At 33.5% G+C, this 60,948-nt stretch overlaps 5 protein-coding genes and 1 pseudogene across 13 annotated transcripts; 2 read left to right on the top strand and 4 right to left on the bottom strand.

The window, feature by feature from the left end:
• Positions 1 to 8,707: 8,707 nt before the first annotated feature.
• LOC140833441 (NAC domain-containing protein 1-like) lies at positions 8,708 to 10,834 on the bottom strand. Of its 2 annotated transcripts, XM_073197773.1 has the most exons (4): positions 10,638 to 10,834; positions 10,050 to 10,323; positions 9,209 to 9,480; positions 8,708 to 9,102 (listed from the first exon to the last, which is right to left on the bottom strand). In XM_073197773.1, exons 2-4 carry the CDS (start codon positions 10,252 to 10,254, stop codon positions 8,950 to 8,952), a joined length of 630 nt encoding a protein of 209 aa, XP_073053874.1. In that variant the 5' UTR covers positions 10,255 to 10,323; positions 10,638 to 10,834; the 3' UTR covers positions 8,708 to 8,949. The 2 variants fall into 2 exon arrangements, with proteins under 2 accessions (XP_073053874.1, XP_073053875.1); XM_073197774.1 differs by having other exon boundaries at positions 10,050 to 10,834.
• A 4,296-nt stretch (positions 10,835 to 15,130) lies between these two features.
• On the top strand, positions 15,131 to 18,684 carry LOC140834115 (uncharacterized). 8 transcript variants are annotated; one of them, XM_073198761.1, is made up of 6 exons: positions 15,132 to 15,334; positions 16,890 to 16,940; positions 17,021 to 17,057; positions 17,370 to 17,410; positions 17,936 to 17,995; positions 18,262 to 18,684. In XM_073198761.1, the coding sequence occupies exons 1-6, from the start codon at positions 15,269 to 15,271 to the stop codon at positions 18,310 to 18,312; spliced, it is 306 nt and encodes a 101-aa protein (XP_073054862.1). In that variant the 5' UTR covers positions 15,132 to 15,268; the 3' UTR covers positions 18,313 to 18,684. The 8 variants fall into 8 exon arrangements, with proteins under 8 accessions (XP_073054865.1, XP_073054863.1, XP_073054862.1 ...); XM_073198759.1 differs by having other exon boundaries at positions 17,021 to 17,087; XM_073198760.1 differs by having other exon boundaries at positions 17,015 to 17,057.
• A 1,162-nt stretch (positions 18,685 to 19,846) lies between these two features.
• Positions 19,847 to 23,358, bottom strand: LOC140834114 (early nodulin-like protein 18). Its single transcript, XM_073198756.1, has 2 exons — positions 23,012 to 23,358; positions 19,847 to 20,504 (listed from the first exon to the last, which is right to left on the bottom strand). Exons 1-2 carry the CDS (start codon positions 23,229 to 23,231, stop codon positions 19,999 to 20,001), a joined length of 726 nt encoding a protein of 241 aa, XP_073054857.1. The 5' UTR covers positions 23,232 to 23,358; the 3' UTR covers positions 19,847 to 19,998.
• A 6,077-nt stretch (positions 23,359 to 29,435) lies between these two features.
• LOC140834112 (pentatricopeptide repeat-containing protein At1g18485-like) lies at positions 29,436 to 32,122 on the top strand. Its single transcript, XM_073198755.1, has one exon. The coding sequence runs from the start codon at positions 29,460 to 29,462 to the stop codon at positions 31,905 to 31,907; it is 2,448 nt and encodes an 815-aa protein (XP_073054856.1). The 5' UTR covers positions 29,436 to 29,459; the 3' UTR covers positions 31,908 to 32,122.
• Positions 32,123 to 32,327: 205 nt separating this feature from the next.
• Positions 32,328 to 37,174, bottom strand: LOC140834113 (CBL-interacting serine/threonine-protein kinase 3-like; annotated as a pseudogene).
• Positions 37,175 to 41,571: 4,397 nt separating this feature from the next.
• Positions 41,572 to 44,255, bottom strand: LOC140833440 (putative calmodulin-3). The gene is given in 4 exon segments (XM_073197772.1): positions 41,572 to 41,864; positions 42,007 to 42,296; positions 42,298 to 42,457; positions 43,120 to 44,255. Coding segments are annotated over 3 exon segments (384 nt in total). The 5' UTR covers positions 43,142 to 44,255; the 3' UTR covers positions 41,572 to 41,864; positions 42,007 to 42,094.
• Between the last annotated feature and the right edge of the window lie 16,693 nt (positions 44,256 to 60,948).

Genomic DNA, 60,948 nt, shown 5'->3' with positions numbered 1-60,948 from the left:
AGATTTAGATTATGGATTGCTTATAGATTGTACTGGATATGAGTTATGGATTGTAACTGTTATCTGGTGAATTGGTATTGACGGGGATAGTAAAAATTGTACCGTTATGCCGTTGATTTTGAATTAAATCCAGATTGATCAGATTGTTATGGAATTGACTGGTATATTGATACGATATTATTGATATTGTCAGTACCAGACAGATTGTGAGTTCAGGACTTCGACTGAGCCAGGAACCGACGAAAGAAAGGTATAAGTCAATGTGGTATTGGGAGATGGACTTGAGTCGGTTTAGACTTGGGTTTCCTTAAATCACATACTTTACTTTATTTGCATTGAGGTGATTTATATACTTGTTCTCTTGATTTTAGACAGCAGGTATTAGACGGGTAGTCTTGTGACAGAAGTGCCGTTAGTGGTGGGATCACCACGGGCACATTGCACGATGTCATAAGATGGTGTATTGGCGGATGTGCCAAAGTCTGTCACTGGATGTTTGGCTATCGATGTGGATAGGATGGTGGCTTTTTCTATTACTGTTAATCAGTATGGTATCGATGTGGATAGATTAGTAGCTCTTCTATTACTGTTAATCGATGTCATATCGATGTGGATAGAATTAGAGTTGCTTCTATTACTGTTAATCGGTACTATATTGATGTGGATAGAATAATAGCTTCCTCTATTACTGGTAATCGATACCGTATCGATGTGAATAGAACTGGAGTCTTTTCTATTACTGTTGATCGATACTATATCGGCGTGGATAGAACTGGAGTCTTTTCTATTACTGCTAGTCGATATACGCATGCCAACTTCTGGAATCGGGATCCCTAGACTAGGATTGAGTCTAGTCTGAATGATGTAGCTACGAGTATTGTCGACAGTTTGTTATTGTTTATGTTTCAGACTTTGTTACATATATCTGTTACCTGATTACATGCTTATATTGTTTATATGATTGCATGTTTCGTTGATTTATACTGGGAGTATATTCTCACCGGTTTATCCGGCTGTTGTCTTGTCTGTATGTGTACTTGACAACAGGTGGGACAGGATCAGGGTCCAGGAGATGAAGAGAGAGATCGTGATTAGAGTGGTGGCACCGGACTTGGACTAGAGATAGGGTTGAACACTTGATAGTAGTTGTCAAACCCTAGTTTGAATAAATGTGTTGTAATACAGGACTTGTATTTTATATACTGATATGTATATATAGTTTGATTTCACTACGTTCCGCATTTAAAAAAAAAAATTTTAGACCATGTTTTAATTGATTAATTAGTCCCAATTATGATTAAGAACTTGATTAGCGTCCGGGTCCCACAACAGGTGGTATCAGAGCGATAGATCCATTAGACTAAGATAGAAGCTAGTGAGCGGGGTAGATTGATTTTCTTTCCTGCTTTTGATTGCTAGCATGATTCTTGTTTTAATATATGCTACCTGAATTATCTGATATTGATATGGTATTGTATATTATTGGAATGGATCAGCTGTAAGATGATCCGAGGAGGATTGAAATTGGTAAGTGGTATTTGGAATTACTAACCTCTTCGATTATCAGATATGCCTCCGAGAAGAATGCCGGAACAAGGAAGTACATCGAATCCTCCTATGGATGTGACCCCTACTCCAATGGAGCAATTGTTGAAAAGATTTCAGTCATTCCATCCACCGACTTTGAAAGGAACGGAGAATTCCGTGGAATGTGAAAGTTGGTTGGACGACATTGAATCACTGTTTAACTCTTTGGAGTATACTGAGGAAAAGAGGGTGAAACTGATCGGACACCAGATGCATGACGTTGCTAAACACTGGTGGAACACGACAAAACGGGCTTTGGAATTACGAGGTACAGCCATTACCTGGAATGTGTTTAAGACTGAATTTTATCTACGGTTCTTTCCAGTTTCATATAGGAAGAACAAGGGAGCCGAGTTTGCAAACTTGATACAGAGCCAGTTAAACATTGAGGATTATGTGGCTAAGTTCTCTACTCTGCTCCGATTTGCCCCTCATGTGACTGGGAGTGATGAGGCCGTTGCAGACCAGTTCATAAATGGTCTAAATCCTGAAATCTTTACCCTGGTGAATACCGGAAGGCCAAACAATTTCACTGATGCACTGAATCGAGCTAAGGGAGCTGAAGCCGGATTGATAAGACAGAAAGAGGCTTCGTTTGTGCCTTCAGTACCGAGTTCACAGATGCCTCCACCATTTCCTCGATTTGAAAGTGGCGGTGGCAGTGGGAAGAAAGACTTCCTGAAAGCTAAGGGGAAGAAATTCAAGAAAGCTGGAAGTAGTTCCTCTAGTTCGAGTGGCTCTAGACAGACTAGTCAGGGCCAGAGTTATACAGGACCATACTGTAGCACATGTGGAGGGAGGCATTCCACAGAGCAGTGCAGAGGAGTGTTCGGCAACTGCCGCATCTGTAAACAGCATGGACACTTTGCCCGAGTGTGTCCACAGCGAGGTGCACAGGGATCACAGGCAGCTGAGTCATCTGGATCAGTTGCTCAGACAGGGAGACGACCCTCTGTCGTGCATTCCTTTCAGCCAGCACCGTCTACTCTGTCACAGCAGAGGCCAGGAGGGGGCCAGACAGCGAGCCAGCCTCCTAGACAGCAGGCCCGATTGTTTGCTTTGACTGAGGAGCAAGCTCAGGATGCACCTGATGATGTCGTGGCAGGTAACTGTTTTATTTCTGGTTATCCTGCATATGTATTGATTGATACTGGTGCATCCCATACGTTTATTTCTGAAAGATTTGCATTGATACATGCATTGCCTGTTGAATCTTTAGCTACTGTAGTGTCTGTCTCGTCTCCGTTAGGGACAGGTTTGATGTCAGTGAAAACCGTTAAATCTAGTATACTGCAGTACGATGGGCATAAGATTGAGTTAGACTGTATTGTACTTGGGATATCTGACTTTGATTGTATTATTGGTATTGATACATTAACCAAGTACAGAGCTACAGTTGATTGTTTCCACAAGATAGTTCGATTCAGACCTGAAATGACTGAGGAGTGGAAATTTTATGGTAAGGGTTCGCGTGCCAGAATTCCTTTGATATCTGCAATGAATATGACACGATTATTGCAGAAAGGAGCGGATGGATTCCTGGTATATTCAGTTGATTTACTAAAGTCGAGCCCATCATTGGCAGATTTGCCAGTGGTGTGTGAATTTGCTGATGTCTTTCCAGACGAGATTCCTGGATTGCCTCCGATGCGAGAAATAGACTTCAGCATAGAATTGATGCCAGGAACAGTTCCGATTTCGAGAGCTCCATACCGGATGGCACCGATCGAATTAAAAGAGTTGAAAGAACAGTTGGAGGATTTACTTGCCAAGGGGTATATTAGACCGAGTGTATCTCCTTGGGGTGCTCCAGTACTGTTCGTGAGAAAGAAGGATGGGTCGATGAGACTTTGTATCGACTACAGGCAACTAAACAAGGCAACAATAAAGAATAAATATCCGTTGCCACGGATTGATGATCTGTTTGATCAGTTGCAAGGTTTCATCTGTTTATTCCAAGATCGACTTGAGATCTGGATACCATCAATTGAGAGTCAGGGATTCTGATATCTCAAAGACAGCATTCAGAACCAGGTATGGACACTATGAATTTATCGTCATGCCTTTCGGGTTAACGAATGCACCGGCGGTATTCATGGGATTGATGAACCGTGTTTTTCAGAAATATTTGGATGATTTTGTTATCATATTCATTGATGATATATTGATTTATTCAAAGAATATGATTGAACATGCTAATCATCTGAGGACTGTGTTGAGAATTCTGAGAGCTGAGAAGTTGTATGCGAAACTGTCAAAATGCGAATTTTGGTTGAAACAGGTAGTGTTTTTGGGTCACATTATATCGGGAGACGGTATATCAGTTGATCCCAGTAAGGTTGAAGCCGTGATTAGTTGGCCAAGACCTACGTCTGTGCCAGAAATTCGCAGTTTTATGGGTTTGGCAGGATATTATCGCCGATTTATTAAAGATTTCTCGAGTATTGCCAAACCGATTACTCAGTTAACTCAGAAGAATGCTCCATTTGTGTGGACAGAAGACTGTGAATCCAGTTTTCTTGAGTTGAAAAAGAGACTGACCAGTGCGCCTGTGTTGATGATTCCTTCAGGCACTGGTGGATTTGTCGTCTATTGCGATGCATCTCACCGCGGATTAGGTTGTGTTTTGATGCAGCGGGGGCATGTGATTGCTTATGCCTCGAGACAGCTGAAATCCCACGAATCTCGTTATCCAATTCATGATCTTGAGTTGGCAGCCATAGTCTTTGCCTTGAAGATATGGCGACATTATCTGTACGGTGAGAATTTTGAAATCTATTCTGATCATAAAAGCTTGAAATATCTCTTTTCACAATCAGAGTTGAATATGAGACAACGGAGGTGGCTGGATTTATTGAAAGACTTCGATTGTGAAATCAAGTATTATCCAGGGAAGTCAAATGCAGCAGCTGATGCACTAAGTCGAAAGGTATGTGCACTATCCTTATCGACGATAGGTGTCTCGAATTTGATAGAAGACTGCTGTTTGTCCGGATTAGCTTTTGAAACAGATCGTCAGCCTCTGAGATTATATACTATTCAAGCTGAACCAGAGCTGATTTTGAAAATTAAAGCAGCTCAGAAAATTGATCAGAATATACAGAAATCGATTGCTATGGTTAGAGCTGGACATCGATCGGAATACCAGGTTCAAAATGGTATTTTATATGTGAATAATCGTCTTGTTGTGCCGAATGTTTCGGATTTGAGACAGCAAATACTGACAGAAGCGCACAACAGTCGTTTTAACATTCATCCTGGTGGCAGGAAAATGTATAATGATTTAAAGACACAGTATTGGTGGAAACAAATGAAATCTGATGTGACTGAATTTGTAGCCAAGTGTCTGAATTGTCAACAGGTGAAAGCTGAAAGAAAAAAACCAGGAGGATTATTACAGAGTTTGTCCATTCCTGAATGGAAATGGGATCACATTTCCATGGATTTTGTGACACAGTTACCGAGATCCTCCCGAGGTTATGATGCGATTTGGGTAGTGATTGATCGATTGACCAAATCAGCATGTTTTATTCCATACAAAATGACGTATAGATATGACCAGATGGCCGATATTTATGTTCAAGAAGTGGTTAGATTGCACGGAGTGCCGAAGTCGATTGTTTCAGATCGTGATCCTCGATTTACTTCGCACTTCTGGCAGAGTTTGCAGCAAGCTCTCGGGACAAAGTTACATTTCAGTACCGCATATCATCCACAGACTGACGGACAGTCAGAGCGTACGATCCAGACATTGGAAGATATGCTGAGAGCTGTAGTGCTTGATTTTAGTACTAACTGGCAAGATGCATTGCCTCTTTGCGAATTTTCGTACAACAATAGCTATCAAACGAGCATTGAGATGGCACCATTCGAAGCGTTGTACGGAAAGAAATGCAGATCCCCTCTCTATTGGGATGATATCTCTGAAGTTCCTGAGACTGGACCTGATATGATCAGAGATATGACTGAAAAAGTGAAATTGATTCAGAAGAAAATGAAGGCAGCCCAGGACAGACAAGCCAAATATGCCAACCTCAGACGACGACCGTTGGTATTTGAGGTAGGAGACCGAGTATTCCTGAAGATTTCACCTTTCAGGGGTGTTGTCCGATTTGGAAAGAAAGGGAAGTTGTCTCCACGATATGTCGGTCCTTATGAAATTCTCGAAAAGATAGGAGATCGTGCCTATCGACTCGCTTTGCTGCCTTCATTATCTGGAATACATGAGGTTTTTCATGTATCGATGCTGCGGAAGTATCTCCCTGATGATTCTCACGTTATTCAGCCAGACGAGACTGAGCTGGATGAGACATTGAGTTATGTCGAGAAACCGATCCGGATTATCGATCGTAAAGAGAAACAGCTCAGAACGAAGATGATTCCGTTGGTAAAAGTACAATGGACTCGTCATGGTGTTGAAGAAGCTACGTGGGAGACTGAATCTGATATGAGACATGAATTCCCAGCATTATTTCACTGATGTAAATACGTACTCGTCTGTAATTACAGTCCTTCTTAATGATATGATTTGATTATCGATGATTTCGAGGAAGAAATCGTATCTTAGAGGGGGAGAAATGTAATGCCCGAAAATTTAATCCTGTTAATCCGTGATTATTGATTTATAATTTTATATGATTACGAAAGGATTAATCGGGACACGAAATACAAGTACGTGTGAAAAGTGTGTGTATGTGTGAAGAGCCCCGCGCACATGCGCATGCACGCCGCGCGCACATGCGCGAGACGTCCCGAAGGGTCCGCGCACATGCGCGATACTCTGCGCGCACATGCGCAGAAACTCCAGAAGGCTTCGCGCATATGCGCGGAAACGAGTCGCGCATATGCGCGAGCTGCCGAGACTTTCATCGCCGAGACCAGTAGGTCTCGCGCATATGCGCCGAGGAAGTCGCGCATATGCGCGAGACGTGGTTGGCCAAGGACGCGCCAATTGCCGAGATGCATGCGAGAGTTATATAAATATATATATATATATATATATAAACATGCATTTCATTTCTTCCGGAGAAAGAAAACGGAAATCCGGGGAAAACTTTGCTTCTTGATTTTAGAATTGGATTTGCGAGCGATCCGTCCGTCTGATTTTGATTCCGACTTCGGTACCGAGTTCCTAGCAACGTAGGCTACAACTGGACGTAAGTTTTGCTACGTTTTGACATGCTTTGAAATTATGCTATGCTCAGAATTGAATGGAACTCATATATGTTGTTCTTGATATGTTAGACATCATAGAATCGAAGTCAGATTAAAAAACGGACTGATTATGGAATTGTTATGAATTTCTGATTATAATCGGTTGATATCGGACAGATTTAGATTATGGATTGATTATAGATTGTACTGGATATGAGTTATGGATTGTAACTGTTATCTGGTGAATTGGTATTGACGGGGATAGTAAAAATTGTACCGTTATGCCGTTGATTTTGAATTAAATCCAGATTGATCAGATTGTTATGGAATTGACTGGTATATTGATATGATATTATTGATATTGTCAGTACCAGACAGATTGTGAGTTCAGGACTTCGACTGAGCCAGGAACCGACGAAAGAAAGGTATAAGTCAATGTGGTATTGGGAGATGGACTTGAGTCGGTTTAGACTTGGGTTTCCCTAAATCACATACTTTACTTTATTTGCATTAAGGTGATTTATATACTTGTTCTCTTGATTTTAGACAGCAGGTATTAGACGGGTAGTCTTGTGACAGAAGTGCCGTTAGTGGTGGGATCACCACGGGCACATTGCACGATGTCATAAGATGGTGTATTGGCGGATGTGCCAAAGTCTGTCACTGGATGTTTGGCTATCGATGTGGATAGGATGGTGGCTTTTTCTATTACTGTTAATCAGTATGGTATCGATGTGGATAGATTAGTAGCTCTTCTATTACTGTTAATCGATGTCATATCGATGTGGATAGAATTAGAGTTGCTTCTATTAATGTTAATCGGTACTATATTGATGTGGATAGAATAATAGCTTCCTCTATTACTGGTAATCGATACCGTATCGATGTGAATAGAACTGTAGTCTTTTCTATTACTGTTGATCGATACTATATCGGCGTGGATAGAACTGGAGTCTTTTCTATTACTGCTAGTCGATATACGCATGCCAACTTCTGGAATCGGGATCCCTAGACTAGGATTGAGTCTAGTCTGAATGATGTAGCTACGAGTATTGTCGACAGTTTGTTATTGTTTATGTTTCAGACTTTGTTACATATATCTGTTACCTGATTACATGCTTATATTGTTTATATGATTGCATGTTTCGTTGATTTATACTGGGAGTATATTCTCACCGGTTTATCCGGCTGTTGTCTTGTCTGTATGTGTACTTGACAACAGGTGGGACAGGATCAGGGTCCAGGAGATGAAGAGAGAGATCGTGATTAGAGTGGTGGCACCGGACTTGGACTAGAGATAGGGTTGAACACTTGATAGTAGTTGTCAAACCCTAGTTTGAATAAATGTGTTGTAATACAGGACTTGTATTTTATATACTGATATGTATATATAGTTTGATTTCACTACGTTCCGCATTTTTAAAAAAAAAAATTTAGACCCTGTTTTAATTGATTAATTAGTCCCAATTATGATTAAGAACTTGATTAGCGTCCGGGTCCCCACATAAATAGAACATATATGCACAAAATATGAAAATTTTCAAGATAATTAAGATACGATATAGAGATAATATAATTGCTGTACTTATATTTGTTTTTCTAATACATTATTGTAGATATCGGTAATAAAAAATACCGTATAACAAAAGTTATAGTTGTGATAACAGTGCAACTCAAATCTTTTAAATCGTACAACAATCCAAATGATACGTTACGATTGTTCTAGTCAATAGAGACAATTATCGAATACAACATATGCATCAGCCTATTTTCAAATTATATAATATGATCAACATGTAAAGCCTCCTTATTTTCATCAGCTTTCGAAACAAAATCGTTATATCAGAAAATCATCGATTTTTATAAACAAATTAAAGAAACCTGTAAAAATGAAGCTCAAGCACCAACAGATAACTAGTACACACACCAAACCAATATTGCAAAATAGAGAAGTTCCATGGGCATATCCAAATTGAATTCAAGATCTTAATTTTTTCCAAAATCTATTGAGTTTCGAGAAAAGAAATGCATATGAAAACTGCAAAAAAAAAAAAAAAAAAAGAGGCAGAAACTAGAGAATACAAGATCCATCTGTCTCCATATGTGGGCATGATGAATTCATATAGACCTTGTTACTCTACGCATTTCGTTCGAAATCGGTAGATTTTGTTTCAGAATGCGGCGATAGAATGTTGTATTTCACTGGTGTTAAATTTTTCTAAGCTTGCTGGCTGCAAACTTGTAGGTTCTCCGTCTAATCCTTAGTTTTGCAAGATTTGAAAGTAGCAGTTTGTACTTGTTACTTCTTGAATGCCGGCGGCGGCCGGTTCTCATCTGAATTAGACACAAAACGTAGTCGTCCTGCAAGAGTCGGGAAGGAAACACAATCTTGTAGCACCAATAGATATACATAACAGAAAACATTAGCATCAAATATTACAAAACATCAAGTTGAGATAGTTTTTACCTCTATGTCACCGGTGTCGTCATCTTGTAGTCGTCTGGGAGGCTGGTCAAGTATGTACTCTTTCATGACCCAAATAGTCTCTCTGCCATATGGGGGCTTCCCTCTGTAGAAGATCAAAGAATTTTTGTATCCAATGCGGATATTGTTGTGATATATTTGTTGTTTAGTACCGTAGCACTTCCAATACCCGTTACCAGCTGCTCGATACAGTCGCTTCCGGTCTCTCGGGGTAAAAAAGTACCATGCATTGTTTGCTAAACTTGGATATGCCACTGCAGCATAGCTCAATTATAATTAAAAACAGGAAAACATAATCTTACAAGAGCCAAAGTACACATTAAAACATGCATATATACAATACAATACACACAACATATCCATCAGCTTTGGTACATATTTAGCAATGTACTGTTTACATGGAGAATGTATTTGTTATACGAATTCCTAACACCACCCTTGATAATATATTCAAAAGAATTTTCAGCCGCAGACTGAGAACAAACACTTAGAACACCCGAAATCGAGACACTATCGATGATCGATCCCATTCATGTAAAGTGCCTAAATTCACATCAACAGCTGTCTAAACCCAAATGCAATTTCATGAAATGGTGCCCTCAATTCCATTAATGAAGCATGTGTACTACCCGTGACGTGTATCGTACACTAAGTTTATCAATCTTTCATCACAAATCTTGGATTCTGTCTCTAAGCACCTATCTAATGCTCTCAAGTTCTTGGAAAAATCTGTTAAATTTTATGTAAGACTACGATGTAGACTAATGTGACACACAGAATACACGAGGAAATTGAAAAACTCATAGGAAGAACAGAGCATTACCACTCAAGTTCCGTGGATTATACATGTAAACATTGACTGTTTCTATACTGCTGTATGGGATCGGCTCGAAATTGATGAACTTCTTCAAATAGTCGTTAATGAGACTGTGGTCTTCTGGGGCGAAGCAAAACCCCGGCGCAAGACAAACTCGAACATATTGCCCTTTATTCGGGCCAAAAGCTATTTTATGCCAGCTGGGATACATGGAAACTTAAATCCTCGAAAGTGGAACGTCGGAAGAAGAGAGCGAGCAGTGGCTTATTTCATCTAGAATCTGAAATATATGCAAAAAAAAATATAGAATGGTTTGAAGATTGCTTACTTTCCCCCTTGAATTTTCTTCGGAAAAGAATACTAAACGCATCAAGATTCACAGGTAACTGTATATAGCTTGAAGATTAAATGGCTGCAAGATTTCTTAATTTGGGTTTGAATTTTCTTGGGGGAGAAGAATATGCAAGATTCACGGAAAATAAAGAAGAGATAACAACGAAGATTAAAACCCCACTGATGAAGATGATCGGTTAGTCGAGTAAAATGTGGGAATTCGCAGAAAAGATGGAACAGATTCTGGATTGAAAACATTACCTGTTTAATGGCTCCAAGATTTCTCAACTTCCCTCTGGAATTTTCTTGGGAAAATGGATACAATCTGCAGAAAAATGTGTGAGATAACAGAGTAGCTTGATGATTAAAACTCCATTGGTGAAGAACTAAAAGTTTTCCAGAAATTGCTTCGAGAGAATGAATCTTCTGGAGGGAAAGCAATGCCTGTTCAACGAGTGTAATTTTGAGAAATTTATAATCATTTTTATCGAAACTAGTTTTATTTGGTTATGGCATGCGGCTACTGTCAAAATCAGAAACGACTCACCAACTCGACAAGGTTCTATTTGAAAAAAATCATGTTTGGGTTTGAGGTTTTCGAGTTCAGATCAAATCGAGTTGGACCCAATAACTGACCCGAAAAAATGAATAGGTTTGGTTGGGTTGACCCGAAAATTTTATTTTTTTAAAAAAATATATAATTAATAAATATTACCTACATTTTTATATATAGTATGTCTGAAGAAATAGTTATTGTATATCAATTTTCATGATTTAATATTTATTTTGAACATTTTTTTTTTATTTTTTAAACAATTCTTTGATTGGTTTAGTAAATACACTTTATTTTTCTACAATTATAATTTCAAATTTAAATCATATATATGAGGGAGATTTTATTATTATGTGTTTAAATTAAAATATTAGTATTATTTTTTTTTGAATTTAGAAAAATTACAAAAAATTCAAAATTATGTTATACGGGTTGATCGGTTGATTATGGTTCAGGTTGGGTTGAGCAATTTTTGAATAGTACTATTGCTCAACCCGAATCAATCCACCCAACCCACCCGAATTGACACCCTTAACATGTGGTAAATTTGGCACATAATATTTACTAATGTGATAATTTTATTTTATATTACAAAGTTCACAGATACATGATAGTATAAAATGTCACATAATAGAAATGATTAAACCAATTCTAAAGAAAGTACGCATCTTATTAGGAGACATATAATAAATTTATTGGCATTGAAACGTCTCATGTTCTTGTGTTTAAAATGTACTAGAATTTTTTTTTTTTTTGAAATTTCGGTCCTTGAAAAATATTTTAATAAAAATATTTATGTCCATGTTCTAGAACATTCGCTAGCTAGCATTTAAAAATCAATTGCAATCGTCATAAAATAAAATAATCGCATGAGTTATCAAACCAAAAAAGCAATAACCGTGAAACGTATTTTCCTCTCCAAAACCACTCTAAAGCATGAATAAATGGTTTTAAAAATCTTTTAACGTAAAATCATAATCCATAATCATGAGTGCGGAAAAACAGTAGAAGCGCTGGTCCTCGGGTTGTGTGCACCTTCAGTCCAGTCATCTCATACGTCAAGTCCTCCCTCAACCTCACCTGCATCCAACACACCTAGTGAGTCTAAAGACTCAACACACCAAATCTTGTAACGAGTGGTACAAATATAAAATCACATGCAGCAGTGAAATTACTTGTACTTAAAATAACATTTTCGTGATATGCATGACACGACCTGAACCTTTACCTTTTCCTGGATCATAACGTGACATGATAATATGATATAATAACATGACGTGATAACATGACATGATTCCTTTAATGATCGTAATATTATATTTTCTTGATTGAATTCAGATCGTTAATTGTGACTTTCGTGACGTGACATGACATGACATAACGATGGTACCATCTACGTGAAACCACAGTACTGGGCGGCGGAGACATCAGCGACACAAGATCGTCAACTGAGCCTTGGCCTATTCTTGATCATAACCTCAAATCCTGAACTCCTCATAGTCACAATTACTTCACTTTCATCAATATTTCCATGTTTTCATCACCTTATAAAATTATGCATGAATATATTTTCTTTTGAAACCAAGCATGCACCATGTATTTTAAATGTCAATTTTAATCATAAAATTTCATGGACATTTAAAATAAATCATGAACATTTCATAAACATTTAAAAATGAACATGATATCATAAAAACATCATTTAGGGCATTGCCATGACCTTTACTAATTTCTAGGTGTAAAAAGACCGTTTTACCCCTCGACTCGACTTTTTACGTTTTCGACTTTTTTCTCGATTTCATGACTCTAACATGTCCCAAATAAATATTTAAGCTTATAAGAATTTTCTCGTAATTTTATTTGGCTTAAAACTTGGACTTTTCAATTTATCTTTTAATAGTTATTTTAACGGTGTTTTAATCCCGAAAAAAATACCAAACTTTAATATAAAATTCCTAAATTCAAAATTTAGTCTTTTTATATTATTTTAGCTTTTAAAGACCACGACTCGACCCCCGTGAGCCATTTTCCAAAATTTCTTTAGTTTACAACTCATTTTGACACCTAAACTTCGACCCCGAGCCATCTCTTAATTTTTGCGAGTTACCCCCGAACCATGTCGAGCCAACAGGTGCCCAACAAGTTAAACTTAACTACTGGACTCCAATTTTGTCAAGAAAACCGTTCAAAACTTAAAACGAGGGAGCTTAACCTACTGCATGTGCTGGCCGAGACTTTCACAATGCATGGCTTCCATGTTTGTGCTCGTGTGATCCCAGCCCACGCAATTCCACCCAAACCCGACACATGGACACTTACTTAGGACCCTAGTGAACGTTCCTAGCCAAGCCCGTGCCCCAAGCGACGAACCCCCAGCGCCTGGAGAGGGCGCGAACCCTGCACAACTCTGTGCAGGGATTCTCGGGTGGAGTCCTAGCAGCGCTAGGACTCTTCCCCGAGCCCTTGGTTCGAGTCCTAGCACGGCTAGGACTCCCACCCTGACTCAACGAGACCCCTGGCTGTGTCCTGGCTCAAGCCCCGTCCAAGTCTCACCCAAAAACGTGAAACCCGAACGCAAATACATGACAGCAGCCAAGCCGCCTCTTTCTGGTTTTTATTTTCGGTTGTTTCATGATCTAGGCATGGTTTGGTTGTTTTAAAAATTCGTGTAGGCTTTCCTGATCACACCCTAATCGTCATGGCAGTCCCTATAACATGTAAAACATGAATCGGCATATAAAACGTTAGATCGCAACACGAATACGTAACAACCGTAATAAAGCTTCATAATCTTTACACATGCAATCAAACAATCGGTATATGATGTATTGGATGAGAAAAAGGAAGATATTGGCGTGCCTTTGCGTCGTAAACGCACGATATACCGACGGCGACGAAGAACGGGGAGAACCGAGGCTACCTTCCCTTAAAAGTTTTGAAGGAAAAAGCTTTTTCCCCACGGCCGAGAGTTGCTGAAAGCGCCGAGGAGAACTTTTGTTTTTCAGAAACTTGAGCGGCGTGAGTTTACGTGCAAGGACTAGGTTTTGTGTGTTATTTATATGCTAATTACTTTACTTAATAGGCTTAAGGCCTATTAACTCTTAATTAAGCCCACTAGTGCAAGTTAGGCTTTAAATAAACTCATAAAAATGGTTTTCATAAAAATAGTTAGTGAATTAAATAGCCGGACTGCTCAAAACGTCGCATTTTAGTTGAAAATCCAACACCAATAAAAATTAGTCTCGGCGCATAAAATCACCTCAAAATTCTTTGTTTTAAAAAATATGAGAAAACCATCACCCTTATATTAAATAATTAAAATTAATTATTTAATAAAACATTTTACATTTTTCAGCCTTTGGTCTCCGTTCCTCGATCGTCACCTGAATATCCTTTTAAAAATACAGTTTAATGCAACCATGCAGAAATTATATTTTAAACATGTCAAAATGCACCACATAAATAATTCATGCAATTAAAACATTTAATTAAAAATACAAAAGAATGTTGCATGCACATGATTTGCGTGGACCTTAAAATTTTCGGAGCGTTACAGGCATTGTTTTGGAATACACATAGAAAATGTTAATAAAATAACTTTTCGGGTTTATACATAATTTATTTATAAGTGTATATTTCATTTTTCTTTAGGAATAATGGGTTGTTGTGTATATTATGAAGAGATTTTATAGTTAAAATCACAAATCATTTGGATAAAGATATTGATGAAATAATTATTGTTATCATTCAAATGTGACAAACATGTGTCATGTCACAAAAATGTTTGTGAATGTGGACTTAGATAAAATTATTGAATTTAAAAAATATATTTCTCATTAGTTTTATTGAATTTGATTTAAAAATATTTTTATCGCATATTAAAAAATAATAATATATAGCTTTTCAAAAATTAAAGAATGTATTAAAGTTGGTGGTCGAAATCAATATACTAAACACGATAAACATCATGTCATTGTCATACGCTAACAAAATCTAAAATTTTGATATATGATAGTGATTATGAGTAAAAAAAATTTAATCGACATACGTTGTATTTAAGAAAATTTTTTAAAATTAACGAAAAAATAGTTTCTATAATTATATTATTTTTTCAATTTAAATGTCTATTAATTTTTCAATAAATTTTAATAATATCATCCCGTATATAGTTATATCATACGAGTTAAATACCAGTGTCTAAATAAAAAGACTCTCTCTGTTAGGATTTTAGTAGAAACTGCAGCTCTGTAAATAACACCACCGTGGAGGAGCGTGGCTCTATTTTCGAATTTTTCGTTAATTCTCTCATTCGAGAGCTTGGATTTGCACTAAGATCCCCATGGATGAGTTTGAATTCCGCCATCTCCTTGAGAATTTCCCGCTGGTCCGATCTCGCGACTATCATGTAGGTGATCTTGTCTGCACAACTGTTTTCATGTTAATAACCTCGAGATTGTGTATGATATGATTATTCGAATTATATTTTGTCATAGATTGATTTTTTACTGCTATTTGGAGATGTCCAGATCCAAAGGGAGTGATTTAGGTTTCAATTTACCTCGTTCGGGCGTGGGCTGACACAATAGATTCAACAAGAGGGCGACTCTGGTGTATTGAGAGAGAGAGAGAGCTTACCATTTTCGGGAAATTATATGTGGGACTTGAATTTTTGTTAATAAAACGCATAGTCATGTGGCTAGTTTTTTTTTTTGGTAACGTGCGCGCGGTTTATCTTCGCTATCTTTCTTTAGTTTTTTTTATAGTTCCTTATATTCTTCATTTGAAGACAGAGATCATATTATCTTGGTGATTTATCGACAAAAGCTCCAAGATTGGTTCTTGATATGACGGGCTTTTGAGAGTGATACTTGCCTATATCAAATCATTTTTTTTCATCTCTAACTTTGATGCAGTTCTTATGTTGAGAAAATGACTCGTTATATTTTCACTCGTTTAACTCAGTCATCAATATTTGGGGTTGTCACTTGTTTGGTTGGGAATTGGACTTTAAGTCAGTTTGATGGCACCCTTCCCATTTGGTTGCTTGGTTCCTCATTTTCAGTGATACACTTTATCACGATATAAAGCATCAAATGCATATTTTTTCTGCCTCTGAGTAGGGTCTCATATGCGTATCTGCTCTTCAAAAGTTTTCTAACTTTAAACTTGGATAGCTACACACCAAATTCTTCAAACCCGGCCTGGAATATTGTTGGAACCACTTGTCCCAAAAAAGTCAAACTCATGGGAGTGGGCAAGATCAATAGTTTTATATTTTAACATGTATAACACATGCAAGCTGGAAATTGAGAAATATGAGGCTGTGGGAGGCAATGGATGCCTGTAAATCAAGACCTAGGACCAGCTTAAGAATATGTGAGTTTTTGAACTGCAGGGATCTTAAACCATTGACCTTTTAACTATGATACCATGGTGAAATTGTTGTCCCAAAAGTTAGAGTTCATTGGAGGTAGTATAATAAACCATTTTAAATTTTTGACAGGTTTATCTCTATGTGGACATTATGAGTTTTCTCTGGAGAAAGGCACAATTAATATCGCCAGATTAATTAATTATAATTAAGTGTTTAGCTAGATACCGAGATGAGTTTCTTTTGAAAATAAATATGAATAGTGTTTTGCCGGTTGGCCAGCAGTATTCACTGAATTTCTGAAATTGAATGCCTTGGTTAAAAGCACATGCGATACCGTCCAGCATCTGCTGAATTGCATAATTAGTAATTACCCTGTCCTCTATACATGCTGTTCTTGAGAAATTATTAAAATTTATTTTTTATTACCTTTACCCAACAATTTGGCAAATGTTGAACTACGAGCTCGTCCTGTTACCATGAAACTGACTTATCCTCCACTGGATGTATGACTCGTGATGGGCCAATATGAAACTCATGTCGATATCTTTGGGATTGTTAATGCTTATCTCTCCAAGTTGTGTTACAGGCAGACTTGGATTCTTCGAGAAAATTAAATCGGTCATCACAATCCGAGGAGGTGTTATATAGCTCTACACTCAATTCTATCAGGTTTTCCAGTTGCTGATTTCTGACATTATTGTATGCCTTCAGGTAAAGGAGCACCAAGATGCTGGGACTTCCAAAAATACAAGAGGTACAGAGTTAAACGAGAATGCCAACCATGGTATGTTGATCAGCCACTGCATGACATATGTTTTTGTGCTTTACATTCTTTTTTGTGTTTAATGTATTTAGTTTAAGGTATTCAACCAAACACATAAATTTTGAAACAGATTGATATTGTGCTTTTTTGGGATCCGTTTAATTCGTTCAGCCTGTCATTTGAGATATTAGCAGTTATATATGCAGTGCCTTAAACTTTTGAAAATGATAAAATTGTCAAAGAAATTTAGTATGCTCACTCTCTGTTTAACTTATTGATGTTTTACGTGTTGTGCAAGGACAGAGGGGTTTTGGGGAAAACTGATGTTGGCTGCTGAGCAGAAGGTATGCTTTTTAAAACTGACCTTACATGATATTAAATTCTATAGTCCTGGTAGTTTTGAACGACAATTGATTATCTTTTCCATGTCTACGATAAATACTTTTTATTTTCTTAGTTCCATTTTTCTGATCTGCTCTGAAGTATTGCTGCTTTGCTTTCTATCGTCAGTGTGGCTCTCCACATACTTACCATTCTCCATATTACCTCTATGTTATCTGCATTATAGTTGCTCTTCAGGCCTTGTCAAGGGAGACAATTGAGCTTGCAATATAGTTGAATCTGATTTCTTGGAGAAGTCTCAGTCCATTGGATAATTTTCATTACATTTGTTTTTCTTCTGAAAATTAAAATATAGAAATGTGATTGGATGAGTCAGGAATATATCGTGGTGGTCTCAAATGTAAAATAAACTTGGCATGCCAATGAAGACAAAATGATTGATCGTACCTATGAGTCAAATACCTCTCTATGGCATGTCAACAAACAAAGCCATTGACCTTGGATGGGTTGTTGTTTGTTGTGTTTAGGTGGGAGCAGCAGAAGCCGAAAGATTCTGCAAGGCATTTCAACAAGTGTATCAGAAACTTGTGAGTATATTGCATTTCAAATCTTCTCTCAGACTCAATGTCGTATCTTTGGCTGCTTGCTGTTTGTTACGTGTCTCATGATGTAAAGACCTTTTAAGTCATCCTAAATATACCCTCTTAGATATTCGACGACGATTTAGTCAGTGTGGCATGAGTCATGAGATATACACCAAAACACATCTGAAAAATGACTCCTGAAAAGTGGCCAACCATGAAGCATAACTAAATTTCTTATATTGTGTTACCTTTCCATGATCATTTCCCAGGTTTATGAAGAACTGCCGTTGGATGCTGCTAGGAAGTTTATAAACTCGTGAGGATTTGTTCTGTTCAGGCTGCCATAACTTCACAACAGATCTGAAGCTGGCCTCCGGAGCCATTCAGTCTTGCTAAAGTTGATGTTCTTCTTGTATGGTTTGTCCTCCTGTTTTTAGGATCAATATTCTCGTCTAATTTATTTTTGGTTTCTTATTTTAGTTCCCTGTTTTTGTTTTCCTGAAGAACTAGTCTTGTACTTCAGAAACACATGAATAGGAGTTTGGTCGGGATCAAAAATATTTCTAGGTTATGTATGATTGGTTTGGTTGATTGGATTGTATTGGATTGGATTGGATTTGTTTAATAATTCAATCCATCAAATGTTGTTACAACTTTTTTTTATTGTTATATATCTCATCTCTATCAAAATATTAATTTATTTATATAGAAAGCTTGCAATATCTTTCTTTCTTTTATTTATATTATATTGATTAATTTTTGAAAAAAATAAAATCATAATTTATGGTTTTATTTAAAATTTAATCAATCAAATTAAGCATATTATTATTTACTAATGTAAATGAGTGGAAAAACATAAACAAATATTGTCTTTTTTATGAGCAAGTATTAATTTTTATTTCAGTAATTTGATCGATACAATAATTAAATATAACGCCTCTTTTCTCTTTTAATTATCTCAATTTAACTGCAACTTAGTAGAATTAAAAGTTAGTTTGCACATTTTCTTAAAAAAAAATCTTTCATTTAATATTATAGAGTTCCCTATACCTCCATGGTGTTCCTCCTTAGTCCTTCCCACAACCAATTCTTTTCGTGAAAGGAATTCACCGCAAATGATACACTTCTCTGTCAAAACACATTGCAAGATTAATTGTGCAAGTATTTGTTAATTTTTTAAATAGTTCAGCAAAAGATGTGGGTACTTCTTGAAGTTTTCCGTTTCCTTTCTTCTCCGATAGAACTTTCTTCGATCCGACGAGCCTGTCGCACAAAGTTTGTCTAGTATGATTTAACTGGCTAGCGTGATTTACAGACTACTAACATAATTTGTATGTAGTTGTTAGTTTAATCCGGAATTGCATGGTTTGCAGGCTGCCAACAACATCTATTTTCTGGTTATCTTGATATCACTAAGCTTCAAGACATGCGTAGCAATAATAATGATTTAGATGAATATACTTTCCCTCCAATTGAGAATGGCGGATTTCTTCTTGAACATTTACAAAATTTAATTATCATACACAAGCACTCTCATGAGACGGTCTCACGAGTCAATTTTCTGATAATCATATCCTATTTAGGTCATCCATCAAAAAATCAACTTTTCATGCCAAAATTATTATTTTTTATTACAAACATAGGTAAGGTTGACTCGTCTCACGAAAAAAATATATAAGACCATCTCATAAGAGACCTACTCTCATAATTAAAATCGTGTATATTTAATCAAATCAAATATATAAAAATCTCAAAAGCCTAATAAATTAATATATATAGAGTTTATTGACTAATTTGGCAATTAATCTTTAGTGCTAATAAATCTGATCAGGGAAAAAAGGAACAAAAAAAATGGTGGAAATAGAATATTGGACAAGACAACAAATACATATGTGTTTATGTATACAAGTTAAAATCAGTCTGTCAATAGATAATTCTACATCTTTCGATAGGTGCTAGGTAAAAAAACAATTGCAAAAAAAGGTGTAATAAATAAGACAGTTGAATCACCAATAACCCAAACATAGAATTCCAACCAAAAAGGGTGCACCATATAATTTCACCTCCCAAAACTTGGAAGATGCAAACAAAGAAACAGATTGAGAGGATTCCTTTTCATCATCAGTGCTAGTGTCTCTTGGATTATCGAAATTTGCCGGAACTATGGTATCCGGTGCGGCTTCGTCGTCACCGGATTCCGGACTCACGGGTCCCGGAGACTCGTCCGACGGGCTTTTGAGATCAGGAGGCAAACCTTGGCCATATGTCACACTGATCTTGAAGTGCTGCCCATAATTGCATTGTTCCCCATCATAGTCGCTAGAGAAAAAATATGTCATTCCGACTTTCATCAGTGGGACGGATACCGTAATTTTCTGTGGATCCGTCGACGAAGGATTCGCCGACGACCATTGTATGGTGTCGTTGTCCGTGGAGTCCTCGTAACCGCAAAGCTTGTATGTAGTGAAATTATATGTCTGAATGACCGAGTGATTATTGTCCGTATTGAAAACTGCATTAATGTAAAATAAATTTCGTCAATATAAACAAAACCTATCGTTCATGAACACAATTGAAAGTATAAAACCTATTGTTTTCATAAATAATCTAGTGACATTTTTTGGGCTAATTAATCATACTCTGTGAAAAATATAAGACATAAAACCTCTTAAAAAATATTAATAGACTTATATATCATCTATTTTTTTTTAAAAAAAACTTAATCACATTTAACCTAACTCAAACACATATACCCGACAGGTCTCTTGTGAGACGGTCTCACAAAAGTAATACTTTTTCACGAATCACTAAAAACACCGTCGAGTTTTTGTGGTAACTCATTGATTCACATTTCAGATGTTATCGATGATATCTCTGGATCTTACAGTTTGATATATTGGATAAAACTAGTAGATTGTCTAAACAACAATTACTCCACACACCAAACATCATACAATAAGTAATTAAACTACATAATTTTTTATTTATTAGTTTTTTTTATCACTTACGAAAACTATGATCATCTCATCTTACGAGTCAAACGATCTGAATGGACGACATAGAGAACTCGTCAGTCATGGTTGTTCGATTCTTTTACCATAAATTTGGGGTTGGTATACTTCACTAACTATAAAGTGAAGCCCTAAAAAGAGAGAAAAGACAGAGTATATGGTGAGCCAGCAGAAACAGCTGTCGAAATCTTTTTGGGACATTTCTTTATTCGTGGGTTATTTTCTACTTTTGAGAAATTGTTTTTTTGGTTAATAGCCATGAATAATGATTAGGAACATCATTAGCACAATCTAATCCTACACTCAATAATATTCTACAACTTTTTTACCACATGAAGTAATTTACTAATACCACAAAATTTATTAACAAAGAATTTGTTTAAGTGAGTATTTTAAAACATAAAAACTATTATGAGACCATCTCACGAGTCAGTTTTGTGATACAGATCTTCTTCTTATATGTCAAAAGTATTATTTTTTAACTTCAAAGATGGACTGAGACGACATTTCTCACGAATATAAATCTGTGAGATAATCTAACAAGATATCTACTCAGTTTAAAATGATTTATAAGATATAAGAGATTTTATGAGCTCTAAACAAATGTCCAATAAATTAAATAGTTTTTTTTTCTTTTAAAAAAAACTTATAAAATGTAAAAATAAATAATTTTAAAACTTTTTTAAAGAAGAATTAATCTATCTTATTTTTTTAAAAAAATTATACATCCCACTAAACCTAATTATATCACGGACAAATCCTTTCAAAATCCAATTACGAACATTCCAAAAATATAAAAAAAATGTTACAAATTTGAATAATACTTTTAATATTAATTTTTTTTAACTACCAGTATATCATATTTAAACTTCATTTATCTGGTTTTATCAAAATATGTGGACAACTTATCCTAAAAATGAGATCTAACATCTTTAAAACTTCGAAAATAGGCTTGTAAACTTATTTAAGACAAGTTTATATGGAAATTAGCTGACAAAATTATACGAACAATTTATTTAATGCCCGTAATAATAACAGTTAGGCAGATAAGGGTAATAAAAACAGGCGGTTAAGTTGGTTGAAAACCTGTCCTTTACAACGGTAAAAACCATAGCATTGAAATACATACATATAAAATTTTGCCATTCTATCACAACCGTGATCAACTGTCTCCATTAAGATTATATATCCAACAGATCTGACTGTCACCTAATTAGTGGACACAGAAGTTTGACATGATTGGAGGACAGTAAATACCTATGTTTCTATTTATGAAATGTCACTCATATATTAGATATACAATTCAGATATGTTTTATCACATCCAATACATAAGTAACACTTTATTGATGGACAACACATAGGTGAACACGACATCTGGACAACATATCAAAATTGAGTGAGTCTCATGTGAGATCGATCGTCTCACGGATCTTAATCTGTGAGACGGGTCAACCATACTCATTATTCACGATAAAAAGTAATACTCTTAGCATAAAAAGTAATATTTTTTCATGGATGACCCAAATAAGAGATACGTCTCACAAATACGACCCGTGAGACCGTCTCACATAAGTTTTTATATATATATATATATATATATATATATATATATATATATATATATATATATATAAAAGGAAAAGTAAAATTATTTTCTTCTTCGAAATAAAAAAATCCAAATTTTCATATATTTGGAAGAAAAAAAAAATCAAAACCCCCTTCGAACTCGTTTGCCTTGAGAATAATACAGATCAACTCAATCAAATATACGAGATCTTGAAATTAAAATTCTTGCTCTAATAATACCATCCATATAAACACACATATATACACCAAAAAAATGGACCAAAACGGATTAAAAGAACGAATTTTCAGATATCCAAATCTCTGGAATTACTTCGAAACTTAACCTTTCTTCTGATCAAGGTTATATATGAAACAAGCCACAGATAAGAGGAAAAGAAACACGAGAAATTTTAGATTTCTTAAAGATTTGAACAACTTACTGAGAAAATCGCCGAGGCTGAAGTTCTTTGAAGAAGCCCATTTCTCGTAATCAACATCAGGGTTTTCTAAGGTATCATACCAACCAAATGAATCTCCCACTGTGTAGTTTTCGTAGGATTCAACCAGCCCAGAAAAAGATTGAAGAAAGATAATGTAGAGGAGGATCAGGTACTGTAGCTGCAGCCCACTTCTCCTGTCCCTACTGCTGCTGTGATCCATTTTTCTTTTCCTTTCTTCTGCAGAATAAGAATTGTGGGATTGTGTATGGAACGATGAAGATTTGATCCAAAGTTCAGAAAAGAATATGTAGTTATCTTTCTATAAAGTGAATGGATTAATGGGGAGGAGTTGTATTTATCTTTATATATATACATACATATCTTGTATTTACTCTTCTTGTTCGCAGTTAAAACAAAGATAACATTTTTAAATATATATTTAGCAAAAACTTGTGTGAAACGGTGTCACGAGTCGTATTTTGTGAGACAGATATCTTATTATTACTTTTTAGGCTAAGATTATTACTTTTTATTATGAATATCGGTAGGATTGACCTGTTTCACAGATAAAGATTCGTGAGACCGTCTCACAATAGACCTACTCATATATTTTACATTTAACTTCTCGAAAGATATATTAATGCAAAATAATTTCTTCAATTGCCTTGTGATCGATGTTGTTAAGTGGTTGCATTAATTGTTTCCTTGCTAGACATAGAAAACTCGAGCACATGTCGTTTTATTAGATGTTATAATCGATAATAACTTTGAAGTTCATTTATATTTTTGAACTATACACTAGCTCATATGTAATATTATGATCACTTTTCTAACATATGCAATTGTCGGTTCTCAATGATCTCTAACTATTACCAATAATTTCACCGACCTACATCTCATAGGATTTGTATACGTTATCTTTAATCTCATCCCAATTCTATGACAGAACGTTTATATCTATCATAATTTACTTGATCGAACATTTGTTGTTTTACATATGTCTCGAGTAGAAAATTTATATGAAATGAAATTTATTAGGAGTTTGAATAAAAACAAAATTGGATTAAAAAACAAGAAGAATGGGGTGTCGGTGGTTATGATTGGAATGCACGTGGAATTGCAACTTTAATAGTAGAAAGCTATTAAAATACACGTTGCTCTGCTGTGTGAACCAACCATCTGTTAACTGCTCCTCTACTTTCTTCCGATTGGGTGTATAAAAATAATTTTTTTAAAAATCAAATCAATATAAAATATTATATATATACATATATTATTAATATAGAGACTTAGCAACTCATTTATTTTCTAATAAATTAATCAAAAATTTCAATTTAAACTAGAAATATAATTCACTGATGTGTTATGTGCATGTATAGTACATTGATTTTTTTTAAGGAATACTTATTATTGCAAACAATTTGTACGATTTTTTTTTTTTTGGTGATTTGTAAAATTATTGTTTAGATGATATGATTTTTTTAAATAAAAAATAATTATTTATTTTTTTAATGAGATGTGTCGAATTTCAAACATGTTCGATTTATTTTAGATGAATTAGAACATGTTTGAAATTTTTTCGAGACGATATTATTATGTTTTATAGTTCGCAAGATGATGGGATGTTTAATATTATAATATATTAAATAAATATACGTATTGAACATTTATTCTCTAGTAATTCGTAAATATATTATGATACGAGTCGTAGATTGCACAAGTCCCTTAATCTCGAGTTCCATAATTGGACTTTGGGTCACCTGCTGTGGGAGATCCAACAACATTTGGTGTTTGGGAGTGAATCGGCATTGGTTTGCTCCAACATAGGAATAAAAAAACTGAGTCGATTCACGAGCTTTTCGAGTCGACTCGAAAAATATTTTATCGAGTCGGATGTGTTTGAATTTCTTTCGAGATGAACTCGAGCCCGAATTATTTTGTTAAATAATGAGCAAACTATTCACGGATCTTATTATTTTATTAATATAATTTAATTATATATTAAATAAATAATTCTCGACCTTTCGAGTACTTATTTTCGAGCAATAGTTCAAATAGTTTGCTAACATGTTCGAATCTTTCAAACGGAACTTGAGCTTTAATTCGAACTGAATTCGAGCTAATTTTTTTTTTAAAATTTTTGAACTTCGAATCGATCCCGAACTCAAATAGAACGAATTCGAGCCTTTAATTTTTCGTCATATTTGGTTCGGTTCATTTGTACCCTCACTCCCACAACACTTATTTTATTTGGTATTCTTTTTTATTTTTTAAAAATTTGTTTATATATATATATATATATATATATATATATATATATATATATATATATATATATATATATATTCCCATATCCAAAATTTATAATTTATTGGCCTTTTTATATTTACTAGGTAAAGACACGTGCGACGCACGTGAAAATACATTTCTATTAGCAATAATTGTTGTTAAAGAAATGAGATCAGAAGAGATTAATTTACAAAAAAATTATATATTAATGATTTCATGCTATATTAGTTCGATAGAAAATGAGTCATGCAACATGTGCAAACAAATTTGTACAATAATTCTTAAAATTCAAAAAAATCAATACATAAATTTCATTTATCAAAATCTCGTGATAAATTAAATATAAAATCTCATTAGATAATAACAAATCTCACGATATAATTGTTGTAAATATCGCAGTACGATATATTGGTTGTACCTTTAGTATTATCCGTAGGAAATTCAATGTAATATAATTTGTACTACATGTATTATAAAATGAGTGCAAAAGATATTTGTTTAAAAATTTTATGTGTTATAGATCTAAGGTTATTATTGAATGGATGGATTTCAAATCACAATAGTTATTAAAATTAAATTTAAGAGAAGAAAAAAGTAAAATACATAACGTTGACCACTTATTTTATCACGTGTTATTGATTTATGAAAAATAAAAATATAATATAGATAATATAACCTTAAATTAAATTATTGCGTCAAATGTTTTTTTCTTTTATATTTTCAATTTATATTGCTTTCACGATTTTTTTTGTCATTAGTTTTTTCTTCTATGTGGAAAAACAATATTCTCGTCATCTTCATTAGCAAATCTTATGAGAAGAAATGTATATTCTTCTCTATTTGATGCCTCTACAAATCTCCACACAAATTAAGTGTTTTGTAGAAAAAAAAAGTTTGTTTCATCAAGCATATAAAACCAAAGAATTTTTTTATTTCAGTATTCTACAAATTATATTTATTTTTTGTAAAAAATATTTTAACTTAATCTACAAGCAAATAAAATCAAAGAATTTTGATTATTCTATCTTCTAGACAACTGACAAAAAATGATTTAATTAATATTTTATTATATTTATCAAAAAATGTTCAACTCTTAACGATATAACATATTTATGCAATATATTATTTAAATACAAAAATTCAAAATCACGATAACATTTTTTTTATATTTAATACTATATTATTGGAAATCTTAAATTTGAATATATTAATTTATTTTTGAGAAACTTCTTGCATATATAACTCATTCAAAAGATTATAGATTTACAAAATAAAACAAATCATATTCAATTTAATATTTTGTGAAAAATATACGTTCACTTCATCTACAAGCAAATAAAAACAAATAAATTTGACATTTCTTATTATCAATCATAACTCATAAGGAGAAATATTGAGCAATAGTGAATAATTTTTGTAAAGATTTATTCATAATATTTTTAAAAATTTACCTTCATAGATATGTCATTTCAGATTACATAAATCTATAATTGATTTACTTATATTCATCCTTTATAAAAATACATCTTCGTCAATGGCAAGATCATCAAATAAGTAATTGTTATAGTTTCTGATCTTTAGAAAGACGAAAAATAGTTAAAATTAGTAAAACTGTATGTATTCAATCATATATTGTTAAATTTCAATAATAATCTAAAGCTTTGAAAAATATCAGTTGGATTTTTTTATAAAGAAAAATAGATAGAATAAATACTCACGAAATATTTATAAGGTCATCATCTTTCTTCTATATCCAATAATGCTTTGTATCATTTTTGTAAAATGTAATTAACCGTCGAATCTTCTTCGTAACACTAACCCACATGATTTAATTATCTGGGTTCATTATTTTAATTCGTCGTTTTAAATTAATTATTCTCAACTAATGCAAAATAGAGTATATTTAATATCATGTCCTTATACAAATTATGTTTTTTGTGGAAAAAATTCACTATATTTACAAACAAATAAAACAAAATAATTTTGGTATTTCAATATTGTACAAACTAATTTTTTTGGGAAAAAATTATTTTCGCTTCATCTATAAATCTGCAAAATAAAATAAATCACATTCAAACAAATATTTTTGTGAAAAAAATTTGTTCACTTCAACTACAAGAAAATAAAAATAAATAACTTTGACTTTGTCTATGGAGAAGTAGTGAGTATTGCTAATGAATAATTTTTATAAAAATTTATTTATCATAATTTTAAATATTTACATTCAAAATATATCTTTTAATGTTACAAAAACTATAATTGATTTGTCAATATATATCTCTTATAAAAATAATCATTCGTTAATTGCAAGAATCTCTCATAAAATAATTGTTATAGTTTCTAGCCTTTAAAAAGATGAAAATATAGTTAAATTAATACAAATATATTATTCAATCTTATATCGTTAAATTTTCATAATAAACCAAGGTTTGAACAATATTAGTTGACATTCTTTTTGATAAAGAAATATAAATAAAATAAATATCAATGAAATATTTATTAGGATTATCTATATTTATATCTGATAATTCTTGTATCATTTTGTAAATATAATTAAATATCGAACCTTCTTCATGACACCAACTTTGTTAAAACAAAAACGAAATTAGTTTAATTAATGATTTGGCTTCATTAGTTTAATTCTTCATTTTAAAATAATTAATCTTAATGAACATAAAATAAAAGATATTTAACATCACATCGTTATACAAATTAAGTTTTTTGTGGAAAAAATATTTTCACTTTATTTACAAGAAAATAAAAAAAAAAATTTGTTATTTTTTGTGAAAAAAATCTACAAATTAACTTTTTTGTGAAAAAATCTACAAATTAAGTTTTTTGTGAATTTTTTTTTTTCACTTCATCTATAAGAAAATAAGGTCAATATATTTTGGTATTTCAATCTTTTCAAATTAATATTTTTTGTGAAAAAAGTTTGTTCAATTCATCTACAAGAAAACAAAAATAAAAGAATTTTAAAGTTTCAGTTTTTTTGGCAACTTGATCATTATCTAACATAAATGTAGTTTGACAATTTTGTCCTTATCATAATAACTGATTTGACAAAAACATCCTCACTAAATTTTTCCTGTATGTACAAACTAAGGACAAAGTTGACAATACACAATAGAAAAACTTTGACCTTGATTCACACTTTTATAATACATAAATGTAGTTTGACAATTTTGTCCTTATCATAATAACTGATTTGACAAAAACATCCTCACTAAATTTTTCCTGTATGTACAAACTAAGGACAAAGTTGACAATACACAATAGAAAAACTTTGACCTTGATTCACACTTTTATAATATGTATAGATAATTCCTTATTTCCTTTTTCAGTATTTTTTTCTTTATTTTAACTACTCGTGACAAAATAATTTAAATATGATACCGAAATTTTTGATGCGGTAATGATGTGAAATTTGGAAAATTCTGATATACCAAAATAACGAAAAAATATTTATAAATTTTAAAATATAAAAAATTATTATAAACGATACATACTGATATGAAAAAATAATATAATGTAAATCATAAATAACAATGTTGGCCTAAAAAAGGCAAAAAATCGAAAAAATAAACAAAGTGCTGCGGGAGTAAAATATGGAGCTACATTATATTTTAGAATAAGTCTTTTTTAATTAAGACGATCTCACGAATTTTTATGTCTAAGACGAGTCAACCATACAAATATTCACAATAAAAAATAATATTTTTTAATAGATGACCCAAATAAAAGATCTGTCTCACAAAATACGATCCGTGAGACCGTCTCACACAAATTTGTGCATATATTTTATTTCTATTTTTTGTTTTTTGCCAATATAATTTTTTTTTAGTCCTTGGCCTTTTTAATATATTCTAATTTAATTCTTTACTTAAAAAAATCATATATTTTTTAATTTATATATATTTTTTCAGTATTATGATATACCAAAAAATTTCAAATTTATACCATTATTTTATCAAAAATTTCAATAACGCCATCATATCGTACCGAAATTTTCGATATTTCAAATTTCAAAACTTTTTCCACTCCTAAATAAAATAAAAGAGAAAATACTAGAAGAAATAAAGAATTAGAATATATAAAAGACCAAATAGGATGAGGCAAAGTTAAATGAGAGAGCTCCGTTGAAAATGTTGGTCATGTTATGTTCCCCCATTCCCTGCTTCTCCTCTCTTGCAATCTCAGTCGACTTCAAGCCCTCTCCACCGCCGCCCGTGCACCGCCAAGATGGCGGCCCACGGCGGATATTCTCCCTCTCTGTGCCTCTGCTCAATCCATCTCCGAAACTCAGCAAGCACATTCTCTCGCCGTCGTACACGGCCACCTGCCACGCAGCGTCTCCATTTCCGCCGCCCTCATCCTCTCCTATGCCACCAATCTTTCTCACCCCCCTATTCTTCATCACCTCTTCACGAAATCACTTCCCTTCTCTCGTTCCCCATTCCTTCATAACACTCTCATCCGGGCCTGCACCCTTTTATCTAATGGGCCTGGTGAGAATCGCGACACTGTAAGAAGTTATGGTATTTTGTTGTACAATGATTTGTTGAGGAACACCGCTCCTCTAAGGCCGGATGACCACACGTTTCCTTTTGTGCTGAAACTCTGTGCGGATTTTTTGCTAGTGAAAAAAGGATTGGAGGTGCATGGGAGTTCGATCAAGGCTGGATTTGACTATGACGTGTTTGTGAGTAACACTCTCATTTTGTTTTATGGGAGCTGGGGTGATTTGGGTAGTGTAAGAAAAGTGTTCGACGAAATGCCCGCGAAAGATTTAATATCATGGAACACAGTGATTCGGGTTTTCTCCGACAATGACTGCGGGTTGGAATCGGTTAGTTTGTTAAAGGGTATGTTTTTGGTGTCCGGGGTTACTCCGAATGTCATTAGTATTGTGAGCATTTTGCCGGTGTGTACGAGTCTGGAAGATGAGACTTTGGTCAGATTAATTCACTGCTATGTATTGAAGGTTGGTTTGGATGGTCAGGTAAAGATTGGCAATGCAATGGTTGATGCATATGGAAAGTGTGGAAAATTTGAGGCTTTAGAGGGAGCTTTCAATGAGATTGGCGAGAGAAATGAGGTCTCTTGGAACTCGTTACTCGGTAGTTTAGCTTATATGGGTTTTCATAGCAGTGCCTTGGATAGTTTTAGGATGATGGTAAAGGAGGGAGTGGAACTGAGTTCTATTACCGTTGCCACGATGTTACCGGTATTGGTAGAGCTAGGGTTTTTCAGTAAGGGAAGAGAACTTCATGCATTCAGTGTGAAAATGAGCATCAACACTGATGTATTTGTTTCGAATGCATTGATGGATTTGTATGGAAAATGGAGACGTTTCACTGAAGCTTCAAATGTGTTTTGCAAGATGAGTGTGAGGAACATTGTGTCTTGGAATACCATGATAGGTAATTTTGCTCAAAATGGGCACGAGATGGACGCCATAAAATATGTTAGAGAATTGCCAGCTCATGGTGAACTTCCTAATCATGTCACTCTCACAAATGTCCTTCCTGCTTGTGCCAGATTAGGTTCTGTTATTCATGGAAAGGAAGTACATGCTAGATCCATCCGGAATGAGTCTGTGTTTGAATTGTTTGTCTCAAATGCTTTAACAGACATGTATGCAAAATGTGGTTGCTTGGATCATGCTCAAAAGATATTCAACATCTCTCTTAGAGACGAAGTATCCTACAACACGCTAATTCTTGGCTATTCACAAACTAGCAAGTGCTCAAACTCTGTTATCTTGTTTAAAGAGATGGAAATTTCAGGACTGAAGCCAGATACAGTCTCCTACATGGGAGTCTTCTCTGCATGTGCAAATCTATCGGCTATTAAAGAAGGGAAGCAAATTCATGCTTTCGCAATGAGAAGGTTGCTCCATGATCATCTTTTTGTTGCAAACTCACTTCTTGACTTGTACATTAAATGTGGAAGAATTGATGTTTCGAAGAAGGTTTTTGACCAGATTCCAAAAAAGGATACTGCATCTTGGAATACAATGATAATGGGGTTTGGAATGGTTGGGAAAGTGGATTCCGCTGTTAGGTTCTTTGAAGCTATGAAGGACGATGTTGAATATGATTCGATATCATATATAACAGTCCTCTCTGCCTGTAGTCATGGTGGATTAGTTGAAAAGGGGAAAGCATACTTCACTGACATGTTGGCACGGTACATAACACCCTCTGATATGCATTATGCTTGCATGGTGGATCTTCTTGGGCGGTCCGGTCTTATGGAAGAAGCAGTGTCGCTTATTAATAATCTCAAGATTAAACCAGGTGTTAATGTATGGGGTGCTTTACTTGGGGCAAGTCGGCTACATGGTAACATGGAGCTTGGCTGTTGGGCAGCAGAGCATTTACTTCAGCTGAAGCCTGAACATTCTGGGTATTATGCATTGCTATCAAACATGTACGCAGAAGCAGGGAGGTGGGATGAAGCAGATGGAATTAGAAAACTGATGAATACAAGGCATGTGAAGAAGAAACCTGGTTGCAGTTGGGTTCAGGTTCAAGACCAAATACATGGCTTTATTTCTGGAAAAAGATTGGATCCTTGTATGTATCTTGCCGACTCAGGTTAATGGCTGGGAGCACACTTTTTTTGCTTTTGAGTTGAGAAGAATCGTTGAAAAACGATTGGAAGTGAGATAAGAAAGAAACGCCACCGAATATGCAAAAGTGAAGAGAATAGGCACCAAGATTGTAACTTCAAACTGAGAAACAAGGAAACATCAGATTATTGGAATTTGCCAATGAATACCAAGTATGAGTGCCAGACTTCCTGGTCACTGAAGAATCTCACAGTTTTATCACAAAGAAACAACCAAAACAACTTGGACGAAAAGTTGAGCTTTTACAGGGCAGCAAGTGATAAATTAAAGACAACCAAGCTGACTAAATTTGTACATCTTTACAACTCTGAAGTCTTACTGATAGTGATATCGGTAGATGTAGAAGTATCCTTCTTTACTGATTTGCACAGTGGTTAGAAAACTTCATGGTTAAAGAAAGTAAAGGGATAACTAGGAATTAATTCAACTTAAAAAAGATTTACAATGCATGAATCTCTCACACAAAATAACTAGTTGTGCTTTTGAACACCGGTAAACGCAAATACCAGGTGTTCTGAAAATTATCCCGTGCAAAAGGCTGCTAATGTTACAAAAAGAACGACAAACCCGCAACTGTACAAATGACGCAGATAGCTGATGAAGCATTTTCTACTTCATTTCTTGCATGTCCTCTTCGGTTTTCCAAACCACATCCTGGAGGCTTGCTTGATAATTTTTTATAGAACTGCATCAAAGAACAGCAGCAGTAAACAAACTGTGAGTCCACTTCAGGATCTTTTTAATTCATAAATGGGGATGGGGGACTAGAACCTACTGCCTCCCCTTCGATGGAATAAGCCATGCCAACTAGCTAAGAGGTTTTCGGCAATCATTTCAGGAAGTCTGATTAAAAGAACATTATTTCTACAGGAAAAAAGATCAGATTTGGCAAACCAGCGGACCTTGTGGAACTCCAGTGTGTCACCCTTTGCCTTTCGAACTTCAACCATATGCAGTGATGGGGCTACTTGAAAGACCTGAAAAGAACATTATTAGCGTTAAAGTTTTAAATATATAGTCAGTCAGACAGATAAAACCCGACTAGATAAGAGCTGCTGAAGAAATAAAAATGGAATCATCAAAAAATGGGAGCATCCCGAAAACGTCCGGGTCGAAAAAGACTTACTCGAACTATTACTCAACAGAAAAAATACGCTTCGTAAAATCGTACCTCAGTGGCTACATTAAGGTTGCCTTTTCTTCCAGCTTTCATGTTTTCAAGCCTCATCTGGGAAAATAACATCATATTCATGTATGAATCATAATCTCGCCTAAGACTTGGAATACAGATTCTAGTCATGAATGAGGTCAAAACGCCTGAAATCTCATAAAAGTACCAAAAAAACAAGTTTTTACCTTGTAATTCTTCTTGTGAACATCAAAACCAAGAGGCTTTGCAGCTTCTTCAATTTTGCTAATTATCTCATTAGCAGGCCTTTTAGAAGTGAACCTTGTTTCTCTCTTAAAATCCTGTCACAAAACAATGGGCAAAACATAGAGAAAAATGAGTAATGGTACTCTCTAAACAACAAAGAAACAGAGAGGGTTCATAAGACCAAGGATACGTCACTATATAGAAATTGTTGGAATGATACAATTCAAATATTTTGACCTGGTTTGCGTCAAATAGATTCCCAAGATTGAGACCTCTAGACATGGATATTAACTCGAAGGCATTCATTGCAGTCGGCTTCTCCTCCTGTCCTCCATCACGTGATATTTCTATGTTAAGAAACTCTAAAAAGATTATACTTTGAATGTTAAAAATTCCGCATAATTCTCAAAGTCTGAAAAATGCACCTCGGAGTCCTTAAACACAGCTTCCACATCATCTAGATTCATCTCTTCTTTCTCATCAAATACTGGTGGTTTGTAATCTTTCTTAAACCACTCGTCCTTCAAGATTTTAGGAATAGTGATGCGCTGCAAAAGGTCACAAAATTTTATAGAGAATTCGTTAAAAGAACATTTTAAATTAGCATCAGATGTGAACAAGGTAGCTTGTATTGAGCTATTTTCATACTTACATTTACAGGATTTGGATCCAAGATTTGAGCAATCAATTTCATGGCACCGAAAGAAATCCAAGGAGGGCAAGTAAATTCTGCGGACGATACCTATACGTAACCAATAAAAAATTTAGTGAATCAACCAAAGCAATAAAAGAAGTTAACTTGATTATAAAGTTGACAAAATATATGCTTTAATCAAGTTGACAAAATATATGCTTACTTTTTTGTACAAGGTCATGAGGTTGGAATCATCGAAAGGTAAGTAACCTGCGAGTAGCACGAAGAGTATGACTCCACATGACCACAAGTCTGCAGCTGCTCCGTCATAGCCACGATCGTTGATAACCTAATCCGATTATGATCCCACTGATCATGAAGAGGGGAAGATGACAGATAAGAAGAAAGTGGTATAACTCAAAAAACATACCTCAGGAGCAACATAGTTTGGTGTTCCACAAGTGGTATGCAACAAACCATCATCCTGGCACATCAAAGTTTGCAAGAGTTCTACTTTGATTAAAAAATCAGCATAATATCAAAGCACACAACGAGCAATTTTTCAAGATTTTCTGCGCTGAAATTGAAAGCTTTTCAACATCTCCGTCCATTATCCACTTTATCTCATAGAAGTAACCCTTAATCCAAATGAAAACTATGTATATACAAAAATATTACTTTTTACGACTATCAAAGCGCATGAACAATGTGAATACTGAATGCTAAATAATTTAAGAACAAATTCACAATATTGCAATCAATAATCACCTGGACTTGCTGGGACAGAGCACTTAATCCAAAATCAGAAACTTTGAGGTAACCAGAAGCATCCAGCAATAAATTTTCTGGCTGCACCAGTAAAGATACGGAATATAATTTTTTTATTTTTTGACAAATTCAAGGTCAAAACAACTACCTTCAAATCCCTGTGGTAGACTCCCCTACTATGGCAAAAATCAACAGCATTAATCAGTTGCTGAAAATATTTTCTTGCTTCATCTTCTTGCATCCTTCCATGATTTACCTTCATCGATACAAATGTTCAAATCAGACAAGGTTTCAATAATTCACAGCGTAAAATATATAAAACATACAAGAAGTTGTGGAAATATCCATCTTCTGTAACATACTTCAAAAGATGGTGAAAATTCCTATTCATTTGACGTGGGGGGTGGGAGGGAAGGGCGGGACATTTATCATCTTACAATTTTGTCAAAGAGCTCCCCTCCCGTGACAAATTCCATTACAATAAATATCTTGGTCTTGCTCGCCGTCACCTGATGAAGATATACCATAAGAAATGCAGGCAACACAACCAAAAACAGAGAGAGAAGAGAACCTCCAACTTTACAATATAAGAATTGGTCCCATGCTTTAAGAAGATCTTAGAATGTTCATATTACACTTTGACGAGGACCAAAGATCAGTGCAGAGTACAACCTCGTACAATTGAACAACATTGGGGTGCTTGATCAATTTCATAGTGGCGATCTCCCTCTTAATCTGTTCAAATTTATACACAAGATATTTTAGAGCCGGAAGAGAAGTTTATTTTACAAAGTTATAGTTAATTATAGAGTGAAAATATCCATAACTAGAAAGATGAATTCAATAAAATACAGGCCATCTCCTACCATCAAGAAAGTCATACAGGTAGTTCCAAAATATAAATAACTACTCCATTGGATATCATTGAATTTGATACAAAGGCTTTGAGGCATATGGGAAAATGAAGAAGAAAGTTAACCTGCTCAGATAATTTGTGCTTAAGAACCTTATCCTTGTCAAAAATCTTGATTGCCACGGGCTGTCCATTCTCTGTGTTCCTGGCAAATTTCACTTTTGCAAATGTTCCCTCACCAATAGTTCTTCCAACCTCATACTTTCCGATTACTCGCCTCACTTTTGATTGACTCATTTGCTGATGATTATGGGGGTATATTCTCCCCTTACCTTTACTTTTAAATAAAAAATTTCCTGCACGGACAAATCATAAGTGTATGCAGTCAAACATTTTACTAACTTTAAAATCCAGCAAGATTTCTACAGTTTATTGATATTCGCACGAAAAATGAATTCATGACAGCTGAAAGCAAAAGTTGCCAAGCTCAGGAATTGATCATTTATACCTAACAATAGAAGAGCAGAATCACCAATTGTATGGGTTGGGAAAATGACAGGTAACATTTCTTTTAAGAGAGGTTCTTTTTACAGATTAAAATACACTCAATCAATGTCATTCTTAGATTATAAAATGATCGACTAAAAAAACACTAAAAATCAGCCAATAATAGAATAATAAACTCCAGAAAATCATCATGATGACCACAAACAATAGATAAGATAATCAATTATACTGATTCCACACTCGCTAATCCAACACTAAATCCCAATCACAAACCACAAGCTAAACCAAAAAAGAAAACCAATTAAAACTTAAACACTGATTCAAAATTAGCCAAAAATCTCTCAACTTTCTCACAAAACGTACCAAATTCCAACCAACCTCGTAGAAACATTTTATCTACTTTTTCGAACTCACTCAATATTCCCAAGATCCAGCAAAAGGCTTTGAAGACCCTTGAAATCAAAAGACAATCTCACAACAACAGTCTCAAGTTTCTGCACAAAAACAACTCCACGAACTCATAATCTTGAAGGGTTCCCAAAATACTACACAAGAATTGAAGCCCAAGATGAAATGAGCGAGGAAGCTTGAATTTCTCGAAATGTAGCTCACAGATTAATCAACCTGAAATGCAAAGCAGAACAATACTTCAAAATTCAAGATTTCTCGCTAAAGACGAACCAAAACGAACTATAGTACAAGAAGGGCTCGAAACTAGGTGACACCACAGAAAGAGACGCATCAGAATCAAGAATTCAAGGTACACCACACTCGGCCCTTAAAGTCTTCTCAACTTTACCAAAAAGATAAATTAAAATTTTCTGCTAAATCATCAATTTTCACTTCTTGGAAGGTTCCCAAACAGCTATTAATTTCTTTTTGATGTTGCCTCATTAAATGATAATAATAATTACTATCCTTTTGAGAGGTCGGGATATTCGTCGTACAGTGCGAAGTCAGAAGCTCATCCTGTCGCTGTTCTCTCCATCGCATGCAAATCGAGTGTAATTGGTGCAAGGGACCGCCATTATCTTCAAAGAACTATCTCCTGGAGCTCGGGTTTGCTCCAGCATAATGAAACTTTTTTCTCCGACAAAAAAAGGGTTATTATTAAATCCATCCATTAATTTTCTTCATAAATTATTAAACATTTGATAGATTTTTTAATTAATGAAATTAGTGACGAATGTGCATGCCTAATTACATGGATAACATTGTTGGCGTGACAAAACTCCCTCGACATACACGTATAAACAGATTTCAGGGTTCTACTGTTGTTCTGAGTCGGTAAAAAGACGAACGTTTGATCAATTATGAAAAATTGGTTTATTTCTTTCGTCGCTCTCAACATGTCAATATGGACACTAATGACAGGCAAATAAGCATTTGCTATTAAGAGGGAGTAGAAGATCTTCATTTGAAGAGTCAGCGCGATTGGAATCTATTCTACATGATTTGTCATGTGTAATTTATTTAGTTAGTGTGATTTGTAGACTACTGTGTTAGTTCGAGAGTTTACATTAAAAAATAAAGACAACAGATTTCATGTTATAAACATTAAGATAGTAGGATAAACTGTTGGACTTGCTATAATAGATATTGTAAGTCACCAAGGAAAAAAGCTAAGCTAATGAATTAAAGATTCCTTGTTAATTGATAAAAACAAAACAAATGTATATCGGCAAAGAGATCAGCCTTACGCAAGCCACATCATAACAGAAAGATGGTTGTGAAGACTTGAAAATTGTTAACACGTCAAGAAATTAAAGGAGATTATACAAGTAATTATCACATATTATATGTCATTTACAAGCTATAAACTCAAAAATAAAGAGACAAATAAGGAGCTTCATTAAGTTGAAATGGTAAGAGTTGTAACATCCAAAAGAAAAGAAAATTATGGCATTTAAAGATGGACATAATTAAGACCTTCCGCTCACTTCTTTGGAGGCTTACAAATAGGGATCTTAAGCTAGACAAAAGCCACACAATACTACATCAAATACTTCATAATTTTTCAAGCTTCATGAGCTGTAAAGAGATACGAAATTCTGCAACATTTTCGAGTATAAGTTCTACCATAATATTGAGTCGAAGTTCTATACAATCATTGTTCGAAGTCCAGCAAAGTTTTAACCATTTTCGAGTCAATCATTTTACACGTTTTTCTTATTCAAGAACAAATAGGTATGTGTACTTTTTGTTTTAACTCGATATATATTTAAAAATTAACCAACATATACGTATTATACGTGTTTAAAATATGATTTCTGAAATCTGTATTTCCGAAGCACTGAAAATTTGGGAACTAATGGTACTGAATATACCTGATTCTTGATTCTTGATTCCTCGCCTCATCCCTTAGAGGAGAGACCATAGAAGGGACTAATATCGGTTAGCCATGAAATTCATAATTTGTTCAGTGCATAATTCCAATACATGTTTATTCATGGAAAATAAGAATATTTATGTATGTATCTGCTATTATTGTTTTTGTTGAAAAATGATTTTTAAAGCCGGGAGCAATACTCCTGCTTACTGAGTGATGACCATGTCACTCACAAACTCACCACTTCTTAGATAAGAATGAAGATCAGTTAGAAGATGGAGAACAAATACAGTTCTGGGGATGGTAAGGAAAGAGAAGATCGTTGCCAATATTTAAGTTTCTTTTTTTATCAGTTTATTTCAAGTTGTATGCTTCCGCGCCAATGTATTACATTTCGCTAATGTGAAGTATTCTATGATTATCTCGGGGCGTAACAATAGGTGCATAAAGTATCATTGTCTGTATTAAAGTTTTTGTCATTTTTGTCTTTATCTTGGTGATCTAGTTTTTCTAACACAATAATTTATAACAATTAAATCTTTCTAAGATGTTTGATATTACTGCAAATATATGAGTCCAGTTTTAATATAAAAAATGCCAGTATCGTTTCACAGAGATTGATATATAATAAATTTACCTGAAGCATAATTCTTTACTTACCTTTGACGAAAATGTGAAAATTTATTAAACTAAATTGAAATTCAAATAAAAAGATGAAACATACGTAATATAAATAATTTGAATTCAAATAATAAATAAACAAATATTAAGATCAATTCATGTATCCCTTAATATTCTCTACTGATTGGATTTGAATTTTAAGCCATGATTTTGTCATAATTTCTTAATCTATTAATATATTATGTTGATCTAGATTAAACTAACTCAACAAAATACAATAACTAACTAACTAAGTGTTCTTGCATTATTTAACAATTGCAATAACATTAACGAACCATAAGATTATATCATGTTATAAAGTCTCTCTCTTATCTCAATTATAACACATAAAATCACTTATAAGTCGACAATGCTCCAATTATGTAATAAACATGATAACATAATCAAGATTGATCAATTTGAAAACGACATACAATAACTTGAGTTAAAAACAAAAGCACAAAATAATGTACGAAAACTCCTTTATTACTGATATAAATACATGACGCAACTTTAAAAAAGGATGCAATCAGTGTTTGTTCAATACCCATTGTCCGAAAATCATCTGAAAAAAATATACTAAATTTTATTCAAATGATCATATCCCCTAAGAAAAGGTCATAGGACTTTCAGTGGAAATATCATAAAAGTTTTGTGGGACAGGACTCAGATAAGTACTTGCCCAAATTGAAGGCAACTCCCTAAAAAATCACGTCTCTTTTAGTTTTTGTCACCTACACCAATCAAACTTAATGAGTCGAGAGACTCAACAAGTTCGTTTTGTTGGGTACAATAATTATCCTTGTTAGATAGGACAATCAAAACATATGTCACATGTTCGATTCTCATTAATTGATTCATTTTTTCAAAAGAAAAGAAAATTAACACTTTAAATTTCAGCAATCTCGATATTTCACTTGAATAATTTATACATTTATCCCTTAATGTTTTTCACAAGGTGGATGTTTGCTCCTACCTACTGGATGCATCAACTCCTATAAGTAATAAACTACAAATCATGCCATTAGCATGCAAAAGCAGAAGGTGCTGGACAAGCAACTCCTTCACCTCCTCCATCATCAATCCTTTATAACTCAACATTTGTTTAAGAGGAAGCCCGAAAATCTTACTCGATCTTAAAAAATTTCATATGATGAGACGCCGAGGGATTTACATTCTCGTGGTTCTATACATGATGTTGATCCAAGTTTGGGGCATGCAGGGAAACATCGGACAATGTCTTACCAATTGCAGCCAACAATATGCGACATGTGTGGCCAAGTGTACAACCGATGATCAAGATCCTACTTGTTATCAAGATTGTGGGAGTGGTAACATTGATTGTGTCAACTCTTGCCTTGCACCAAAATCTCCCCCACATCCCAGCTCTGATAATTAAGCTCATACATACATATATATATATATATATATAAAAATTAAATTTATATGTATAATATTAAATGAAATACAAGTACGAAGCATAAGATATATGTAAGCAAAATGTTGGTCCCTCTGTACACATGCAAGCGGACTGCATATCACAGGTTCAAAAAATGCTTGTTTGTGTGACATTTGAGCTCGTTTAGCTAAATATATATAGAACTACTTACACTACAAAAAATTTATTTTGTAAATGTAAACACCTATTATATATATGTTTTACAACCAACAGAAGTTGCCTTCAGATTCTTGTACATCTAAAGCATCACAAACCCTATAGAAAGTACTCGTTACGCCTTTGGGGTCGAGTAATATATAACCCTCTTTACCCTTTAAGCATCGTCTTGAATCTTCAGTATGATATAGGTTGTAATGCACTTAGAGGACTAGGTATTTGCGAACCCGCTCTCTGCGGCAGCCTTTAGTTGCACCTTGTCTATTTTCACCCTTTGACACTATTCACCATAACATTCGTTATATTTGGGAGTAGGAATTTAAGTTTGGGGGTTCAACGAAAGCATATCAAAGTGTGTACTGATCAAAGTTTTTAAGTGATACATTCTGGAAACAAAAGAAATGAAGACGTAGAGGTTTTGTTTTTCAAACTTCAGAAACAAACCTTGTGTTATTTTACCTTTACTGTTCTGTGGACTAGTTTCTGTACTTTTAATTAGTCCATATTGTACTTTCAAAGATCGAGATAAGTCTCTGACTCGTGAAAAACTTTGAAACACATATTTCAGAAGCAAAATAAAGAAATATTTGGATTGTTTATTTAACTCCTTTCTAAACATTCTGCTGATCCTAACACTTGCCTAGTTTAGGATTAAGGAATCTTGGTCAAGGAAAAAAATACATCAATGCTTCCCAATAAAGCTCAAGACCGGAATAAGTTCTTATTAATCATGGGTACCATTTGTATGCTTTCTGGGCATATTGGGAAGCATACGTCTTGTATAATACCAGACTACTTTAAAATTTAAGACTAATCTGTTGCAATCCCATGTGGTTCCAATTTCGATTTTGGAAACGAACCGTAAAACTTTGGTGAATTTTTTGTATAAAATGTTCGCGTGAGCATCTCAATTCAAAACAAACATACGAAGCTCTTCAATATTTTTCGTTGTTAAGTAAGATGTTAGCACGGACATCTTATACAAATACTATGAGAGTGTTTCTCGCGATGTAGCATAGAATCATCCATGATCATGGTCTCTACTCAGACATATGCATGCATGAGAATCATATTCAAAGGTAAAGGTGAGCCTAGCCGAAGACAAGCACAATCTAACTAGCTAAAAACAGTTTAAAAACATCATAATTGTATGACATTAATTTCAAGATACTTTTCGATATCGTGGCTTGAGTAGATTGAATTGCTTTTATTGCTAGCAATTTGTCGAACACAAATATTTCAAAGAATAATGGAAAGAAAAGAAAGTGGCTACTAAATAAAACTAGGAACAACACTTAATGACAATACAAGCAGGAAAAGACGTCGACAAACATAATATTGTGATTTTATCATCTCTGTTTTCTTTTTATGTATAACTTAAAACTTTGTTTGAGTTGTTCAGTACTCACTTGGCCATCATCGCCAATTGACGAACTCTTTGTAGTCGATCTGCCCATCACAATCCTCATCTGCCTCGCGGATAATCTCATCGTCCACCCCATCGGTGAGCTTCTCACCGAGATTCGCCATAACATGGCGAAGTCCAGCTGCAGAAATGAACCTGTTTTGGTCCTTGTCGAAAACCCGGAATGCTTCCGTGAGCTCCTCCACAGAATTTGTCTCTCATTTTCTACGCCGTCAGGTTGAGAAACTCAGGGAAATCAATTGTTCCATTTCCATTAGTATCAACCTCATTGATCATATCCTGAAGTTCAGCTTCTGTTGGGTTCTTGCCAAAGGAGAGCATCACATTGCCAAATTCCGTGATAGTGATACTACCTACATGTTTGGTTCACAAGACATTAACAAAAATTCACAGGTTGTCCATCCCAAATCAAATTCTATACCAACGAATAGCACAAAAACAATATTCTGCCGCAGTCAACTCAACCAAAACAAAGAGAAATCAGACACCTTTCCACGGTAGTTTCAGACAGCAAATAAGAAACCAAACCGTGAAATAAAGCATGACAACAAAAAAATCCACTGGTTAAGCATCAACAATCCATGCAAAAAAAAAAAAAAAAAACAAAGCCAACATTGAGAGAGAGTGATGAACATTCCAACAATTTCTTCTGCACATTACAACTAATCCGCCTAATATGAATCAAACAGCAGACATCAAGGAAGAAACTTTCACCAACAGCTAGCACCTAACCATTCAAACAACAACAAAATCAAAGCTTTAGCATCAACAATCCATGCAAGAAAGCTAACCATTTCTTCAGAGTATCACAACTAGTAAGCTAAATACGAATAGAACAACAAAAACAAACACCACATATTTCTAAACCTACAGAACACTGAACATATTTCATCATTCACATACAAAAAAAATAACGCAAACACGCACACGCCAGAGAAATCAAAGAGAAATCGACGTTATCATTTACTCCAAATACAGATTCAGCATTGGTCAACATGATCAAAACAGAGCTCACCATTCCGGTTGTGCAAGGTCATGAGGTGTATTTGGGCTCCCAACTTTCTCCTTACACGGTAAGAAGGTTCGATTTGGTTGATTACCGGAGAAAGCTTCGCATAAATAAAAGGGTGGGGGAGCTAAGTCTTCTCAGTTGGTGGGAAGAAAATTTTGATTAAATTTGTGCCTAGTTATGCAATGTCATGCTTCCGTATCCCAAAGGCGACCTGTGCTCTATTGTGAAGGTGTGTGCCTAGTTTTGGTGGGGATCTCAGGATGAACGAAGAAGAATGCACTGGACAACGTGGGCCGTACTGTGCCAACCACAATACTTAGGTGGGCTTGGTTTCCGGAAACTGGAAATTTTTAATAAGGCCTTATTGGTCAACCAGGTTTGGAGAATTATCCAGAATCCACGATCCTTGTTGGCAGGGTCCTTAAAGCTCGCTATTTCAACCACACTAGCGCTCTCTATTCTGGAATAAGGATTTTTAGAGAAGGGGCCGTGCTTGAGTATTGGTGATGGCGCTATAATGGACATATTTTGAGATAGTTGGGTTCCTTCGCTACGGAACAAACTCGATCCGCAGGTTGTCCAGCTGTCTGAAGGCACAAAAGTTAGTACAATTATTCATAACCATCAGTGGAATGAGCCTTTAATTCGAGGGGTTTGTTTGCCTTATATAGCTCAGGAAATTCTCATGATCCCACTATCTAATGTTACTGTTGAAGATACTAGATTCTTGAAACATGATCCAAAGGGTCGTAAGGAGCAGTTATAGAATTGGTATTGGCCTCGATCAGTCGAATTCCTTTGTGTTAGAGAACTGGTGGCGGTTCTTATGGTCCTTGGCAGTCCCTCCCAAGATTCTCGTGTTTTGGTGGAGAGTCTTTCATAATATCATTCCCATTGAAATGAACCTCCGAAGGAACCATGCACCTGTCTCCGGGTGGTGTCCATTATGCAATAAATTAGAGGATTCTACTTGCCATGCCTTGTCTACTTGTCCGATGGCGAAAGAGTTCTGGAAAAATAACGAAGTTTGGAATGAGCTGAAGCATTTTAGGATCCACGACACGAAAGTACTGAGCCTTAACATCCTAAACAATAGGGATCGGAAACGAGTTGATGAATTTACCGTTCAAGTGCCATCGACAAACTATTTACGGCTGGATGTAGACGCAAGTTTCAACGAAGAAGGTAACTGCTGTGGTGTAGGTGGAGTTGTTCGGAACCACTTGGGTCAAGCTGTGGCTGCCTTCCGCAAAACGTTACCAACTTGTTGTGTACCGGTTAGAATTTTAAACTCTAAAATTTTTTAATATTTTAAATTATCTATCCGACTATTATTTCAAAATTTACATATAAATTTTTATTAAAAAATAAGAGCCAAACCCGAGTATACATGCATGTAGCTCCGCCACTGGACGTGGGAATCAATTGTTCTTGGGGAGTTGATAGCTATTAGAAAATGTCTGAAGTTGGTTAAAGACGAGGGATTTAAACAGGTATCGATCTCCTCCGACTCACTCTTGGCAGTGTAAACCGTCACTGGATGTGATTTGAGTTATAATCCCACATACAACAATGAATCCAGATCGATTTTTTTTAAAAAAAATTCACTAAAACTAGATTATTTGATTTTCAAGTATACTATTTATATTACAATAAAATTTTAACTAATTTTTTCCTTCAAATTAAATACATATCAAGTATTTTATACCAAAAAATACACATGTGTCATAACACCTTTGCTTTGAAAAGAAAATAAAACATAGCAAAATTAAAACCAAAATATTAAATAAACCCATCATATTGTACACAAAAATTTATTATTTATAAAATTATATTTTTATACTGATATTTAATCCATGTGAGACTATCGCGTGCAAGATTTATACTATTTTATTTATATTAATTTCACCTACAAAAAAAAACATTATTTTGTAAAAATAACATTTGTCTTTATTAGTTAAAAGGGATTTGTTCCCTTATTTTTGGTGAATAATTGGATAATTAAAGAATCTTTTAGTTTGATTGCTGGAAAACATATTCCCACTTAAACTACTAAACATGAGAAAAATAGCAATAACTTTACTTGCATCTTATTCTCATTTTTTCCTATGGACTAACTTTGGTTTTAAAAAAAAAGTAATTTATAAAATTATATTTCATTAATTCAGATTTTTTAAAGTAGCAAGTCAGATTTATAAATCAAAATTTCTGGATATACTTTCTGAACATGAGATATACACTATTTTTTGTCAATGGGTTTTATTTATTGATTAAAAAGATCTTATAATTAAATATTTTTCAAAAAGTAAAGTCTCATTAAATAAAATTAATATGATTTTCGGAGGCATAATTGTTCATATATAGACAATAAACATATAAAAACATTGATGTTTAAAATCTTATAATGTTTAAAATATTTATGTTACAAAATTATTAATAATTATTTATTTCATTAAAACAAAATTGATTATTGAATAATAATACACAATTGAAATTTGATGCTTAAGAATTATATAATTCAAAATATTTAAATTGCGTTGTATGACAGCTATATGTGAAAGTAAAGCAATTAAATTTCAATCCTTAATCCTCCCATGGAAGTGCTAATTAAAAGAAACAAACTACTCAGCCTCATCACATCTAGGCGATTCATTCAGATCAAAATCAAGTATTTTAGATTCAACCTTCAGCTCCGGCTCCTCTTCAGCTCCTCCAGGCCTGCCGGAGGCAGCACCAGCAGCTCCGCCCTGTTCTTGCTCAGCTGTTTGCTCCGAGTTCTTGGCCGCAACATCCACATTCGAAGTCACATATGCTGGCTTACCATTTGTGTTGTAAATGCTAATCTTGAACATGTCGTGGCTCGCCCTGTGGCCTCCCAATGCTTTGTGATTATCAAATCTTTTGCCACAAACGTACTTGGAAAGCGTCGATGAATCGCTGCTGCTTCCTGCTTCGACCATGCTGCAGCCTGCTTTTGAGGCCATTTTGGACTTGTTTTTGCTCACGATCACCTTTGCTCCATTCGGCTGATTCTGATCCTTGGTTTTCTCTATGGTTGAGCCGTTCGCGAACCTTTTATTGCTCCCAGTGGAGTACTCCTCATCCTCGTCGTCATATGAGGAAACCAAGATCCTTGAAATTTTGGGTTCGAATAATTTAATCTCCTCCTTGCCATTTTCACTCGTTGGATATCTGACAGTAACATCGAACATGACATTCGAGTTATTTCCGGCATCATCCTCGGATGATGATGAATCCTCAATGTAGCTGCTGCTATCTTTAGGTTTTTGTATCTTAGCTTTCCCTTTGCCGTTTTCAAGAATCATCTCTCTTCCACTTTTGGCCTGAATTTCCTCATCTCCACCCTCTCTTTCACAAATCTTCAGGCCCTTCGCCACTGGATTGCTATTTAGCAAATGTAAAAGCTGGTGCGCTGCCAGGCGAATTCCTTCCTCAATATCCGCCTGCTTCGATGCTGCACGTCCACGCTTAGCAGTCACGGGCCATGCCAAAACATGGCCTGGACCATTCATGTTTTGCTGCGGGGATGCAGGGGGGAACTCGATCCTTGCCTCCGGTGGCGGACTTACCCCTCTCCAGTTCCTGTCCGGATGGTTCTTCATATGCCCATACAATGATTTGTTCGATTTAAACCTTTTTCCGCACACCCGGCAGGCAACCTGAGGCAAACTCGAGGCCTTATGCTGGTTCTTGAAATCTCTCTTCTTCCCATGGATGCCTTTGTTGGCCTGAGCATGCGCGCTGCTCATGTGACCTCCCAGAGCTTTGCCGCAGCTAAAACTCTTGTCGCACTCTTTACAGTAATGCTTCTTTATTTCCAACACCTCCGGAAAACTCCGGCCATGCAATCCAGATGGTCCAGCTCCCCCAGCATCGACTAGTAAAGCACCTCTTGGTTCGTGAGATGAGATAACAAAGGATGTGTACCATGAAAATAATAATTTGAAAGATATGAATAATAAAAAGATGCACAGCTCCATAGAACTCAAGTCAAATGTCAAATGAAACGAGGATGTCCAAAGAATCAATTACTTATAATTCGTAGCAAACGTTGTCGTTCAGCTATCTTAAGCTGAGAAAATCAAGAATTTTAAAGAAAAAATTCAATTCAGATTATTCTCACCGGAGCAGAAAGCATTCTCAGAAAGACTCTTCATCTCTTCCTCCGGAGCAGAACCCATCTCCTCTTCTACCTCCGGCACCTCCTCCGTCGTCCTGCGTGGCTCAGCTGGCTTACCTTCACCTGAATCTTCCATAAGTCTTCCCTGTTCAGCTTCTTTAATTTTTGACGTTTATCTATAAGCACAAATAGATACCCAAAGAAAGATAATAAAAAAATAAAAAATCAAGAATCCCAGAAATCGGGGATTGATTTGAACAAATCCCGATTAATTCTATCTCAACACTTCAGTTCCCCGGCCGCCATTAACACCCAAGAAAACCTACAGAAAACCCAATAAACAAAAAGAGATTGGGCGAAATAAATATCAACTATGGAAAGTGGTTAAGAAATCAAATTAAGAGAATCATAAATGTAGGACTGATTTTCTTGTTTAACTTAAAAGGAAACAAAACGACGGAAGGAAGGAATTAATTGAGTTTCATATGGAAATATTTACAGACTCACGAAATTTTAGGATACGATAATTTCAAAAATAAATAAAAATAAATAAAGATATACATATATACGTATGAGAGATATCATGGACCCAAAAAAACACACGGAAGCGTGTGTGTGCGCGTGTTTGCACTGAATTTGTGGTATATTAGGGCAGTGAAAGGCGAAGAAGAAGAAGAAAAGCTGGTGCATGGTTGATATCACGTAGAGTTTTCTCCGAGTGTCTCTCTATATTCTCGGAGGGGGCATTCGCTAATTAATTTAATTTCAATCACACCCATTTTACTCATACCTCAGTGCTAGGAATAATGTTAAATCTTCAGGATTTTATATTGCATATACTCTGTTTTATGAAGAAATAATTATTATTGTTTTTATAGTAAAATTTGAAATATAATCTGCGGTCGACCGAGATTTAATATATAACCTTTTCGATTTTTAATCGTTTTCTAGACCTTGGTATTTGAAGGTTAAAACAATTAAAGAATATCGAGTAGATCTTTGGTTATACGGTCTAACGGATCTTTAATCTAAGACGAGTCAGTTTTGTCCATATTTACAATAAAAAATAATATTTTTGACATAAAATGTAATACTTTTTCATGGGTGATCCAAAAAGAATATATGTCTTACAAAATTGATCCGTTAGATATCACGAGAATTTTTGTGAAGAATATCGTATATAATATATAGTATGTATCTTGATCCATGTGTTGTGTGTTTACATACAATTTTTATAAAATCATTGATTTAGATCTAGTTATTTTATGTAATTTTTGATACATAAATATTTTTTTAAAAAAAAAGGATGTGGTGACTGGATAGTTTTATAAATTTGTCTGTGTTAAAAACAGTTTCCTTTTTTTATTAGAGATTTTCTTTCAAACTATTTTGTCTGAATAAACTTCGAATTAAAAAAATTGTAAATTAACTAAAAATAAGGATTGCATGTTTGCACTTGCAATTTTGGAGTTGATTGAAAAGGAAAATTCGGAATTAGAGAAATGGGATTTATTGGTTTTAATGTTATTGATTTTTAGACATTAGAATTCAATGGATCATTAATTTATAAATAATTTTAGAAAATGAGGAAAAAAAAATTAAACTTTGAAAGTTTTTTTGGAAATGGTCAAATAATGAATAGATCCGGCTATTTAAAAAATCAAATTAGTTTAGAACACTCATTTCGTCTAATAGGCTAACACTAATATCTCAAATTAAAAACGAGATTTCAGATTCGAGACGTAATTATAACCAACATCACCCGTTCAAAAATTCATTTTAACAACTATAATCAAATGGTTCGGTTAGTCATTTGGGTTAAGAGTGAGTCTCATGTGAGACCGTCTCACGGATTAGTCATTTGGGTTAAGAGTGAGTCTCATGTGAGACCGTCTCACGGATCTTAATTCGTGAGACGGGTCAACCCTACTCATACCCACAATAAAAAGTAATACTCTTAGTAAAAAAAGTAATACTTTTTCATGGATGATCCAAATAAGAGATCTGTCTCATAAATACGACCTGTGAGACCGTCTCACACAAGTTTTTGTCCTGGATTAATCGATTGAAATGAGAACAAATTTATGATAAAACTATAGATAACGATGAATAAATTTTCTATTGGGATATATAATAATTATGAATGAAATTAAAATTTATTAAAATAGGATTTTATGATGTGTTCTTATTAAATAAAAATGGAATATTTTTTGTGATTACGAAGATGCATTTTTTTTTTGTTATCAAAATATATACATTGATATCAACTTAGTTATTATTATATATAAGTCTATCAACTTTAATCCTATTATTAAGGAGATAGGATGATTAATTATTTTAAATTATATTTTAGATAATTTATTATATTTTAAATTAATTTATATGTCTTTCTGTTTATAAAAAAAATTATATTGAACACACAATTTTATATTGTTAAATACAATGTATGTGTGTAATTGTGTGTATTGATATTTGTTTATTTATATTTTAAAATATTTGTTATGATAATGTCGACAAATAGTAACGATGCACATCTAATTACGAATGATCACTCCAAAGGCAAATATTTGTGTGAGACGGTCTCACGGGTCGTATTTGTGAGACAGATCTCTTATTTGGGTCACTCATGAAAAATTATTACTTTTTCTGCTAAGAGTATTACTTTTTATTGTGAAAATGAGTAGAATTGACCCATTTCACAGATTATGATCCGTGAGACGGTCTCACATGAGACTCACTCCACTCCAAAATTACAAATATAGCCATCTTTTCAGTTAATTAATAATTTGTTTGATAAAGAAATTATCAAACAAAAATATAATTAAAAAAAATGTTTCATTGTATGAATATAAAAAAACTTCTCCAAAAGACGAATAAAAAGAAAAAAAGAAAATTAATTCATATCACAATGTTAAATAATACAATTCATTTGTCAAATTATCATAATTGAGCTATATAATTTGATTTTAAACTTAAATTATATCAATTGTACTGAAGTTTTCTCCGCTTCCAATAAAATGCTACATTTTTCATCTTTTTTCCTCTAATTTTTATAGACTTTAATTAGTTTATTCCGAATAAAACGTTTTTTTATCCATATTTTCTCCTTATTTTCAAATTAAAATCCAAAATATCAACATGTCTTACAAACAATTAAAAACTTATAATTTGTGAGATCTTATTCTAAAAATAATTTTTAAAGTGTTTGGATGAAATTATTTTAAACAAACTTAAAGATAATAATGGTTTTGTTCTTATCAGATATTTTTATTATCAAAATTACCAAAAATGGAATAATACTATAAATTAATATGAAAAAAAGTTTATAATTTTAATGTTAAAAAAATCAATTTTATATTTATATTTATAAAAAATGATATATGTTCTTTTAAAAAAAATATTTAATATTATTTTAATGTTCATAATTAAAAAAAGTATAGTTAATAATTTACTCAATAAAATCTTAACACTTTTCTTTTTATATCCTAAAAAAGTAAAAACAAAATCATATTGTAAATTCAACAAAAATCAAATTGATAAAGCGAAGATTTAAGAAATGAAGATAATGCGATTAGAACCTTAGAATGGGAGAATTGGGGAAAAATCCCTATTCAGAAAGTGGAACTTGAGTTCAGTCCCTAGCTCAGAAATATTTTAGCTGCACTCCTGACACATAGAAAAATTTATTTTGCACTCGCTGAGCGTAAAAAAAAATAGTATTTAGCGACGGTTTAAGAAACACCGTCGCTATTTAAAGCGACGGTTAAACCGTCGCTAAACATAGCAACAGAAAAGTAAACCCTTCGCTAAGTTTAAAATGCGACGATTTTTGCTTTCCGTCCCTAATAGCGACGGTTTTATTAAAAACCGTCGCAAATGTATCCATTTTTTAAAATTTTTCTCTTACACTTGGGTACATATATTCTGAGAAGAACTACTAACAAAAAAATTGAAAATTTGAGCATATATTCTGAGAGGAACTACTGACAAAAAAATGCAAAATAATGTCTGGATTTAATGAAGTAAGAGTTGGGAAATCAACTCTTTACCATGGTTTTAAATTTTTAATCCACCTAACACAAGTCAATAGCATAATAATTTCCAGCACAAAATAGGTTAATTGAAGCATACTATCACAATAATTTCAGTATATTTCATACAATATTGAGCACATAAATTGGGAATTTGAGCATATATTCCAAGAAGAACTACTAGCATAAAAATTCAAACTCATATTTGAGTAAGAGTTAGGAAATCAACTACTTACCTTGATTTTAATATACCTAACAAAAGTTGATATCATAATAATACTCAGCACAAAATAGGTTAATTTCATCACACAAACACAACAATTTTAGTATATTTCGTACTCTATTAGATACATAAATTGAGAATTTGAGCACATATTCCGATTGGGACCACTAGCATAAAAAAGTAAACTCATATATCAATTTATTGAGTAAGAGTTGGGAAAGCAATTCCTTACCATGATTTTAATCTATATAACAAAAGTCAATATCATAATAATATTCAGCACAAAATAGGATAATTTCACCATACAACCAAAACAATTTCAGTATATTTCATATTATATTAGGTACACAAATTGAGAATTTGAGCATAAATTTCGAGGGAAACCACTAACATAAAAACGCAAACTCGTGTCTCAATTTAATGAGTAAGAGTTGAGAAACAACTCATTACCATGATTTTAAGCTATTTAACAAAAGTAAATATCATAATAATATTCAGAACAAAATAAGTTTATTTAAGTATACAACCACAACAATTTCAGTATATTTCGTACTCTATTGGGTATATAAATTGAAAATTTGAGCATATATTACAAGGGGAACCAGTATCATAAAAAAGCAAACTCGTGTCTCGGTCTATTGATTAAGATTTGGGAAGCCAACTCATTACCATGATTTTAATCTACCGAACAAAAGTCAATATCATAATAATATTTAGCACAAAATAGGAAATTCCACCATACAACCACAACAATTTCAATATTTTTTTATGTATTATATTGGGTACATGAATTGAGAATTTAAACATATATTTTTAGAGAAATCACTAGCATAAAAATGCAAATTCATGCCTCAATTTTAATGGGCAAGAGTTGAGAAATCAACTTTTTACCATGATAAAAGTCCACCTAACACAACAATTTCAGTATACAACCACTACAATTTAAGTATATTCCGTACTCTATTGTGTACATAAATTGAGAATTTGAGCATATATTCTTAGATGAACTACTAAAAAAAAATGCAAAATCATGTCTCGATTTAATGAGGTAATAGTTGGGAAATCAACTCTTTACCATGGTTTTAATCCACCTAACACAAGTCAGTAGCATAATAATTTTCAGCACAAAATAGGTTAATTCAAGCATACAATCACAATAATTTCAGTATATTTCATACACTATTGAGCACATAAATTGGGAATTTGAGCATATATTCCAAGAAGAACTACTAGCATAAAAATTCAAACTCATATATCAATTTATTGAGTAAGAGTTAGGAAACCAACTACTTACCATGATTTTAATATACCTAACAAAAGTTGATATCATAATAATACTCAGCACAAAATAGGTTAATTTCATCACACAAACACAACAATTTTAGTATATTTCGTACTCTATTAGATACATAAATTGAGAATTTGAGCACATATTCCGAGGGGGACCACTAGCATAAAAAAGTAAACTCATATCTCAATTTATTGAGTAAGAGTTGGGAAAGCAACTCATTACCATGATTTTAATCTACATAACAAAAGTCAATATCAAAATAATATTCAGCACAAAATAGGGTAATAACAATTTCAGTATATTTCATATTATATTAGGTACATAATTTGTCATGGTAATGAGTTGCTTTCCCAACTCTTACTCAATAAATTGAGATATGAGTTTATTTTTTTATGCTAGTGGTCCCCCTCGGAATATGTGCTCAAATTCTCAATTTATGTATCTAATAGAGTACGAAATATACTAAAATTGTTGTGTTTGTGTGATGAAATTAACCTATTTTGTGCTGAGTATTATTATGATATCAACTTTTGTTAGGTATATTAAAATCATGGTAAGTAGTTGCTTTCCTAACTCTTACTCAATAAATTGAGATATGAGTTTGATTTTTTATGCTAGTAGTTCTTCTTGGAATATATGCTCAAATTCCCAATTTATGTGCTCAATAGTGTATGAAATATACTAAAATTATTGTGATTGTATGCTTGAATTAACCTATTTTGTGCTGGAAATTATTATGCTACTGACTTGTGTTAGGTGGATTAAAACCATGGTAAAGAGTTGATTTCCCAACTATTACCTCATTAAATCGAGACATGATTTTGCATTTTTTTTGTTAGTAGTTCATCTAAGAATATATGCTCAAATTCTCAATTTATGTACATAATAGAGTACGGAATATACTTAAATTGTAGTGGTTGTATACTGAAATTGTTGTGTTAGGTGGACTTTTATCATGGTAAAAAGTTGATTTCTCAACTCTTACCCATTAAAATTGAGGCATGAATTTGCATTTTTATGCTAGTGGTTTCTCTAAAAATTTATGTTTAAATTCTCAATTCATGTATCCAATATAATACATAAAAAAATATTGAAATTGTTGTGGTTGTATGGTGGAATTACCCTATTTTGTGCTAAATATTATTATGATATTGACTTTTGTTCGGTAGATTAAAATCATGGTAAGGAGTTGGCTTCCTAAATCTTAATCAATAGACCGAGACACGAGTTTGCTTTTTTATGATACTGGTTCCCCTTGTAATATATGCTCAAATTTTCAATTTATATACCCAATAGAGTACGAAATATACTGAAATTGTTGTGGTAGTATACTTGAATAAACTTATTTTGTTCTGAATATTATTATGATATTTACTTTTGTTAAATAGCTTAAAATCATGGTAATGAGTTGTTTCTCAACTCTTACTCATTAAATTGAGACACGAGTTTGCATTTTTATGTTAGTGGTTTCTCTCGAAATTTATGTTCAAATTCTCAATTTATGTACCTAATATAATATAAAATATACTGAAATTGTTTTGGTTGTATGGTGAAATTACCCTATTTTGTGCTGAATATTATTATGATATTGACTTTTGTTATGTAGATTAAAATCATGGTAATGAGTTGCTTTCCCAACTCTTACTCAATAAATTGAGATATGAGTTTACTTTTTTATGCTAGTGGTCCCCCTCGGAATATGTGCTCAAATTCTCAATTTATGTATCTAACAGAGTACGAAATATACTAAAATTGTTGTGTTTGTGTGATGAAATTAACCTATTTTGTGCTGAGTATTATTATGATATCAACTTTTGTTAGGTATATTAAAATCATGGTAAGTAGTTGGTTTCCTAACTCTTACTCAATAAATTGAGATATGAGTTTGAATTTTTATGCTAGTAGTTCTTCTTGGAATATATGCTCAAATTCTCAATTTATGTGCTTAATAGTGTATGAAATATACTGAAATTATTGTGATGGTATGCTTGATAATATTAACCTATTTTGTGCTGGAAATTATTATGCTACTGACTTGTGTTAGGTAGATTAAAACCATGGTAAAGAGTTGATTTCCCAACTCTTACTTCATTAAATCGAGACATGATTCTGCATTTTTTTGTTAGTAGTTCCTCTCAGAATATATGCTCAAATTCTCAATTTATGTACCCAAGTGTAAGAGAAAAATTTTAAAAAATGGATAAATTTGCGACGGTTTGTAATTAAACCGTCGCTATTAGCGACCGAAATAAAAAACCGTCGCATTTTAAACTTAGCGAAGGGTTTACGTTTCTGTTGCTATATTTAGCGACGGTTTAACCGTCGCTTTATATAGCGACGGTTGTCTTAAACCGTCGCTAAATACTATTTTTTTTTTCCGATCAGGGAGTGCAAAATAAATTTTTCCATGTGTCAGGGAGTGCAGCTAAAATATTTCTGAGCTAGGGACTGAACTCAAGTTCCACTTTCTGAATAGGGATTTTTCCCCAATTCTCCCTTTTAAGAATATACATGTGTGTGAAGATATTTTGAAGAATGAAATACTAAAATAAGATCTTTTCGAAAAGACTTGGGGTATCACAACTTTTTTAAACACCTTATTTTGACGGTTGATTGCAACTTTTTTTTAATCAAACAAATTATGAGAGCTAGTAAGTAATCAAATAATAGTGGATTTTATGTGAGATCATCTCACGGATCCTAATATGTGAGACGAGTCAACTCTACCGATATTCACAATAAAAAATAGGCAAAAACTTGTGTGAGACGGTTTCACGGGTCGTATTTGTGAGACGGATCTTTTATTTGGGTTATCCATGAAAAAGTATTACTTTTTATGCTAAAAGTATTACTTTTTATTGTGAATATAGATAGAGTTGACCCGTCTCACAGATTAAGATCCGTGAGACGGTCTCACATAAGACCCACTCTAAAAAATAATACTCTTAGCATAAAAAATAAGACAAAAACTTGTGTGAGACGGTCTCACGGGTCGAATTTGTGAGACGAATTTCTTATTTGGGTTATCCATGAAAAAGTATAATTTTTTATGCTAAGAGTATTACTTTTTACTGTGAATATGGGTAGAGTTGACCCGTCTCACATATTAGAATCCGTGAGACGGTCTCACATGAGACCCACTCAAAAAATAATATATTTTCATGGAATCCAAATAAGAGATCTGTCTCACAAATACGACCCATGAGACCGTCTCACACAAGTTTTAGTCATCAAATAATTTATAAATTGCTTTTTAAAATCTTATAAGTTCTACCGAACACCCTCTGAATATGAGTTTGTTAAGGTTTTTTTTATCTTTTATTTATTATCCTCAATCGAATTTACATAATCGTGTCAAGTTACCTGACTATATTTATGTGAAGAATTCATTAAGGAACACACCAAGTACATTATTTTATTTGATATTTTTTTTATAATTAACTTGTTTTATATTTAAATTAAAAATGAAATGGGAACAGTTCAACTTAATAACAGGTATTTCTTAATAGAAAATTAATTATAATATATAGTAAAAGAAAAACAGACCGTGATATCAAATCTTTTGACACTATTACGGATTAACTTAATAAAAAGTAGACAAAAACTTATGTGAGATGGTCTCACGGATCGTTTTTTGTGAGACACATATCTTATTTGTGTCATCCATGAAAAAATATTACTTTTTATGCTAAGAGTATTACTTTTTATTGTAAATATCGGTAGGATTGACTCGTCTTACAGATAAAGATTCGTGAGACCGTCTCACAAGACACATACTCAAAAAAGTAATAGATATGATAAACACATTAGTTATATATAAATATTTCTTTCTGCCGATTATATAATATTATTATTAAATGGTAATATGTGTATAGAAAAAAAGTAAAATGTCGGGTAATTAATTTTAGTTACTATATCTAATTAAATTTTTCTTGTCTAAACAAATGTAATTTTTTTTGTCAAAAAAAAAAAACAAATGTAATTTTGGGGCGTAACATAATAAATTAAGCATATTTCTAATTAGTAAATGGATTATAATTAAAATCATTTTTAGGTCTATTAATAAGTTCTTTTTTATCTAGCTTTAAATTATTTAAGTAAGTAAATGTGAAGAAAACTGGATGTATATATTTATTTCAAGTTCAACTTTTTAAATTAGTTTTGTTCGATACCAATAAAGACTCCATCCCAAGAAAAGGATGGTTCGTACATGTAGTTTATTTTATTTTTCTCAAACAAATATTTTTTTAATCTATATATGCGAAACATTATAATATGAAAATCTTATTTTGGATAAAAAAATGAGGCTGAAGAGAAAGCAAACATTTCGAGAGAAAATTATACATTTATTCGTATAAATCGTTTATACTTTTGGAAAAAAAAATAATTATTTGAGATGATTTTTTAATCCATTATTATTGTTTCATATATTCTTACTATAAAATATTTTATATTAAGAAACTATTTTATGCAAATGATGAGACATTAGTCGCTTATATATATTTGTACACAAAAAACTCATATGATATGATCTAACGAATTAATTTTGTGAGACGAATACCTGATTTGACCTAAATCATGGAAAAAAATAAAAAATTTCAAGTGAAAAATTATTATTTTTAACGGTAGATATGAATCGAATCAATCAATCTCATAAGATTATACAACATTTGAGTCAAGTGCAACAAATTGTTATAATTCATATGTATGTCATATATCCTTCATTATCTCATTCAAGAGCCAAATAATAATCATTTCATTATATGGTCAACAGATGGACTATATAATCCGATCCACAGTCTAACAAAATTCAAAAAAATTAGTATTCAATATCATAAATCTTATCTCTCAAAAAATATATATATCATTGTTAGGATCGGAGTAACGATTTAGAAGGGGTAAATGAACTGTTATAAATTTATGTCATATAATCGGAAACTCAAGTTGTATTAACAAATCAAGTCAAAATTTCAATCAAACTGAGTAATTTAAGCTACTAAAATATCTAAATGCAGAAAACTCAAGTTTCTAAGTAAATACGATATATACTAGTGCGACATATCAGTTCAAGTTAGAAGCTCAATAGCACAGATGATAACATATAAGATAAATAAAATGACTGAAAGTAAAGGATGACAGAAATTTGTTTACGGAAGTTCAGAGACTAAACTTCTATATCTCCCTTTATTCTTATTCCAAAAGGATTCACTGGAAGATTTGATTGGTACAAGTTTTGTCCAAACTGACTCCGACTTATTACTTATCTCATGCCTAATCGGATCTACTAACGCACTCTTTTTCTAAACTTGATCTATTCAGAAACAAGTTTCTGACATTTATAATGATTCTCACAATATAATATAGCTCGTGTAATCAAAATAAATGAGAATACAAGGTGCAGAAAATGATTATTAATCGATCTGATAAAACTTTGTGTGTGTGCAAGAACAACTTATGAATAAGTCTTGTAAGAGATGTTGTGCGAGTTGAGAATGCTTGAAGATCAACTAACATTTTTTTCTTTGTTGTTGATGCATCCAACTTTTATAGGTGTTGGTCTCCAACATTAATATACATATATATGATACTCACTGATATATTGGATAGCCGAAAAACCAGCAAAGAATGTCATATGTCTTTGTCGTATTTCCAAAAATAGTAGCACTTAATTCAAATTCCTTGTACAATAGTTTAAAGGGGTAACCAACATATCTTTATTATGTCATTGTTGATAATTCTTGAAATATTCTTGGAGATACTCGTCTTTAGAGAATGTTTTCATATAAGTCCACAAAATGATTCTCATGGTACAATACGGCTCGTGTAATCAAAATAAGTGAGGATACAAGGTGCAGAAAAAGTTCTTTAATCGATCTGATATAACTTTGTTTGTGTGAAAGAACAGCTTATGAACAAGTCTTGTAAGAGATGATGTCCGACTTGATAAAGCTTGAAGATCATTGTAACTTTTTTTTCTTTGTTGCTGATGCATCCTCCTTTTATAGGTGTTGGTCTCTAACATTAATAAATATATGTGGTGTTGGAAAATTTCATGTTCCCAATCTTGAATTTGATGTTAACAAAACTTGTTATTTTATTTCTAACAAATCTACCTAGCGCGCATAAAACTGAACTGATCGGGTCACAAATTGTTCCTGAAGTCTAAACTGAAGATGTCGAGATGCCAACTGATTGACAAAACTGAACCTGTTCAACTGATTGTTCACTGATAGATAATTCAGCAGAAGACCTTCAGAAACCCGGCCAGCTGATGAAGTGCTTAACTGATGAAGAACTCAGCTGAACAAAGCAACTAACACAGCGAAATCAGTCCGAACTGATTTAAACAGACCAATTCAGAGAAACAATTCTACTGACCAGTTCAGAGTATCAGTTTTAACTATTCATTCGCACATCATGGCGGAATTATCAATGGAATACAGCCAAGCGCAAATATACAAGGTACATGTTATAAGCTACCTGGCAGACAAAAGTACAATAATACATGTTGCAACAAAGCTGAAAAGAGAAAAGCTTCCAGAACAGTTGTCAGAGTGACAAGACATGTCCTAAGGAAGCACATGCGAATGCAACAGACATTATTATTGAGTCTTCATCTACAGTCAGCGTAGCACCTATAAATATCAGACCAAAACCGTTGAAGACAACAACACCAACATTGACAACAACAATAATATAAGTGTGTGAAGAAAACTAAGGGCACGCTTATTTCATATCAGCTTACCAGAAGCAACTAGTCCAGCTGTGTGAGAACACCTTCGTGTTGTACTGATTAGATCAGTTCTCACACATTCATACACAATCACTCATATATACAGAGAATTGAGTTCATTGTTTAGCTAAGTGAGTCTTGCACAAAGACGTTAAACTTGTGTATGTAGCATTTAACACATAGATGTTAAACAAATGTTGGCTGGAAAGTGTCGCCTTCAGCCTAGACTAAGAGTTCAGGTAGGCAGTGGCGTAAGTCCGAAGCTGAGTGGATTTGTACAAAGTGTTGTATAAATCAAAGTTTTCTAATGAATCTTACCTGAGGTGGTATAAGGTGTGATGTAGAAGCAGTTGAAGTTTCCGAACATCCATAAACATATCTTGTGTCCTTAACTGTTTAGCTATTGTTTTAAAACAGTTTTGATCAATTCAGCTGATATCAATTCATTTCTTCCCATAACTGAACTGGTGCAAACCAGAATTGATCCCCCCTTACCTCAGTTATTCAGTTTAAACACAAGCTAAAAGCTTGAAACTGTTCAATTTTCTTAGCGAAGGATTATTTTGAGTATCTTCCGCTTAGTTTAAAAACCAAACTCGATTTAATTCATCGGTGTATTCATTTTTAGAACACAAGCTATTACACCTTATGGAGAATATTGTATTTGAAGCATCTTCAACGGTGTCAAAACCGATCCTACATATGGTACTCACAGATATATTGGATAGCCGAAAAATCAGCAGAGAATGTCACATGTCCTTGTCATATTTCTTAATATAGTAGCTGTTAATTCAAATTCCTTATATAATAGCTTAAAAGGGTAACCAACAGATCTTTATCCTGTCATTGTTGACAAATTTTGAAATATACTTGGAGATACTCAGTTGTCTTTAGAGAATGTTTTCATATCATTCCACAAACTTATCTGATCTGATCACAGAACAAATATTGCCAGCTTGATTTCACTCGAGTTGTTTCAGAATGCCTATCAAATCGATTGAGTAGGACGGCTTGGTTTGTCTATAATAGTTTATCAGTTTTATCTTGTGTCAGCGCTGTTGATTAGCATAGACGATGTTATTTCATTGATAATCTTGTCAGTTCATTTCATTTATTCATGTATTTAATAATTTAATTTAAGTCACTATTAGTTTAGTTTTTATAATCAAAACTTATTTTCAAATTTTATCTGAACAATTTCTCTTTTTTGGTGATGTCAAAACCAGACTGTTTGATTTAAGAATAAACACTTAACAAAATCTTAACTAAAAAATTGAATTATTTACTGATAAGATGCATAGATAATAAAAGACAAATGAAAATGATGAATAAATAAAACTCTATCTCATGTTTATTATTTTCTGAAAGGTTTATATAAAGAGTATTTGGGCTTGTGTCTACTACTTGATCTGC

This window comes from Primulina eburnea, chromosome 6 (assembly GCF_022965805.1).
Source record: "Primulina eburnea isolate SZY01 chromosome 6, ASM2296580v1, whole genome shotgun sequence".
In the NCBI taxonomy this organism is placed as follows: Eukaryota; Viridiplantae; Streptophyta; class Magnoliopsida; order Lamiales; family Gesneriaceae; genus Primulina; species Primulina eburnea.
This window is presented reverse-complemented; position numbering and strand designations above follow the sequence as displayed.

Coding starts and splice junctions, on each gene's coding strand:
- LOC140834115 (XM_073198757.1), top strand. CDS start 15,269: ATGGATGAGTTTGAATTCCGCCATCTCCTTGAGAATTTCCCGCTGGTC. Junction 15,335..16,889: donor TCCGATCTCGCGACTATCAT/GTAGGTGATCTT, acceptor GTTGTGTTACAG/GCAGACTTGGATTCTTCGAG. Junction 17,996..18,261: donor AACAAGTGTATCAGAAACTT/GTGAGTATATTG, acceptor ATCATTTCCCAG/GTTTATGAAGAACTGCCGTT.
- LOC140834114 (XM_073198756.1), bottom strand. CDS start 23,231: ATGGATCACAGCAGCAGTAGGGACAGGAGAAGTGGGCTGCAGCTACAG. Junction 20,505..23,011: donor CAGCCTCGGCGATTTTCTCA/GTAAGTTGTTCA, acceptor ACATTAATGCAG/TTTTCAATACGGACAATAAT.
- LOC140833441 (XM_073197774.1), bottom strand. CDS start 10,254: ATGTATCCCAGCTGGCATAAAATAGCTTTTGGCCCGAATAAAGGGCAA. Junction 9,481..10,049: donor TAATCCACGGAACTTGAGTG/GTAATGCTCTGT, acceptor GCTATGCTGCAG/TGGCATATCCAAGTTTAGCA. Junction 9,103..9,208: donor ACGACACCGGTGACATAGAG/GTAAAAACTATC, acceptor CGACTCTTGCAG/GACGACTACGTTTTGTGTCT.
- LOC140834112 (XM_073198755.1), top strand. CDS start 29,460: ATGTTCCCCCATTCCCTGCTTCTCCTCTCTTGCAATCTCAGTCGACTT.